The sequence below is a fragment of the Lissotriton helveticus genome, chromosome 1_1 (assembly GCF_964261635.1).
Source record: "Lissotriton helveticus chromosome 1_1, aLisHel1.1, whole genome shotgun sequence".
Classification (NCBI taxonomy): Eukaryota; Metazoa; Chordata; class Amphibia; order Caudata; family Salamandridae; genus Lissotriton; species Lissotriton helveticus.
In genome coordinates, this window is record NC_136057.1 from 1,195,168,647 (window position 1) to 1,195,240,735 (window position 72,089).

Below are 72,089 nucleotides of genomic sequence, written 5' to 3' on the forward strand. Positions count from 1 at the left end.
GCCTTTGCTATGTCTCAAGATATAGGCTCCAGTGGTTTTTACGAAAATTAACTTTGAAAAATATATATTGGGCTACATTGGGCTATATATATGTTGGAGCCCAAATATAGCCCAATGTAGCCCAATGTAGCCCAATGTAGCCCAATGTAGCCCAAAGATGGCCACCAGAGACAAAAAAATACAAATGTAGCCCAAATATCAGTCAGATGTAGCCCAACTATAGCCCAATGACAGAATGTCCCAGAGTGTTCTAAAGAACAACTAGAGTGCTAACAGTCCTACTTATTACAAAGGTATGGCACACCTGAAGCCATCTTGATTGGAATAAAGTGGTAACTCTTAAAACATATAATTTAAAAAGGAACACAATGAGGGGGTTCATTTTGCCATAGAAAGTATGATTAGCGAATATATGACGAAATCCCGCATACCATCAGTCCGCAAAAAAAATCCCGCATGTACTATTAGGCCGCAAATTAAAATAACGAAAACTTTTAGAACGAATATGCCTTTAGCATACACTAAACAACTAAACTACCCTAAACCCTAAAACACTACCCCCAGCATGACCCTACACTACACAAACAGTACAACACTACCCTAAACCCTAAAACACTACCCCCAGCATGACCCTACACTACACAAACACTACAACACTACCCTAAACCCTAAAACACTACCCCCAGCATGACCCTACACTACGCAAACACTACAACACTACCCAAAACCCTAAAACACTACACCCCAGCATGACCCTACACTACGCAAACACTACAACACTACCCTAAACCCTAAAACACTACCCCCAGCATGACCCTACACTACGCAAACACTACAACACAACCCTAAACCCTAAAACACTACCCCCAGCATGACCCTACACTACGCAAACACTACAACACTACCCTAAACCCTAAAACACTACCCCCAGCATGACCCTACACTACGCAAACACTACAACACTACCCAAAACCCTAAAACACTACACCCCAGCATGACCCTACACTACGCAAACACTACAACACTACCCTAAACCCTAAAACACTACCCCCAGCATGACCCTACACTACGCAAACATTACAACACTACCCAAAACCCTAAAACACTACACCCCAGCATGACCCTACGCTACGCAAACACTACAACACTACCCTAAACCCTAAAACACTACCCCCAGCATGACCCTACACTACGCAAACACTACAACACTACCCTAAACCCTAAAACACTACCCCCAGCATGACCCTACACTACGCAAACACTACAACACTACCCTAAACCCTAAAACACTACCCCCAGCATGACCCTACACTACGCAAACACTACAACACTACCCTAAACCCTAAAACACTACCCCCAGCATGACCCTACACTACGCAAACACTACAACACTACCCTAAACCCTAAAACACTACCCCCAGCATGACCCTACACTACGCAAACACTACAACACTACCCAAAACCCTAAAACACTACCCCCCAGCATGACCCTACACTACGCAAACACTACAACACTACCCAAAACCCTAAAACACTACCCCCCAGCATGACCCTACACTACGCAAACACTACAACACTACCCAAAACCCTAAAACACTACACCCCAGCATGACCCTACACTACGCAAACACTACAACACTACCCAAAACCCTAAAACACTACACCCCAGCATGACCCTACACTACGCAAACACTACAATACTACCCAAAACCCTAAAACACTGCCCCCAGCATGACCCTACACTACGCAAACACTACAACACTACCCAAAATCCTAAAACAATACCCCCAGCATGACCCTACACTACGCAAACACTACAACACTACCCTAAACCCTAAAACACTACACCCCAGCATCACCCTACACTACGCAAACACTACAACACTACCCAAAACCCTAAAACACTACCCCCAGCATGACCCTACACTACGCAAACACTACAACACTATCCTAAACCCTAAAACACTACGCCCAGCATGACCCTACACTACGCAAACACTACAACACTACCCTAAACCCTAAAACACTAGCCCCAGCATGACCCTACACTACGCAAACACTACAACACAACCCTAAACCCTAAAACGCTACCCCCAGCATGACCCTACACTACGCAAACACTACAACACTACCCTAAACCCTAAAACACTACCCCCAGCATGACCCTACACTACGCAAACACTACAACACAACCCTAAACCCTAAAACACTACCCCCAGCATGACCCTACACTAAACAACCACCACAACTCTACACTACACTAACACAACACTACACTACACAACACTACACTACACTACACAATCACTAACCCACGAAAAAATTAACACAAACCCACTTACCTCTCTCGTCATCGTGGTTTTCACAACGCAAATGCATTTACCATACATGCCTTTAAAATGTAATTCTTTGTAAAGGCATGCGCGATAAATGCACATGCGTTTTGAAAAAATGCGGGATAATGGTATGCGAGGTCAATGACCTTGCGGGATAATGGTATGCGGACTGAAAGTCTGCGGGATAAAAAATGCGGGAAAATGGCTGCAAACCATGATTAGCAGCAGACTTCCCTGGTGAGCACTAGCTTTACTACAGTGATCTAATGAGCAACTAGAGTGCTAACATTCAGAATTTATGGCAAATGTGTGACACATCTGAATGCCTTCTTGATAGAACCAAAGTAAACAAGCATTGAAAATGCAATAGATCTCGCCCTCGTTTAAGTTAAAGCCATTCTGTTTGTAATGAGGTGGCTTTTTAGCTTTGCTTTTATTAGTGTTTTTAAAACTTTCATGTAAATAACATGCATATGTATGCATATATGTATATGTATGAATGCATTTATATTTATATAGATATGCAGATTATATATGTTTATATATGTATATTACCTACTGGCGATAGCCAGTGGGTATATATAGTTAGGATTTTTTCTCTATGGGATTTCTGAAAATTCTATGTCTAATAACTTTGGCGTTTGTGGACGGAATTGGCTGAAATTTTCAGAAAAATGGCACATTTTGTTTCTGAGCAGCCCCTGAAAATGTGGGGGGTTTCGTCAAGGGGGGGCCGAGAAAAAAGGGGGGTCCCAAAACGCATTTTTCCCATTCATTTTTCCATAGGGCGGTTGGACTCACTTTTAGCTCGAACGGCTGAATAGATTTACATGAAACTTGGCAAAATTGTAGATATGGTTTGCCCGACGTGCCTTTGCTATGTCTCAATATATGTGCTCCAGTGGATTTTGAGAAATTAACGTTTAAAAAAATATATATATCTGTGACAGCGCTCCGGTTAGCGCCCCGGTTCGCGTACCTGACGCGTAACGGAACTTCGCGAAGCGAAGCTGATTGGCTCTCCGGTGTCTGTCAACATTCTAAACAGTCCGGAGCGGCCGCCATCTTGTCTCTCGGTACGATCGAGAGACAAGATGTGGTGAAAAACGAAGGGGGAAATGAGGGAAAGGGGGCAAGGTAGACCACTCCTGACCCCTAGGATTGATGAGGGGGATATTGAAGTGCACCGCGGGGCAAAATATAAAAAAAAAAAATGTTTTGCGATTTTACGCCGTAGAGGCGCGTCCCGGTACGCGAACCGGGCAGCTCACCGGGCAGCTCACCGGGCAGCTAACCGGGCAGCTAACCGGCAGCGTAGCTGTCAACATTGTAAACAGTCCGGAGCGGCCGCCATCTTGTCTCTCGGTAGGTTCAAGAGACAAGATGTGGTGAAAAAAGAAGGGGGAAATGAAGGAAAGGGGGCAAGGTAAACCCCTCCTGACCCCCTAGGATTGATGAGGGGGATATTAAAGTCCCCCGCGATTTTTCGCGGTAGAGGCGCTTCCCGGTACGCGAACCGGGCAGCTAACCGGCAGCGTAACGGGAGTCCGCCATCTTGTGTTTTTGGAGCGTCCGGTTCGCGTACCGGGTAGCGTCCCGGTAAGCGTAACAAGGGGAAAACCAAGAGAAACAGTAAAAAAAAAATTAAGGGAATAGATTTCCAGCAAACTTGGCAAAATTGAAGGGACTGTTTGTTTGATGTGCCTTTGCAAGGCCTCAAGATATGTGCACGTGTGGATTTTGTCTAATTAAGGTTAAAAAATATATATATATCTGTAAGCGTGCTCCGGCACGCTGACGTTACGGGTTTTGTTTGCGCTGCAGAGCCGATACGTCACGGTTATGCGACGCGTCATGAGGCGTCTCACGTGGCTACGTGATACGTCACGTAATAAAGAATATATTTTACAGCTATAGATATTAGCTTTTAAAAAACCAATGAAATTCACTGAAAAAACCATAGGTTATAGACCATATATAGTTAGGAATTTGCATTTACAAAACCTTGAAAATTCACTGAAAAAAACATAGGTTAGAGACCATATATAGTTAGCTGGACATTTTATTGACATAAAACCAATGAAATTCCATATATAGTTAGTTGCAGTAACTATATATCGCGCACCCGCAATCCACTGCTGATGATGTCACATATTACATCATTCATGACATGGTCAGTGACATCACTGATGACATCACTGATGACATCTCAAATGACATCACTGATGACATCACTGATGACATCTCAAATGACATCACTGATGACATAATGACACACCAATACCAGTTACTACATACGCACTCACTGATTCCTACGTCTACACACACATTCACTCATTCACCCATACAATCACTCATACATACAGTCACTCATTATTACAACACTATCATATGCACTCATACACCTAGTCAGTCCTGTGAAGAATCAATCACACTTCGATTTCCTCATCTATACAGTTAAACACAGAACACCATACTTTTCACACATATACTAACACATACTTACTCTCTTATACAATCACTGAAACAAGTACACATTGATATGCACAGAGTCACACACCTCCCAGCCAGCCACACACACACTCAGTCTTCCATACATCCACTCATTCTTCAATATGTAAAACATATTTAAACTTTACAAAAACACACAGACACTAGATGATGTCATCAGTGATGTCATTTGAGATGTCATCAGTGATGTCATCAGTGATGTCATTTGAGATGTCATCAGTGATGTCATCAGTGATGTCACTGACCATGTCATGAATGATGTAATATGTGACATCATCAGCAGTGGATTGCGGGTGCGCGATATATAGTTAGTGCAACTAACTATATATGGAATTTCATTTGTTTTATGTCAATAAAATGTCCAGCTAACTATATATGGTCTCTAACCTATGGTTTTTTCAGTGAATATATATATATATATATATATATATATATATATATATATATATATATATATATGTATATATATATTCACTGAAAAAACCATAGGTTTCAGGCCTTATATAGTTAGGAATTAGCATTTAAAAAAAACTTGCAAGTTCACTGAAAAAACCATAGGTTTCAGGCCTTATATAGTTAGGAATTAGCATTTAAAAAACCTTTGAAATTCACTGAAAAAACCATAGGTTTCAGGCCTTATATAGTTGGGAATTAGCATTTAAAAAACCTTGCAAATTCACTGAAAAAACCATAGGTTTCAGGCCTTATATAGTTAGGAATTAGCATTTAAAAAACCTTTGAAATTCACTGAAAAAACCATAGGTTTCAGGAGTTATATAGTTAGGAATTAGCTTTTAAAAAACCTTTGAAATTCACTCAAAAAACTATAAGTTTTAGTGGTGTTATAGTTAGCTGGACATTTTACTCATACAAAACAGTCAATTACACTGCTACTAAATCCTCCATGCAAATATTTATTTATATATATCCACTTATTCTTCAATGCAAATTGCTATATATATAATGCATATTTAAATAACGAAGCAAACCACATTCACTGGATGATGTCATCAGTGATGTCATCAGTGATGTCATTTGAGATGTCATCAGTGATGTCACTGACCATGTCATGAATGATCTAATATGTGACATCATCAGCAGTGGATTGCGGGTGCGCGAAATATAGTTAGTACAACTAACTATATAGGAGCAATTTCAATGGTTTTGTATGAGTAAAATGTCCAGCTAACTATAACACCACTAAAACTTATAGTTTTTTGAGTGAATTTCAAAGGTTTTTTGAAAGCTAATTCCTAACTATATAACTCCTGAAACCTATGGTTTTTTCAGTGAATTTCAAAGGTTTTTTAAATGCTAATTCCTAACTATATAGGGCCTGAAACCTATGGTTTTTTCAGTGAATTTGCAAGGTTTTTTAAATGCTAATTCCTAACTATATAAGGCCTGAAACCTATGGTTTTTTCAGTGAATTTCAAAGGTTTTTTAAATGCTAATTCCTAACTATATAAGGCCTGAAACCTATGGTTTTTTCAGTGAATTTGCAAGGTTTTTTTTAAATGCTAATTCCTAACTATATAAGGCCTGAAACCTATGGTTTTTTCAGTGAATTTCAAAGGTTTTTTAAATGCTAATTCCTAACTATATAAGGCCTGAAACCTATTGTTTTTTCAGGGAATTCGCAAGGTTTTTTAAATGCTAATTCCTAACTATATAAGGCCTGAAACCTATGGTTTTTTCATTGAATTCGCAAGGTTTTTTAAATGCTAATTCTATTAGCGGATAATGTTTTTATATATTAAAACGTTTTTTAAATCTCAAATGCCTGCTTTGCTAACAGAGTTTTTAAGCACAGGCTCTTTTGTCTCTGGTGGCCATCTTGGGAGACTGCATATCAGAATTTTTTTAATGAAATATAAGAGGATTTGAGAAGTCACTCAAAATGTGCCCTAATTTTTCTTTCTTCAGCACTAATCAAAATTTCTATGGCAAAATGAACTCCCTCATTTTGTTCCTTTGCAAATTAAATGTTTTAAGTGTTAACACTTTATTCCAATCAAGATGACTTCAGGTGTGCCATACTTTTGTCATAAGTAAGACTGTTAGCGCTCTAGTTGTTTTTTAGAACACTCTAAGACATTCTGTCATTGGGCTATAGTTGGGCTACATATGGCTGATATTTGGGCTACATTTGTTTTTTTTTGTCTCTGGTGGCCATCTTTGGGCTACATTGGGCTACATTGGGCTACATTTGGGCTCTAACATATATATAGCCCAATGTAGCCCAATATATATTTTTTCAAAGTTAATTTTCGTAAAAACCACTGGAGCACATATCTTGAGACATAGCAAAGGCACATCGGGCTACCAGTCCCTACAATTTTGCCAAGTTTGGTGGAAAACCATTCAGCCGTTCGGGCTAAAAGTGAGTCCAACCGCCCTATGGAAATGAACATGGGGAAAACATGTTTTGGGACCCCCCTTTTATCTCGGCCCCCGCTTGACGAATCTCCCCCAAACTTTCAGGGAAGGACCGGAGCGCCACGAGGCAAAGTTAAGGAAAATTTCAGGAAGATTCCTCAACCGGCGCCAAAGTTATTCCCAATAGAATGTTGTGATTTCCCTATGGAAAACAATCCTAACTATTTTTTAAATCTCAAATGCCTGCTTTGCTAACAGAGTTTTTAAGCACAGGCTCTTTTGTCTCCGGTGGCCATCTTGGGAGACTGCATATCAGAATTTGTTTAATGAAATATAAGAGGATTTGAGAAGTCACTCAAAATGTGCCCTAATTTTTCTTTCTTCAGCACTAATCATAATTTCTATGGCAAAATGAACCCCCTCATTTTGTTCCTTTGCAAATTAAATGTTTTAAGTGTTAACACTTTATTCCAATCAAGATGACTTCAGGTGTGCCATACTTTTGTCATAAGTAAGACTGTTAGCGCTCTAGTTGTTCTTTAGAACACTCTGGGACATTCTGTCATTGGGCTATAGTTGGGCTACATCTGGCTGATATTTGGGCTACATTTGTTTTTTTTGTCTCTGGTGGCCATCTTTGGGCTACATTGGGCTACATTCAGCTACATTGGGCTACATTTGGGCTCTAACATATATATAGCCCAATGTAGCCCAATATATATTTTTTCAAAGTTAATTTTCGTAAAAACCACTGGAGCACATATCTTGAGACATAGCAAAGGCACATCGGGCTACCAGTCCCTACCATTTTGCCAAGTTTGGTGGAAAACCATTCAGCCGTTCGGGCTAAAAGTGAGTCCAACCGCCCTATGGAAATTAACATGGGGAAAACACGTTTTGGGACCCCCCTTTTATATCGGCCCCCGCTTGACGAATCCCTCCCAAACTTTCAGGGAAGGACCAGAGCGCCGCGAGGCAAAGTTAAGGAAAATTTCAGGAAGATTCTTCAACCGGCGCCAAAGTTATTCCTAATAGAATGTTCCGATTTCCCTATGGAAAACAATCCTAACTATATATATACCTACTGGCTATCGCCAGTAGGTAATGTATATATATATACATACATACATATATGTCTGTGTGCGTATATGAATATCAGAGCCACTGGAATTATGCGATTGGGCGGCCCTGCATTTTTCGCTTATAGACTGGAAACAAGCATCCTAGGACCTGTTTCGTGCTTTCAGCCCTCATCAGAGGGATAGCTTGACTCCAGTTGCATGGAGAGCACGGGACCCATGTCTGGGCATACCCATCACACTCGGGGTGACAAATGCAAAAAGAACAATTGATAGACAGAATGCAGAACACTGGGAGATAATGAACATGGTTCACTCCCTTTGGAGAAGACCGGCTACAAAGCATTGGAAACAGCAATCTAACTCACCAAGGAGTTGGGAGAACTCAAAATCAAAATGAAACAGCAGAACAAAGAAAAAAGCTTAATTTGTTAGTGGAAATGCGGATGGCCTTAGAGCAACAGAATACAAACAGCCAGCCAAACAGAGGCAGAGGAAGCGGGCGACCAAGGGGAGGAAGAGGAAAACCAGAAGAGGCAAAAGAGGCAAGGGGAACAGAACAAGCGTATATCTGGTCAAGGGACAGACTTAGAACCCTGCGCAAATAGACATAGGAGAGGCAAATTCGAGAGAATTAAACATCATCAATCTCTCCACAAAAACATTAAACTCAACTGAGGAAGAAGTACTTAAAAAAGGCCTAAACTTCTGTCCCAACTCCCACCTGAACATCGCGGAAACCAGAGTGGACTTATATAAGTACACAAGAAAATTGAAATTGGCCCAAATATATGCAGAAAACCCAAAACTGAAGACCATACCAACTAGTGAGAATGAAATAGAAGCACTACTTGTTGAAGACACTGAAAGTCTGAAAACATTAATGACAATGGGCACCACAACAAGTTCCCAGGAACAAAATGCGATAACGGAATTGGAAGACATAATACTAAAAGAAGGAGCAGGTGAAAGCGGTTTAAAGCGGAAATCAAAATTCTATCCCAATCTACCCCCTGGAAACAAGATAGATCTTTTCCATGAGGTGGTAGTGGATGAGCTATATAAAATGACACCAAATAACTTAACGAAACAACAGAAGGAAACCTTAAAAAATTTGAAAAATGATAAAACGATTGAAATAAAACCGGCCGATAAGGGCGGAAATATTGTTATTCTCGATAAAAATGAATACATTGCAGAGGCTAAAAGACAACTTTTGGATGTAGAATGCTATGAATTGATACATACAGATCCCACGAAAGAACTACGGAGAAGATTACAAGATCTTCTGACAGAATGGTATCAAAAAGGTCTGATAGACATTGAAGAACAAAGATACCTGGATAACGAACACCCAACCCTACCTACATTTTACTGCCTCCAAAGAGTGCATAAAAACCGAGAAAGCCCGCCTGGAAGGCCGATAGTCTCCGCAATGAATTCAATGCTAGAACCGATATCTAACTATATAGATCACTTTTTGTCACCATTAGTGAAAGAACTCTCCTATTACATCAGAGACACAACAGATCGCCTCATAAAATTGGAGAATGTAAAATGGATGCCATCATACAGACTAATAACTATGGACGTGGTATCACTATATACCAACATGGAGCACTCCATTGGTATAAATGCCTGTAAATTTTATCTAGGAAAATGAAATATCAAATATAAAGACCATAACAACATGTTGAATGAGATGATCTCATTATGCCTGAACAATAACATCTTCCTCTTTAAGAAACAAATGTACAAACAAATAAGAGGATGTGCAATGGGCTTTTCCTTCTCCCCGAATAATGCAAACCTCACAATGGGGTGGTTTGAACAACATCTGGCATGGAACACCACGAATTACGAATGGAGGGAAAAAATCATCTTGTGGGTCAGATGCATTGATGATCTGCTAATTATCTGGAATGGATCCACCGAAGAGTTTGAAAAATACTTTGAAGTACTAAATAACACCTCAACAAATCTAAAATTCACATATGAGATCAGTAATGAGAGGGTAACTTTCCTCGATACAGAAATCTATATTGAACAAAACTCCCTGCGAACAACGCTGCACAGAAAAAGTACAGCCAGCAACTCAACGTTACATGGAGAAAGCTTCCACGAAGAAAACCTAAAGTGGAGCATCCCCTATGGGAAGTTTCTAAGAATAAAAAGAAAGTGTTCAAATGAAAAAGAATTTCTGAAACATAGTGAATATGCTACCAAACGATTTGTAAATCTATGTTACCTCAAAAAGGTTTTTTCAAAATGCCTAGCCAAAGTCAAGAACCAAAATCGAAAAGAAATCCTACAAAACAAAAAGGAAAAAGAAGAAGACAATAAGATCAGACTTAAAACAACGTTTAGTGCAGAGAATAAGAAACTCAACAACATCATCAGGAAGCATTGGGGTATCCTCAAACTGGATCCAAAAATGGCAGAGATCTTGGGTGATCATCCAGAATTCACTTATAGTCGAGCCAGAGGTATAGGAGACCAAATCGTCCATAGTCATTTCACAGAGGCTCCAAACAAAACGTGGCTGCAGAGGGAAGGCTTCTGGCCATGCAAATGCTGTAAGGACTGCAAAATTGCTATTCCAAGAAAAGAAATCAAGATTGGAAAAAACTAAAAGTGGAAAATCTTCCAACATCTAACATGTAAGAGCTCACATGTGGTCTACATGATCGAGTGCCCCTGTCACAAAAAATATATAGGGAGCACCATCCTCGAAGCCAAGAAACGAATCCTAGAACACGTGAGAGCCACGATCCATAAAGACCGCACAAATGCAGTAGCTAAACACATGGAGAAATTCCATGGAGGAGACTGGGAAACCCAACGATTCTGTGTACTCGAATTTGAATTTGAATTTAAAAACACTTATAAAGCGCACGTACACTGAGTCAGTTTCATGGCGCTGGTGAGGTCCCTAAAAGAGAGCAAAAGAGAGAGCTAAATGCCAAAAGCCTGCTGAAATAATAATGTTTTTAGTGACCTCCGAAACTCCATATAGGAGGAGGATAGTCTTAACGGTAGGGGGAGGTCATTCCAAAAGGAAGGCGCAAGTACAGCAAACTTCTGTCCCCCCGCCCGCTTATTTTTAAAACGGGCATAGTTAGTAAGGCCAAGCTCGAGGAGCGGAGATCTCTAGTGGGAACATAGGGGGAGATTGCCGAATTAATAAAAGCAGGGGCAGTACCCGCTCTTGCTTGAAAAGTTAAACACCCCAATTTGAACTTGGCTCGTTGTTTTATAGGGAGCCAATGAAGGCTCCTGAGTAGTGGGGTCGAGTGATGGGACCTTGATAATCCAAAGACCAGTCGAGCAGCCTGGTTCTGTATCAACTGCAGCCGCTGCACAGCATAAGCCGGGGCTCCATTGTAGATAATGTTGCCATAGTCAATCTTTGACAGGACCATGGCCATTAGGATGAGTTTTAAAGCAGCAGCAGAAAAGAATCTAGCGACCTTCCGAATCACTCGGAGTGTAAAGAAACAAGAGGAAACCACCGAATTAATGTGTGAATGGAGTGTTAGTTGGTTATTAAGCATAATCCCAAGTGTTTTAACTGAACAAGAAGGAAGAGGGGGGGATCCAAGTGAAGGGGGCCAAAAAGAAGGGGACCAGGGGTTGGCAGCACCGCCCGTCATCACCAGTTCTGTTTTATCCGGATTAAGTTTTAACTGGTTGATGTTCATCCAGTCTCGGATAAATAGCATGGCGGACTGGAAACTGCCAACTCCTAAGGGAGAAGAAAGATCAGAAATGAGTTGTAGATCATCTGCATAATTGTATACAGTGACCTCCATATTCTGTAAAGCAAACACCAGTGGAAAGATATAGAGATTAAATAATAGAGGAGACAGAGCAGACCCCTGGGGAACACCACAGTTAACATTACGCTGAGGAGCTGAAAAGGTGCCTAGATGAACTGTCTGAGTGCGATTCATCAGGAAAGACTCGACCCAGGCTAGTGCCAACACCCCTATCCCTGCCGCCCTGACACGTGATAACAAGATGTCATGGTCCACAGTGTCAAAGGCGGTGGATAGGTCTAATAAGACCAATATTTTGGGGGCGTTGGTGTCGAGTCCCTCCCTAAGTTGGTCCATGACCGAGATCACCACCTTCTCGGTTGAATGTCGCGGTCGGAAGCCAGCTTGACATGGGGCTAGGTAATTGCTGTCCTCAATAAAGGAGCTCAACACCTGGGAGACATGCGCCTCAGCCACCTTTCCCAGGTAAGGTAGCAGGGATATGGGGCGGTAGTTGATTGGGGAAGAGGGATCAGCTCCAGGCTTCTTCAAGATGGGGATGATGGTGGCAGATTTAAACACAGTAGGAACCAGACCTTTAGAGAAAATATCATTTATGACTGTGAGGGCAGGGGTAGGACAAGCCAAAAACACCTGAGCCAGAATGTGGGCAGGACACACATCTGACGGAGACCCAGATTTTATGCGCTTAAGAAGCGGAAACAAAGATTCGCTAGTTAACTCAGGAATGTGGGTGATGGACTGGGTATTTTGTGGCGAAGAACAGTCTAAAAAAGAATTTGACGGGGACGGAATATGTGCTTTTATTTGTGCAACTTTGTCAATGAAAAAATCATTCAGTGAGTTGCACAATGACTGGGAGGGAATAATCGCGGGTGAGGGCCTATCTGACATAGCTAGCTCATGGACAGTTGCAAAGATTTCACGAGGCTGGCATTCTGCTGTCAGTATACGTTGAGAGAAGAAAACTTTCTTAGCCTCTTGGATGGCTATTTTGTACTTAGATAGTAGGGTGGTATAATTAACTTTACTGATCGGGCTGTATTTTGACCTCCAAGCCCGTTCAGCCTGGCGGACCGCTAATTTAAGTACCTTCAGTGCAGGAGTAAACCACATATTAGCGTGGTGATGGTGATTAATGGTGACCTTCTTTAACGGGGCCTTTTCATCGCGAAGATGAGTTAACCAGCTGTCCAAAGTAGCCAGCTGAAGTTGAGATGGTATATCAATAAGATCAGGGCAGGTGGCAGTTAATGAGTCGCAGAACGCGGGGACGTCAACACGGCTCCAACTTCTGGCCCATAACGTTTTGGAGCAGCGAGAGGCATTTCGCAAGTGCAGGTCCAAGGAAAAGGACAGTAAATAATGATCGGACCATACGCAGGGAACAATGGACAAATTAGTAGTGGGTAGATTGAGGGTCCATATTTGATCTAGGATATGTCCCCGGGTATGTGTAGGGGCGTGGACATGCTGGATAAAGTTTAAACTCGATAGTAATGAGGTAAAATCCTTGGAAGTAGTGTCTTCTGCAGGGTCGCTGGGCCAGAAATTAAAATCACCAAGCACAAGTACAGTGGCGTTGTTAATCACCAAAGGGGCCAGCAGCTCCTGGAACGCAAGAATAAACTGGGAGGGGGTTTGAGGAGGACGATAGACCAACACACAGGTTATAGAAGATTTCGATGAAACAGAACGTGCGACCAAACAGTCCGCCACAGGTAAAGGGGGAGATGTCAATATTTGAAACCTAAGGTTGTCACGAAAAATTAAGGCAACCCCACCACCCGTTTTACCATCAGGGCGGTCAGCTCGTAAGATGTAGTAAGAAGGGGGAAGAGCCGCCAGAACACTGGGTTGGGAATCAGGGCGATACTATGTCTCAGATAGGCACAATATATCAGGGCTGTCGCTGTAAGGAGATTAAATATCTCCTGCTGATGCGCGACTGCCGATCTGGTGTTTAATAGAATTATGGAGGTGCCTAATTTCAGGGAATCACTAGGGGGTGGGGGCAGGGGGTTAATAGCCTCCAGTAAAGGTGGGGGACAAGTGATGCCTAGGGCCAAGATATGTGAGGCGGTTGTTGGGTCAATGGGGTAGCTCTTGCGTAAAGATAACAAATACCTTGGTGAATATTCCAGGGAATAACGACCATGGTGGCAGGCCCCGGGTCCCGTGCGGTCACGGACGGGCACAGACGGGCTTTCCTTTGGCGCGCCTTCGGCGCGCCTCCGTCGCGTCCGCTGCACTCCCTGAAGCACATTGCCTTTTGTATCCCGTCCCACCCGAGCACTGGACCGCTAACTCCGGCCAGGCTCGTGGGACTGCCCCTCCCAAGATGGTGGCCGCCCTCTACTCTCTCGGCACCGAGGCCGGTGAGGGACTAAGAGGGAAAGACCGTGACAAGTGAGGGGACACCTGCACAACAAAAGGGGGTTAGTGCATCCAATAATACATTTAAAACTATATTTTTTAAAATATCGCCGGTCGGCGCAATTAGCAGATTTTCCTGGCACAGCTCGCAATGTTAGATTCCCCCCTTCCAGGAAACCTCAAGCGTGCCTCAGGCTCTGCCACCGCCTGAAGATCGCAGCGAGCCCCTGCTTGGTTAGCCCTTTTGTGTCCCGTCCCACCCGAGCACTGGACCGCTAACTCCGGCCAGGCTCGTGGGACTGCCCCTCCCAAGATGGCGGCCGCCCTCTACTCTCTCGGCACCGAGGCCGGTGAGGGACTAAGAGGGAAAGACCGTGACAAGTGAGGGGACACCGGACACCTGCACAACAAAAGGGGGTTAGTGCATCCAATAATACATTTAAAACTATATTTTTTAAAATATCGCCGGTCGGCGCAATTAGCAGATTTTCCTGGCACAGCTCGCAATGTTAGATTCCCCCCTTCCAGGAAACCTCAAGCGTGCCTCAGGCTCTGCCACCGCCTGAAGATCGCAGCGAGCCCCTGCTTGGTTAGCCCTTTTGTGTCCCGTCCCACCCGAGCACTGGACCGCTAACTCCGGCCAGGCTCGTGGGACTGCCCCTCCCAAGATGGCGGCCGCCCTCTACTCTCTCGGCACCGAAGCCAGTGAGGGACTAAGAGGGAAAGACCGTGACAAGTGAGGGGACACCGGACACCTGCACAACAAAAGGGGGTTAGTGCATCCAATAATACATTTAAAACTATATTTTTTAAAATATCGCCGGTCGGCGCAATTAGCAGATTTTCCTGGCACAGCTCGCAATGTTAGATTCCCCCCTTCCAGGAAACCTCAAGCGTGCCTCAGGCTCTGCCACCGCCTGAAGATCGCAGCGAGCCCCTGCTTGGTTAGCCCTTTTGTGTCCCGTCCCACCCGAGCACTGGACCGCTAACTCCGGCCAGGCTCGTGGGACTGCCCCTCCCAAGATGGCGGCCGCCCTCTACTCTCTCGGCACCGAGGCCGGTGAGGGACTAAGAGGGAAAGACCGTGACAAGTGAGGGGACACCGGACACCTGCACAACAAAAGGGGGTTAGTGCATCCAATAATACATTTAAAACTATATTTTTTTAAATATCGCCGGTCGGCGCAATTAGCAGATTTTCCTGGCACAGCTCGCAATGTTAGATTCCCCCCTTCCAGGAAACCTCAAGTGTGCCTCAGGCTCTGCCACCGCCTGAAGATCGCAGCGAGCCCCTGCTTGGTTAGCCCTTTTGTGTCCCGTCCCACCCGAGCACTGGACCGCTAACTCCGGCCAGGCTCGTGGGACTACCCCTCCCAAGATGGCGGCCGCCCTCTACTCTCTCGGCACCGAGGCCGGTGAGGGACTAAGAGGGAAAGACCGTGACAAGTGAGGGGACACCGGACACCTGCACAACAAAAGGGGGTTAGTGCATCCAATAATACATTTAAAACTATATTTTTTTAAATATCGCCGGTCGGCGCAATTAGCTGATTTTACTGGCACAGCTCGCAATGTTAGATTCCCCCCTTCCAGGAAACATTAAGCGTGCCTCAGGCTCTGCCACCGCCTGAAGATCGCAGCGAGCCCCTGCTTGGTTAGCCCTTTTGTGTCCCGTCCCACCCGAGCACTGGACCGCTAACTCCGGCCAGGCTCGTGGGACTGCCCCTCCCAAGATGGCGGCCGCCCTCTACTCTCTCGGCACCGAGGCCGGTGAGGGACTAAGAGGGAAAGACCGTGACAAGTGAGGGGACACCGGACACCTGCACAACAAAAGGGGGTTAGTGCATCCAATAATACATTTAAAACTATATTTTTTAAAATATCGCCGGTCGGCGCAATTAGCAGATTTTCCTGGCACAGCTCGCAATGTTAGATTCCCCCCTTCCAGGAAACCTCAAGCGTGCCTCAGGCTCTGCCACCGCCTGAAGATTGCAGCGAGCCCCTGCTTGGTTAGCCCTTTTGTGTCCCGTCCCACCCGAGCACTGGACCGCTAACTCCGGCCAGGCTCGTGGGACTGCCCCTCCCAAGATGGCGGCCGCCCTCTACTCTCTCGGCACCAAGGCCGGTGAGGGACTAAGAGGGAAAGACCGTGACAAGTGAGGGGACACCGGACACCTGCACAACAAAAGGGGGTTAGTGCATCCAATAATACATTTAAAACTATATTTTTTAAAATATCGCCGGTCGGCGCAATTAGCAGATTTTCCTGGCACAGCTCGCAATGTTAGATTCCCCCCTTCCAGGAAACATCAAGCGTGCCTCAGGCTCTGCCACTGCCTGAAGATCGCAGCGAGCCCCTGCTTGGTTAGCCCTTTTGTGTCCCGTCCCACCCGAGCACTGGACCGCTAACTCCGGCCAGGCTCGTGGGACTGCCCCTCCCAAGATGGCGGCCGCCCTCTACTCTCTCGGCACCGAGGCCGGTGAGGGACTAAGAGGGAAAGACCATGACAAGTGAGGGGACACCGGACACCTGCACAACAAAAGGGGGTTAGTGCATCCAATAATACATTTAAAACTATATTTTTTAAAATATCGCCGGTCGGCGCAATTAGCAGATTTTCCTGGCACAGCTCGCAATGTTAGATTTCCCCCTTCCAGGAAACCTCAAGCGTGCCTCAGGCTCTGCCACCGCCTGAAGATCGCAGCGAGCCCCTGCTTGGTTAGCCCTTTTGTATCCCGTCCCACCCGAGCACTGGACCGCTAACTCCGGCCAGGCTCGTGGGACTGCCCCTCCCAAGATGGCGGCCGCCCTCTACTCTCTCGGCACCGAGGCCGGTGAGGGACTAAGAGGGAAAGACCGTGACAAGTGAGGGGACACCGGACACCTGCACAACAAAAGGGGGTTAGTGCATCCAATAATACATTTAAAACTATATTTTTTAAAATATCGCCGGTCGGCGCAATTAGCAGATTTTCCTGGCACAGCTCGCAATGTTAGATTCCCCCTTCCAGGAAACCTCAAGCGTGCCTCAGGCTCTGCCACCACCACTCGAACAAATCACAATTGCTGAAAGAGGAGGCCACCGGAACAAAATACTTCGACAAAAAGATTCCAAGCACATTCTGACATTCAGGACCCTGGACCCGAGAGGACTTAATCAAAATGAAGAACTTTATGTCCATCTTTTGATGAAACAGACAATGAAATTTAAGAATCATCTAACCTCACTGGAGAGGCATAAAACACTGGGAGATAATGGACATGGTTCATTCCCTTTAGAGAAGCCCGGCTACAAAGCATTGGAAACAGCAATCCAACTCACCAAGGAGTTGGGAGAACTCAAAATCAAAATGATGAACTTAATAATCCTAAATGGACAGAAATATCATCATATGCTTCATAGAGATGTATACCTGCTCACTAGAGAGCAAGAGAAAAGGACATAACTTTCGAATAGGTTGCATACAGACCAATCAACAAATAATTTTTAAAATTCACTTTTACACCTTTCACTTGTAATCACAATAAGCACTTAAACACAGAAAAAACATACATAAGAAAAAATATGTACAAAACAGAAAACTCACATACGTCACAAACCACAACTACCACAATGCACAATGCAGTCAGGAAGTGACTATGAGGAAAATAGAAGAAGTCTGTTTGTTGTAGCTCATAGTCCGTGATCAAGCCTCTTGAGGAGGTGAAACGCGTTGGGCGAAGACAAGCGTCTAAATAAAGTCGCTGATACTGGAAAACCACTTGAGTGTGTGCATTCTTACCGTTTTCTAATCGTGGGATTGGAAGTGTGGATAATATATATATGTATATATATATATATATATATATATTACCTACTGGCGGTCGCCAGTAGGTAGTTATAGTTAGGACCTATTATTCATAGGAAAACCGCAACATTCTATTGCCAATAACTTTGGCGTCGATTGATGAATCTTCTTGAAATTTTCTAACTTTTGGCCAGCTCAGTTCCGCTTCGTCCCTGAAAGTTTGGGTTTGATTAGTCAAGTGGGCCGAGAAAAAAGGGAGTCCCAAACGTGTTTTCCCGATGCAATTTCCCATAGGACCTTTAGACACGGCTACAGCCGAACTGCTGAACGGAATTACACCAAATTTGGCAGAGAGGAAGTTCTCAGTTCAGACTTGTGCCTTTTGCTTATATGGTGTCAATCTGTACCTGTACAGTAGTTTCTGAGAAAATTAGGGTTAAAGTCATTTATATATCTATGGGCGTGGTGGATCCACGGATTGTGCGAGCATTGGCATTGTAGCATAAGCGCACCGTCCCGATCACGTGCTCAATTCTAATTGGTTGTCAAGCGGTTGTAAACATTCGAAACCAAGGACTGTTGGCAGCCATTTTGTGCCTTGGTAGAAGCGAGGGTGAAGAAGTCTGTGAAATATGTGTGCAAAACGTGAACAGGGGCAGGGTAGACACACCCTGACCCCCTAGGCCTGCTCAGGGGGTCCCATAAGGATCTGTAGAGCAATAAAAGTAGGAAAATATATTATTATTTTTAAAAGTCGGCGGGATGCGCGTAGGATCCACGCATTTCGCCGCCGAAAAAAAACAAAGAATGTATTTTTGAGATTTACATCAAGGTTATGTGTTTAGATCTTGGGTGGCTCTAAAAAGAGCCCTTGTGTTTTTTGAGAGATTTTAGTACCTACAAATAAGTACCGATGTCTAAAGTTCATGAGGAAGACTCCCTTCATCTGTAAAATATACAGCATCTCTACTATAGATGCCATGCATATTGAAACACAGATTGTTGTGGTAAATGGACCCATTCTATAGTCTCTTTGGCTCAAGAAAATATAGTTGTGTCCCACAATTCACACTCTAAGCATCTTGAAAGGAGGTCTCAATGCACTCAGATGGTCTCTGTAAATGAAATGGCAGTTTGAAAAGTAAGATTTTTCTAAAATGATGGATAAGATGCAGTGTTGAAAAACAGAAAATAAACGATTGGTTGTTTGACAACATTCTACACTGAAAACTAGGGTGCATTTTTCTGTTTTTTAAAAGCATGATTCCTATTGGTTATCAGAATGTGATTGAAAACAACATTACGTAGGATAAGTTGAGAAGTCAAGCACACTTGCTGTTTTATTTAGCAACATTGTGTGATGAACTTTTGCGTTCTTCGGGAGCCGGCATTGCTTTTTCGCATGGGGAGATGCTAATTTGTATGTGGAAATGCAATGTGCTTTGGATTTCGAAAGTGAGAACAGATTTTACTGCTCTGTCTTTCAAAATGCAAACTAAGTTTGCAATGGGAGGGTGGAAGTCGTGAGAGTCCCGCCCTGTCAAAGCAAACAGTAGTGTCCTGGGGATAGGCACCCCAGGACACTGCAGGAGCCGGCCGTTGGGCGTGGTGGTACCCAGGGCCGTCGAGGGCACCAGGCAGAGGGCCACGCAGTCTGCCTCTCGTAATACACAAATTCCCAGGGGTGGTGGTTCCCTGGGCTTGAGGGGGGTCGTTGAGGCCTACACACTTCTAATTTTGTAGGGGGGTTGGACTCGAAAGTGGTGCATGGTGGTTGTAAATCTGGTAGACAGTGTTCTGTTTTACTTTGCTTTCGTTTCTGTCATGTAGAGGATCCATGACGGTTTCTGTACAGCCAGTACCTTTCAACCCTACCCCCAAACGGCTTTTTGCCTGTTACCATAGTAACAGTTCATTGAGCACTTAAATGAGCACAGATGTTAGAAGCTCACCATACTATCTTGCTAATGGTTTTAAAAGATTTCCATAGGAACCATTAGTTGTAGCAATAGACTCTGGTAAAGATCTGGTAAAGAGTTAGCCACAGAATTATACTTCAAATGATAAATATCATTTCTATTAGGGGCTGCTACCCTACAAAAAAAAAGACATATATACTTTTTTTAAAATTAACTTTTATTAAAACAATAAATAACTGGAAACATAACTATAAGATAACAATACAATAAATAATTAGAACCATAACTTTAACAAAACAATATAATAAACATCATGTGATATGGACTCCAATAGAAGTATGGTCGGTAATCTGCAAAACAAAAAAGAAAATTAGTGTTTAAAATTAGATTGATGTGACTAAATTAGGTGAAACATTACAAGTCAAAGTAACACTTGACATTATTTACTTTTTTTTTTACGTGTGCAGTGTGCCTGATACATTTCACTTGTCTTATAGGCTTGCATTCAAGCGGTGTCTGTATAGAAGTGCCTACTGCGTCTTATTTACATTACAGATCAACAGGTCTTTAAAATGATTCAGAGAGGAGACAGAATTAGGTGAGAGATCAAGTCATTATGCAGGACAATATTCTTTAGGGCTTATTTACAAAACTCTTGCGCCACTTTTGTGTTACTTTTCTCATGTTGAAAGTGACGCAAAAGTGGTGCAAGGGGTTTATAAATAAGCTTTTTTATTTATAATGCATTGAATCGGAGGTATTGTATATCTAGGCCGCTTTACTTACTTTGTGTAAACACTGTGACCAACAGAGTTCACAACTTCATCTCAGCTTTGGTTCTACACGTCAGAGTGGACAGCAAGGTCCATAACTTTAAAAGAGAAAGAGAAACGATGTGAGGGAGAGTGAGAGAGAGAAAGATAGAGAAAACGATATTGAAATTGTGAGAGAGAAAAAGTTATAGATGGAACAGATTTACAATCCCAGCCTCCACCACCCATGGACTTCCTCCCCGTTGTTGCCACCTCCTTTGCTATGCCTTATCAATCAAATCTCTTCAATTGACCTTGGATGTACCCGCTCTCAAAACGGTTCCACTGGCCATTGTACATGCAGACTTTGGTCCACCCTTTTTATCCATTTTTGCACTTTGAGATATAACGTCCTACCTCTGTTCTTGATCTCCTACTTTCTCCTTTCAAATTCAAAAGATCTTATCAAGTCTTCAAGAGAAAAAGTAAGAAGGCTGGGAAACCATTTTATATGTGTGTTCTGTATGCCATCCTAATACCCAATCATCTAATTTCATGCTTGCTACCTTTCTGTAATGCATTTAAGTTGCTGTGTTCATTCTTGTCTGGCTGTGTGCGTTACGACAATATTGAATGTTTTGAAATTAATTTCCACAAGTCTTAAAAAAGCTACTTGCCGCATTTGCAAGACTGCTTTCAAGAGGAGACCCCAATAAAAAGTACTGGTGTGGAACTGCAAGTATGTGGAAGCAGTTGCAGATCAAGCATGCGGTCAACTTTGCAAGGGAAGAGTTAAGGAGATTGAGAGAGCCTCCTCCTGCTTCATGAGAAGCCCAAGTACCAGTGTAGCAACACCGTCAACCTCTACTGCACAACCTAATATTCGTCCCCAATTTGGAACCCTTTAAGAGAAAAAGTAAGATGGTTGGGAGCTCTGTATGTCATCCTAATACCTAATCATCCATTAGTTATATAGAAATCCACCCTGTATCAGACCCATCCGTTACTTTTTAACTTCATCGACTAGTCATATTGAGAGTATTTACCTTAACGTTATCCGTTAAAAATGTATTAATCTTTTTGGCTCCATACAGTAGAGAAAGACTCTAAGTGTAAAAAAGAAGTACATTAGCGCATCATAACAGCAACAATTGTAGTACCTAATTTGCAATATTTTCTACATGTTTTCAGGGGTTTACCGATCGAGTACATGGACAGTCACAACTGTTCAAAACAAGTTGTAATGGCAGGATAAGAAAGATAATTTAAAATTCACAAATATAATGGAAATATCTTACTATACTATGTTCACATTTTAAGCTGTGCCTTTTTATTAAAAAAATTGAAAGACAAAAGAAAGTACCAAGTAAACTGAAGTTTATGACACCACTAGGGTATTATACATTTTCTATCATAAAATGTTAAAGTCAAACCTGATGGCTCCATTAGGTCCATTGCAATTTTCATTGAGCTCTCACAACTAGTACGTTCCATGTTTGAGACATCGGTGTAATGAGCTAGAATAGGAGGATATACTTTCTTCAATCTCTGCAATTGGCTGCTGACTTATGTAACATTCTGCAAACTGAAAAAATAGTTAAAAATGTATATGTTGTACAAATTTCCAAGCTTAATTTTAATGTACATAAAAACAATTGTTCTCAATAGGATTGGGGTTGAAAAGCAATCATCAGAGGTTTCAACCCAACTGCGTTAGGACCATACTAGTGGTTAGACAAAATCATATGCGAATACCAATATGCTTTCGATGGACACTATGGACGCTCTTGTTAGGCATTCATAAGTGTCATCCCTAAAAGCCCTCTTTCCTATTTACAACTATTTTAACGAAAACAGTTATTAACATAAAATAACATAAAGTAATGTATCTTCAACAAGTTAATGTTTTTGGAAGTATCATTACCAGCATGCAAAAAACACCACAATTGTAGCTGTCCTGTTATCTTTGGTGAGATTCTATCACTAACTGCCATTGGTCATATTCGGGATGCTTCAATATCTGTAGGAAAACCTTTTAGAGATATACGAATGGTTATGTTAAATATTTCGCTTTCATTCAACATGTCGAGATTATAAGTTGTACGTAAAGGCATTTTGCTAGCATTATTGACTAATTATACGAGCTTTTGTTGCATATTGGCAATACGGCACAGTCCAGTAAACTTATGCTCCAAAATGCCTCAATTTTTTGTTGTTCGCTTGCAATTTGTCAGAAGTACTAACTCTCCTTCTCTGAAGGTGTACAGCTTATATATTAGTATGCTCATCTAAATCATTTGTCTGTGGGTGCTAGGTTGCACTTACAGAACGTTCTATTTGTAAAAGCTTAGATAACTCTCAATGAACCTAAAAAAATAGATATAATTATATTTGGCAAGCAAAATAGGAAATAGCATTGCATTATACAAATGTTAGGCCAAGATTGGTCACTCACTTCATTCACAAACTCCTAGCCTTGATCTGATAGAACCCTTTTTGGACTTCTATGATCTAGAAATTGAGAAATAAACATCAAGGAAAAATGAAAGACATGTCTTCAAATAAAAAAAAACTAAACAACGTTTTCACTTTGTATTTCAAATGCAGGCTGAAAACGTGTAACGAGCATTTAAATGAGAAACATGGGTTTCAGGAACAAAGGTCTATAACAATATCACAATGGAGATGTACATTTTATAAAAATATTTATAGAAGCAAGAAAAATTATAACTCACACATTGTTCAATTTCAAATGACATATTTGGGCAATAGAATTGTGAGGACATGCTTTTTGTTCGTTTTGATGATACTAGAATGCCAACTAATTCTACCAAAACATGACAACAGCACAGTTATCTCTCTGCAAACACATGAAATACACAAATGATTATCTCAGAATCCTTTTCTATCATGAAATGTTACAGTCAAACCTGATAACTCCATTAGGTCCATTGGAATTTTCGGCTGATAGCATATGGAGAGCAGTCAGTGGATCTGGTGTGTCGAGTTGTTGACCACCACCTGGGATAGTGCTTGGGCAGGAATAAACAACTTGTGGCGACCAGTACGTCCAATGGTTGAGCCATCTGTAAAATGAGCTAGAACAAGGGGCAAATCAAGTTTAACGTTATTAAAAAACATGGAGAGCGTGCTAAAATACAACATTGACCAATCGATTGCATGTGCACTGCATGGGAAGGAAGCAACACGTGGCGCACTACTTAAAAAATTAAAGGCTGCAGGATTACGTGATTTGCCCAGAAACATCTGCTACCAAGACAAGTTATTTGACGTATAAGAGCTGGAAACCGTGCTAAAAGACACTATTGCCAAAAACATTACTTTTGCAATGCATGGGGCACGTGACGCACTACTTACACGAGAAAAACTACATTGCAGTAACTTGAACAGCACGTAGCATACTGCTGCTGGAACGGCCCGTGGCGCTTGGCAAATTAAAGAAACGTGGCAGGATTAAGTGATTTGCACAGAACAAAGGATAAGAAATCAAGTTTAAGGTTATTAAAAAAACATGGAGAGCGTGCTAAAATACAACATTGACCAATCGATTACATGTGCAGTGCATGGGGAGGAAGCAACACGCGGCGCACTACTTAAAAAATGAAAGGCGGCAGGATTACGTGATTTGCCCAGAAACATCTGCTACCAAGGCAAGTTATTCGACGTACAAAAGCTGGAAACCGTGCTAAAATACCCTATTGCCGAAAACATTACTTTTGCAATGCATTGGGCACCTGACGCACTACTTACACGAGAAAAACCACATCGCATTAACATGAACAGCACGTAGCACACTGCTGCGGGAACGGCCACATGGCGCTTGGCAAATTAAAGAAACGCGGCAGGATTAAGTGATTTGCACAGAAACAAAGGTCACAAAGTCAACTTTAACAATATAAAACAGCAGGGAAGTGTGCTTAAAAACAATATTGCCAAATCGAACAAAAATGTGCATTTACGCGGTACTTAAAGATTGTTCAGATTAATTAACGTAATTATCCTTAAAAAAAGTGCTCACCTACAAAGAAGTGGATAAGAACACCAGATGGTGTGATGTATTGTGTGCATGCACAACATTAACACGTATGCGCTACCACAAACATGCATACGCAAAGTAAAGACAACTCCTAGGGGGTACACACACAGATGGGGTTTGGATATCGAAAGAGCACCGGCTCCTGCAGGAGGCGGGGAGCCGGTGGGACTGGTGGGGGATTGAAGACCCCCCACAGTGTCCAATGGTGAGGGACAGCCCCGGGGGGATGGGCTTCTGGGGCTACAAGTGGCGCGGAAGGAGGGCCACGCGGCCTCCACCCCATTAACAAAAATAAATAATAAAAAAGGCAGGCCCCAGGGAATGGGCTTTCCGGGCCTTGAAGAGGCCTCAGGAGGGGGGCTAAGCAGCCCTCCTCCATAAAAAAACAAAAAAAATAATTGGCCATGCCCCAGGGGATGGGGTCCCCGGTTTCCGGAATTGGCCAAGAGAGGGGGGCCACGTGGGTCTCTTCCCATAAAAAAAAAAATAAGGATACTGCACGCATTGCCTTTGTACCATAAGCGCACCCTTCGGATCACGTGCTGAATGTTAATTGGCTGGCAAGTGGTTGTCAACATTCGAAACTAGAAAAAGTTGGCAGTCATTTTATGCCTTGGTTGAAGGGAGGCTGAAGAAGTCTGTGAAATGGGTGTTTAAAACGTGAAAAAGGGGAGGGTGGACACACCCTGACCCTCTAGGTCTCATCAGGGGGTCCCAAAATTTGCATAGGGCACGTGACGCACTACTTACACGAGAAAAACTACATCGCATTAACATGAACAGCACGTAGCACACTGCTGCGGGAACAGCCACGTGGCGCTTGGCAAATTAAAGAAACGCGGCAGGATTAAGTGATTTGCACAGAAACAAAGGTCACAAAGTCAACTTTAACAATATAAAAAAGCAGGAAAGCGTGCTTAAAAATAATATTGCCAAATCGAACAAAAATGTGCATTTACGCGGTACTTAAAGATTGTTCAGATTAATTAACGTAATTATCCTTAAAAAAAGTGCTCACCTACGAAGAAGTGGATACGAACACTATCAATGGATGTGACTGCGGAACAGGAAAAGTTCGAGAAAGTTGGAAGGTTATAAATGCTTTGCAGAACGATGATTGGTTGAGCATGATGTCACTGGGTGTGAGAGCTGTGATTGGGCATGTTGTAATTGAGCATGCACAAATAAAATGAAATTCGTTAGGGGTACACAGCCAGATGGTGTGATGTATTGTGTGCATGCACAACATTAACACGTATGCGCTACCACAAACATGCATACGCAAAGTGAAGGCAACTCCTAGGGGGTACACACACAGATGGGGTTCGGATATCGATAGAACACCGGCTCCTGCAGGAAGCGGGGAGCTGGCGGGACTGGCGGGGGATTGAAGACCCCCCCACGGTCCCTAATGATGAGGGACAGCCCCGGGGGATGAGCTCCCACCCCATTAACAAAAATACATTTAAAAAAAGGCAGGCCCCAGGGAATGGGCTTTCAGGGCCTTGAAGAGGCCTCAGGAGGGGGGGCTATGCAGTCCTCCTCCATAAAAAAACAAAAAAAATAATTGGCCATGCCCCGGGGGATGGGGTCCCCGGTTTCCGGAATTGGCCAAGGGAGGGGGGGCACGTGGGTCTCTTCCCATAAAAAAATGAATAAGGATACTGCGCGCATTGCCTTCGTACACAAGCGCACCCTTTGGATCACGCGCTGAATGCTAATTGGCTGGCAAGTGGTTGTCAACATTCGAAACTAGAAACTGTTGGCAGTCATTTTATGCCTTGTTAGAAGGGAGGCTGAAGAAGTCTGTGAAATGTGTGTTTAAAACGTGAAAAAGGGGAGAGTGGACACACCCTGACCCTCTAGGTCTCATCAGGGGGTCCCACAAGGACCCCCAGGGTCCCAAAACGTTTTATTTTTGGGGGGGAAAAATCACGGGGTGCGCGTATGATCTGCGCATTCTAGCGATATTGAAAAAAATTCATAAGTTGCATTCATTCAACTGTTTAGAGGAGATGCAGCAGTGCTGGATCCAGGATGCACCACTGAGTAAGAAAAAGTAATGATAACACTACTTACCTGCTAAGTGAGTTTCCCTCCATAGGCTAACATTGACTGGTTTCACTTAGAAATTCTTCTAAGTGTGGAGTTTTGGACCTTTAAAATATTCACCTAAAAACATCCGAACAACGAATTCCAATTTACTCACCTGTTATGAGGAGAGAACCTAGTGCTGCATCTTTTAGCCCAGCACTGACCCTGAAAAGTAATTCTAAGCATACTTACAAGTAACTTGTATTTCCTTCCTTAGGAATCCCCTTCCTATGAAAGAAAAGAATTTATACATTTAAATTTGCGGGTTAGGCCCTGGGGGATGGGGTCCCCAGGGCCCAAAAAAATAAATGGAAGGGGGGCGACACAATGTAATGTGATTTAAAAAATAAAATATCTAAAAATAAATACATTTAAAAATTGTCATTTAAAAACGTTTGAAAATCACTGAAAAACCATTGGTTTCAGGAAGGTTTATAGTAAGGAATTATCATTCAAAAAACCTTTGAAATTCACTGAAAAAAACCATAGGTTTCAGACAAGTTATAGTTAGGAATTAGCATTTAAAAAACCTCAGAAAATCACTGAAAAAACCACAGGTTTCAGGAGTGGTATAGTAGTTGGACATTTCACTTGTACAAAACCATTGAAATTCTCCCGTTATAGTTAGTTGTACTGCAATCCACTGCTGATGATGTCACATATTACATCATTCATGACATTTCAGTGACATCAGAGATTGCCCTTTTGGGTAATTCAGCGCTATACAAATCAATAAACTTCAAACTTCAAACTTCATCACTGATGACATCTCAAATGACATCACTGATGACATCACTGATGACATCAGCCATGTGACAATCTGATACATCTTATCATACACTAGTATAACTTTTCAACACTCATTGTAAAATATGAAGTACCATACTTGAAACCATTGACACACAAATACAAGTTTATAAAAACCCAATTAGTGATTCCTACATCTATACACACATCTAAACACTTACCTATAGATTCACTTATACTTGCTATCAAAGATCAATAGAACACTATTTAATATACTCATACAACTACATCATTACACACCACACATCCTATTCACTTATGCAGTCATCCTACTCACTTATGCAAACAATTGATCATTCTTATATTTACTAAGCTACACACTTACACAAACATCACTTTATTTATTGATATAGATAGTAACTCATATTTAGTGTGTTATAACATCACTATTACAAGTATACAGTTATCCATACATCACTCAGACAATCACTAAGTCTTATATATAGTTATTTATATAGAACAACTGTCACATACACTGCTTCTTATATTTTTAGTATCTTGGACATGTATAATTGAGAAATATATTTACTCATCACCACACCCATAAAGAGTTTCACTCACCCAAACAACTGTTTCCACATTCCCTCCGATCTGATTAGGATGTGACCGCCAGGGTGGCGGTCACATTCTCTATCTCTAACATTGCGGCGGGTGCAGCTTCAAGCTGCACCCGCCCCAATGTAAAAAATGCATGCACAGCATTTGCGTGCACAAAGCGGCAGGCACCGCGCGGTGCCTGCTGCAGTGTGCACGCAAATGCAGGGGGGTACCATAGGTACCCCCCATGTGCACCCCCCACCACCCCTTCACCCAGGGGGCCCGCAACGGGCCCCCGAAGTGAAGGTCCGTATGCTTTTTCACGGCGGAAAAGCCGCCGTGGAAAAGCATAGAATTGCAGACATCCTAATATGCCTGGCGGTGTCTGATAGACACCGCCAGCCATGTTAGTGCTTTTCCGCCGTGGTCGCCTTCCGACCGCGGCGGAAAAGCGGCGGACAGATTGTGAGACCCACCAGCCATCCTGATTTGGCGGTGGGTCTTTCAGGCCTCCTCGGCGGATTTCCCGCATACTCCGGGCCGGCGGTGGCTTCCGCCGGCCCGGAGTATGCGGAAAATCCGCCATCATAATGACCCCCATAGTCTTAACCTCATATACAAACTGAATCAACTATTTACACATCTTTGGACAGTCAAGCACCTCCCACCCAACCATACACACATTCATTCACTGTCCCCTACAAATACTCACTTAATTAATTAATAACTAATATAGACTTTCACATAGCTAGTAACCAACTTATGTAGTAGTTAACACAACAAGAGACAGAGTGATACAGGTATTCACAAAGTTTAATCACTATCCCATATATTTAGTGAGACACTTTAAATTCGTCACTTAGTCAATCACATTGCTACTAAATCCTCCATTCAGACACTTATACATGCACTCAGTCTTCAAGGCAGATTGTTATATATATATATATAATACTTATTTAAATATAGAACCAAACCACATTTACTGGATGATGTCATCACTGATATCATCAGTGATGTCATTTGAGATGTCATCAGTGATGTAATCAGTGATGTCACTGACCATGTCATGAATGATGTAATATGTGACATCATCAGCAGTGGATTGCGGGCGTGCGAGTTATAGTTAGTACAACTAACTATAACAACTAATTAGTACAACTAACTATAACGGGGGAATTTCAATAGTTTTGTACGAGTGAAATGTCCAACTAACTATAACACTCCTGAAACCTGTGTTTTTTTCAGTAAATATATATATATATATATATATATATATTCCAAAGACTCCGATCTCATGAACACTCGAAGCAATCCAGGCAAAGAAGCGGATAAGGACCCAAGATTTGTTCAGGTGAGATTTTTTATTTAGTGCAGACGCGTTTCACACTGCCCAGAGCGCTTGATCACATGACACAGTAGATCGCTAGGGTATTGGTTTAAATATACACATTGCAAGTCACATGATTTAGCCTACAAATTGCATAAATATAGAAAAGTTACTATTTCTAGTAAAAACCAAAACATTTCTTTATGTACAAAATAAACAACTTGTGCAATGTATGTATTTTGACCTCAGGCTAAAATCACATTTAATTAAAAACTAGTATGTGTAAAACCAACAATCCTAATAAATATGTGCAAGATAGTGCAAAATAGTGCATGGTAATTAAAATCGATTTTACTCTTAGGAAATAGCAGCGTTTAGGTTCTTTTACTTGGGGGCTCATTAGGATGGAGGATTTTCCGCATCCTCCGGGCCGGCAGAAGCCACCACCGGCCCGGAGGAATGCGGAAAATTCTCTGCGGACCCACCAAAGACCCACCGCCACATTAGGATGGCTGGTGGGTCCTGGTTTCAGTCCGCCGCTTTTCCGCCGTGGTTGACTTACAACCGCGGCGGAAAAGCTGTAACATGGCTGGCGGTGTCTATCAGACACCGCCAGCCATAATAGGATAGTGTAAAAAAGGTGCTTTTCCGCGGCGGCTTTTCCGCCGTGGAAAAGCATACGGAGTTTCACTTCGGTGGCCCGTTGCAGGCCCCCTGGGTGAAGGGGGCATGGGGGGTGCACATGGGGGGTACCTATGGTACCCCCCTGCATTTGTGTGGACAAAGCGGCAGGCACCGCGCGGTGCCTGCTGCTTTGTGCATGCAAATGCCGTGCATGCATTATTAACATTGCGGCGGGTGCAGCTTGAAGCTGCACCCGCCGCAATGTTAAAGATTGAGGATGTGACCGCCACCCTGGTGGTCACATCCTAATCTGCACGGAGGGACCAACGCAGCCCCTGCGGACGGTCCCTCCTACTCTATGGTGGTGGACGGACTCAGGTCTGTCCGCCATCATAATCGGCCCCTAGATTTCTGTTTCAATTTTCTTAGTTTTTGCGTTTTTTACGGTCCAGAGCAGAAAAACCAGATCAATAGCATCGGAGCTCCGATGCTATTCCGTTGTTAAGGTGCCACATTGTTGAGTATACAGTGCAAGTGCTTTCAGTAGATGGAGATATTAATCATATGTCGGTATAAATAGCAGGTAAATATCAAACGGGAATCTTGATATGTATATGCTTTTGTACTAGGTAACATTTTACGGATTCCCCTATTGATCCGAGATGTACTTGAAAGGACTATTCTATGCTCATACCATCAAATTTCATAATTACACAATAAATAATAAATAAATAAGCCATATAATAAAAACCTTTAATATGGTTAAATACTGGCTAAAAATAATTATCATTGTAATTAACTCATGTATAAGAAATGTATAAAATTTCCTTCACAGAAAACTATAAACTATAAATATATACATATAGTTTATGTTTAAAACCCATTTTAAAAGACAATTATTTCAAAAATTCCTTTTAGTTGTTATGATCCCAACTGGTATGTGATCCTTATAAAAGTGCAGATGACTTATTACTGTTATTTACTTGTTGAGGTTTTTAAAAATGTAAATGTAAATGTGTGTATACTTGTAAAGCGCACTGCCGCCCCATCTCGGGGCATCCTGGCGCTGTATACCGCATTGGAACCCATCCTGGCTTTCCCTGTGAGATGCCCCCTCCAGGGCACCCCCAAGGTGAAGCCAGGCATCCCAGCGCTGTTGGGGCCGTTGTGGAGATTAAGCAAGCTATTGCCCAGAGTTGCAGAGTGGGAACCATGATTAGAGTAGGCACCGAGGCGAGAAATATCGAGTCCGCAGACAAGTAAATAAATCCTCTGTAATGTTGAGACCTGACGGTTGCTTTGTGTTTAATTTAAAATATATAGTGTCTCAAGGCAGCGCAATTTCTCCTCTCTATTTCCGCCTCTTCTGCTTGCAGGGACATAATCAATGACAAAATACTTGAGCTCTCTGCTTTTTGAGTCATGTTTGGCTTTGAAATGTCTTGCAACCGGATATGTGTTATCTTGATTATTTATTGCTCTAAGATGTTGCAAAATTCTTTTGTGAACAGGGAGCTTGGTGCTCCCCACATAGAGCAGATTGCACGGGCAAGACAGTACATAAACTGCATACTCAGTTTTACATGTGAGTAGCCTGTTAATTTTGTATTCCTTCAAGTCAAAAGATGAGAAATAAGTAGTTCTATTCTCACCTTGCAAACAGGCTTTACACGATTTGCTGTTAAAAAAACCTGTGTGTGTTTGTAACCAGCTTGATGACTCAATAACTTCTGGACTAGTTTTTACGAGCTTATCTTTCATTGGTTGTCCTCTGCTATAGGTTATTGATGGTCTTTTTGGTAGTCCTGCACCTATAATCGGATCACCTAAAACTAGGGGCCAGTTCTTATTGATGATAGATTCAATTTTCTTGTGTTGTTTACTGTACTGGACAATGATCCTAAACTCCTTATTGGTCTCTGTATTATCTGTATTCAGAGTATTGATATTATCTCCTATAGCCAATAGTTCTAGCCTGTTTTTCTGCATGGATTTGGAAATAGCAGCATCAATTATTTTATCAGAATAGCCCCTTTCTTTAAATCTTTCTTTGCTCTCCCTCTGGGCTATTTTGAGGTCGCTTTCCCAACTATGGATGCGTTTTAACCTCAACATCTCTCCATATGCAATGCTGTTAACCAAGTGTTTTACATGCGAAATGTTGGCATGGAGTGTAGAATTCCCTGCGGTTAATCTGCAGTGAAGCCTTGTTTCAATTTTATTTTGTTCAATAAAAACCTCTGTATCTAGAAAGTCACTGCTGTAGAACTTATACTGGCAGTGAAATGCAAATTAAGGTTATTGATATTAATATCCTGCACAAACTTCTCTGCTGACTCCATGTTACCGTCCCACATTACAAATAAATCATCTATGAACCGCAGCCAAGTTTTTACCTTGGAAGTTACTGTTTCTGCGTGTTCCGTTATGAGGACCAGCTCCTCCCACCAGCCCATGTGAAGACATGCGTAGCTAGGGGAGAAGCTGGCCCCCATGGCAACACTGCACAGCTGTCTGTAGAGGAGATTGTTGAACATAAAAACATTATTATTCAAGCAAAATTCCACCATTTCCAACAACATTTGTTTATGTTTGGGCATGTTTCCCAAGGATTTCTCCAAATAAAAGTCAAGTGCTCTAAGGCCATCCGAGTGTACAATACTAGTATATAATGAACTGACATCCAAAGCTATCAGTAAAAAATTCTCTTCCCTGTTGATATCCTCTATTTTGTGCAGGAAGTCACTGGTGTCACTTACATAAGATAGAGAGGTATAGATGCCTTCAAGGGAGTTTATTTAAATAACAATTGGTAATTCAGACTGATTTTAGAGGATAAATTAATGATCCTTACAAGCAATCAATTCATCAAAACATAAATAAATACTTAATTATATATCACGCCTCTATTTGATCAAAACACATAAACAACATATAAACAACAAACACAAAGGTGTATTAGAAAAATAGAGTTTATCCAAGAATCAAAAGGTAAATAATTTCATACACAGATGAGAATGATACAAAAATTATTAGGTCTGCAGGTACATAAAAAATAAATTAATAAGTGACTCAACAGAACCTAAAAACACCTATCCCGAGTCAGAGTAAATAAGACAAAGCAAGGATAAGATGAAGGTCGACGTTTCGGTCTCCTAGATAACACTTTCTGAGACCATCTTCAGGACTGATGTCAATTATGAACTGTATAGGACCAAATGTAATCTGAAATATAAATATTTACAGTTACAAATCTATTATATATTTACAAATTTACTACACCTTTGTGACAAAACGAAGCAATAAAAAAAGCACTAGTGATAAAAACAAAAACATAGTGAAACACACAAAAATCAAATGTTATTCAACCTTGATTAACATGATAAGAATATCATATTTTAAACATTGTCAATTGTTTAAACTCTCTGTTTGTAGTGGAGGAACATAAACATTTCATGATAGCAAAAAGCTGTATCCCCAATTTGTAAAGTTACAACAAGAATCATTTACTAGCTGGAGACAAATCATGGACATGAATATTCGATTAGAGGAATGTATTAAACATCACCTACTAAATATACTTTTGACTTAAAGATACACAAAGAATAGTGCTGTATCATATCTTACATTAGTAAAAAACTTTCAAATAGCCAAGTCAGAAGGTCATAATCAACAAAATTTATACATGATAGCATGTTTGTATATACATAAAGTAGGGAGGAATCACTCTTCCGGTCGATATCTATAAAACAAAACATTGTATTCAAACAGCTAAATGCACGATTGAATTGGATTAAACGCACTTATTAAATTCATGCGGTTGTTTTACGAACAAGGGAAATTAAAACGATGTGAAGGGGATACTATTACCTCAATTGTAATGCTGCAAATCTAGAGATGTTAAAGCTCGACCACAGTTTCGTGTATAGCAGAGGTACTGGAACTACTCCTAAATGCGAGTACCATAATTACTCAGAGGTCAAACAGGAAAGTATATAAACATCCGTTAAGAATAAAGTATATTATGCCTAATAATGTATGAAGCCAACATCTATGTAAATTGTGGAAAGATGGCTGTAAGTATCGATGCCAACAACCGGTAATCTAAAAAATAAGAACCGGATTTAGAATACATAAGTGTAGAGACCTGACAGTCATTCAGGACAGAGTTTAGGATTAAAGTGTATCAACATACCTATCACTCAGTATTGAAAAGGCATGAACCCTCAAGGAGTGGTTTAATCTTCATAGATCATGGAAGTTATATGGACATGGAGATGAACCTGTACGAGTAATTTATATAAGTTACAGACTATTTATATATGAATTATCGATTTTTAGGTGGCAAAAGTAAAACTATTTACCTAAGTAAACCACAAAGTCGATTAGAATCATGTAGGTCTTCAAATAGTCAGTATAAATTCTCTAAAGAAAAAAAGAACAAAAAATTATCAAAACTGCAGAGCAGAGCCCGAAAAATTGTCTCTATGAAGACCTACAGAGTGTGGCTTACCTAGTATCTCAATGTGGATCGAAGGGAACGCGACGGGCAGCAAGCTGGAAGCGAAAAGCGTTCATTGCCGAAGAAGCCCGTATTTAAAGCACCGTTTGGATCGCGAAATAGGACTACGAGTTTGGCCGCCATATTGAAAGGGTCAAGTAGTAGTGTAAATTAAAAAGACAAAGTATCGAAATGTATATGCCACTAATGCACCCATAAATTAATCACGTAACTTATCGAACAATGGAATAGATGTACTACACATACTTGGGCTAAACACCGTCAGGGTAATCATCCATCGGCATATTAATATATAGATTAATCGCACGGGTAGTCTGTTAAGAATATATGTAGCTGATATCGTGTTAAACTGATACTGGTGATATAACATATTTAAATTGACAATTGGATGAATCAAAAGAAATATACAGGGGGCGCTCATTGTAGCTAGTGTGTTGGCAAAAAGTCATTCGGGACACGATATTTCGAAGATTAAAATATCGTAGAAATACTAGGGCCATTCATTTGTTAGTAGAACATCCGCAATCTACAAATAATATCAACATGAGTTATACAAATAATTGTAAATAAACCTCAATAAGCCATACGGTCTATGAAACTTGTCTAGCCTCAAGTAATATAGTTTACAGTTAGACAACAACCATGTTGACTATAAAATGAGCACAGCCAAACGCAATTCATTAGGTGAAAAACTGCTGAAAGGAGCTGATTACGGTAAGCATGCCAAGGCATGCCATTCAGTTGCAGAGTTTAGACCCCGTTTAGCAGTGTCGGTAAGGCAGATGAGTTTACCTTCTCTCAGTGAGAGAACCCTGTCAATGTTGTTATGTCTTTTATTTGGTCTGATGACTTCTAAGACCCACCACAACATATCGGTTTCCTTGTGGCCCAATTTTAAATAGTGTTCCACTAGCGGGCATTGTCCTTCTTACAGCGGATCCGCGACTGATTCTGTAGGATCTGTTTTTTAATGGGTTGAATGGTTTTACCTAGGTAATGTAACGAACAAGGGCATTGAATGCAATAAACCACATTTGTGGTGTTGCAATTGGAAAAGTTCTTAGCTGTGAAATTGACATCATTGATTTTGCAAGTTTTCACCATCTTGGTGGTGGCACATGCCGCGCAATTGTTGCATTTGTGATGACCGACTATTGGAACTAATTGCCTCATATTGTCAACGGTGTTTTCATGAGGGGTATTCTCATAAGCATGGATCAACCTATCCTGTAAATTAGTACCTCTTTTAAAAGCAAAAAGAGGTTTCTGTACAAATTCAGGGATAGAATGAAGTAAATTCCATTGTCTAGACACAATTCTTTTGATTGCATTAGAATGTGTGCCAAAGGTAGACACACCCACAATGTTTATTTTGTTTTGTCGTTCGTTAACAGTCAAAAGGGTCTCACGGTTGTTGTACCAAGCCCTTTTCATTGATTTTCTTAAGAGTCTGGAGAGGTAGCCACGGGCTTGTAGTTTGTCCTTGAGTTTTTTTGCTTCACAAAAATAGTCATCCTTGAAGGTACAATTTCGTCGTAAACGAAGAAATTGCCCAAAAGGTAGCCCATCTTTCAATGCCTGGGGGTGATGACTTGTATAACGCAAAAGGGTGTTCCTGGCTGTTTTCTTGGTGAACAGAGTGGTATACAACTGAAGGTTCGTGTCTACTTTGATGGTGATATCTAGGAATGGCATTTCCTCAGTGGTGTGTTCCAGTGTGAACTGTAAATTTGGATTTCTGGAATTTAGCCATAGATGGAAGTCATTCAGTTGGTCAACGGTACCATGCCAGACCATAAACACGACATCTATATAACGCAGCCACTTCAGAATATTAACAGAGAATGGGTTGGAGGTATGCCATATGTGTTCATCCTCAAAGAATGCGACAAAGATATTCGCTATGTCTTCCATCTTCAGTTGTATACCACTCTGTTCACCAAGATAACAGCCAGGAACACCCTTTTGCGTTATACAAGTCATCACCCCCAGGCATTGAAAGATGGGCTACCTTTTGGGCAATTTCTTCGTTTACGACGAAATTGTACCTTCAAGGATGACTATTTTTGTGAAGCAAAAAAACTCAAGGACAAACTACAAGCCCGTGGCTACGCCTCCAGACTCTTAAGAAAATCAATGAAAAGGGCTTGGTACAACAACCATGAGACCCTTTTGACTGTTAACAAACGACAAAACAAAACAAACATCGTGTGTGTGTCTACCTTTGGCACACATTCTAATGCAATCAAAAGAATTGTGTCTAGACAATGGAATTTACTTCATTCTATCCCTGAATTTTTACAGAAACCTCTTTTTGCTTTTAAAAGAGGTACTAATTTACAGGATAGGTTGATCCATGCTTATGGGAATACCCCTCATGAAAACACCGTTGACAATATGAGGCAATTAGTTCCACTAGTCGGTCATCACAAATGCAACAATTGTGCGGCATGTGCCACCACCAAGATGGTGAAAACTTGCAAAATCAATGATGTCAATTTCACAGCTAAGAACTTTTCCAATTGCAACACCACAAATGTGGTTTATTGCATTCAATGCCCTTGTTCGTTACATTACCTAGGTAAAACCATTCAACCCATTAAAAAACGGATCCTACAGCATCAGTCGCGGATCCGCTGTAGGAAGGACAATGCCCCGCTAGTTGAACACTATTTACAATTGGGCCACAAGGAAACCGATATGTTGTGGTGGGTCTTAGAAGTCATCAGACCAAATAAAAGACATAACAACATTGACAGGGTTCTCTCACTGAGAGAAGGTAAACTCATCTGCCTTACCGACACTGTTAAACGGGGTCTAAACTCTGCAACTGAATGGCATGCCTTGGCATGCTTACCGTAATCAGCTCCTTTCAGCAGTTTTTCACCTAATGAATTGCGTTTGACTGTGCTCATTTTATAGTCAACATGGTTGTTGTCTAACTGTAAACTATATTACTTGAGGCTAGACAAGTTTCATAGACCGTTTGGTTTATTAAGGTTTATTTACAATTATTTGTATAACTCATGTTGATATTATTTGTAGATTGCGGATGTTCCGCTAACAAATGAATGGCCCTAGTATTTCTACGATATTTTCATCTTAGAATATCGTGTCCCGAATGACTTTTTGCCAACACACTAGCTACAATGAGCGCCCCCTGCATATTTCTTTTGATTCATCCAATTGTCAATTTAAATATATTATATCACCAGTATCTGTTTAACAGGATATCAGCTACATATATTCTTAACAGACTACCCGTGCGATTAATCTATATATTAATATGCCGATGGATAATTACCCTGACGGTGTTTAGCCCAAGTTTGTGTAGTACATCTATTCCATCGTTCGATAAGTTACGTGATTAATTTATGGGTGCATTAGTGGCATATACATTTCGATACTTTGTCTTTTTAATTTACACTACTACTTGACCCTTTCAATATGGCGGCCAAACTCGTAGTCCTATTTCGCGCTCCAAACGGTGCTTTAAATACGGGCTTCTTCGGCAATGAACACTTTTCGCTTCCAGCTTGCAGCCCATCGCGTTCATTTCGATCCACATTGAGATACTAGGTAAGCCACACTCTGTAGGTCTTCATAGAGACAATTTTTCGGGCTCTGCTCTGCAGTTTTGATAATTTTTTGTTCTTTTTTTCTTTAGAGAATTTATACTGACTATTTGAAGACCTGCATGATTCTAATCGACTTTGTGGTATACGTAGGTAAATAGTTTTACTTTTGCCATCTAAAAATCGATAATTCATATATAAATAGTCTGTAACTTATATAAATTACTCTTACAGATTCATCTCCATGTCCATATAATTTCCATGATCTATGAAGATTAAACCACTCGTTGAGGGTTCATGCCTTTTCAATACTGAGTGATAGGTATGTTGATACACTTTAATCCTAAACTCTGTCCTGAATGACTGTCAGGTCTCTACACTTATGTATTCTAAATCCGGTTCTTATTTTTTAGATTACCGGTTGTTGGCATCCATACTTACAGCCATCTTACCGCATTTTACATAGGTGTTGGGGCTTCGTACATGATTAGGTATAATATACTTTATTCTTAACGGATGTTTATATACTTTCCTGTTTGACCTCTGAGTAACTATGGTACTCGCATTTAGGAGCAGTTCCAGTACCTCTGCTATACACGAAACTGTGGTCGAGCTTTAACATCTCTAGATTTGCAGCATTACAATTGAGGTAATATAATCCCCTTCACATCGTTTTAATTTCCCTTGTTCATAAAACAACCGCATGAATTTAATAAGTGCGTTTAATCCAATTCAATCGTGCATTTAGCTGTTTGAATACAATGTTTTGTTTTATAGATATCGACCGGAAGAGTGATTCCTCCCTACTTTATGTATATACAAACATGCTATCATGTATAAATTTTGTTGATTATGACCTTCTGACTTGGCTATTTGAAAGTTTTTTACTAATGTAAGATATGATACAGCACTATTCTTTGTGTATCTTTAAGTCAAAAGTATATTTAGTAGGTGATGTTTAATACATTCCTCTAATCGAATATTCATGTCCATGATTTGTCTCCAGCTAGTAAATGATTCTTGTTGTGACTTTACAAATTGGGGATACAGTTTTTTGCTATCATGAAATGTTTATGTTCCTCCACTACAAACAGAGAGTTTAAACAATTGACAATGTTTAAAATATGATATTCTTATCATGTTAATCAAGGTTGAATAACATTTGATTTTTGTGTGTTTCACTATGTTTTTGTTTTTGTCACTAGTGCTTTTTTTGTTGCTTCGTTTTGTCAGAAAGGTGTAGTAAATTTGTAAATATATAATAGATTTGTAACTGTAAATATTTATATTTCAGATTACATTTGGTTCTATACAGTTCATAATTGACATCAGTCCTGAAGATGGTCTCAGAAAGTGTTATCTAGGAGACCGAAACGTCGACCTTCATCTTATCCTTGCTTTGTCTTATTTACTCTGACTCGGGATAGGTGTTTTAGGTTCTGTTGAGTCACTTATTAATTTATTTTTTATGTACCTGCAGACCTAATCATTTTTGTATCATTCTCATCTGTATATGAAATTATTTACCTTTTGATTCTTGGATAAACTCTATTTTTCTAATACACCTTTGTGTTTGTTGTTTATATGTTGTTTATGTGTTTTGATCAAATAGAGGCGTTATATATAATGAAGTATTTATTTATGTTTTGATGAATTGATTGCTTGTAAGGATCATTAATTTTTTCTCTAAAATCAGTCTGAATTACCAATTGTTATTTAAATAAACTCCCTTGAAGGAATCTTTACCTCTCTACCTTATCACCCAAGCCCTCAAGGGTATTCTGTGTTGCTCACTTTTTGTTGATCACTTACATAAGATGGCAGAGTTTTTATATGAGTTTGCAAAAAGAAATCAATGTACTGAGGCGTTTGTTCAAGAAATACCTTCCTTGCCGAGATGATGGGCCGGCCGGGGGGAGTTTTTGGAATCCTTGTGCAGTTTTAGTAAAAAGTATATTGTTGGTACTACAGGGAAGTTGTTTCTAGCTCCTTCCATGCTCATGACGAGCTCAGCTCGTCATGGCATATACCTCTCAGGTGCTCATGACGAGCTGAGCTCGTCATGACCACACCAGTTTTCATTGCTCTCCAGCACAGCAAGGGAAACTCTCAAGCAGCGATGAGGTTAAGAAATATATATATGAGATACAACATCCAATATCACAGGTTTTAACCTGCAAGACTGAATATGCCATTTATGTTTTGCAGTGTCCCTGTCCTCTGAAATACGTTGGAATCACGAAACTCCCTGTGCACCAACGTATTCTCCAACACTTCAGGGCTATCACTAATGTGGATAATACTTATCCTGTGGCTAGACACTTTCGTGATCACCACCAGAGCAATAACAACTCGCTCAAATATTATGTGATAGATACGATCAATGCCAGCAGACGAGGTGGTGATAGAGAGGCTAGGCTAAGAAGACTAGAGACCAGATATATCCTCTTACTTGACACTAAGGCACCTGCAGGATTAAACATCACAGAAGACATGTACATATGTCTTCCATAAGCCAGTCAGTGATTTTATACCACCCCATCATAAAGTTGGAATACAATGAATAAGGAATTAGACCCCAATCAAGATATTATACCCGGCTGGGATATATCACGATAGGAATTACTAATGAACTAAGTATATACACAGGTTGAAATTGTGTTATGGCTGCTGTTATCTGATTAGACAATTTATGCACACTACAAGGGCACATTACATCTGATTAAACCATAAGGGTCCTAATACCTAAATAGTTGATATTCAGAGTATAAGTTGCAAATTTATTTTAATTCACTCTAACACTACATGGTTTGTAAATCAGAGGTTGTCCAAATTATACAAAATAAATTTCCAGTCATCACAAGGCCATGTTAGAATTTAGCTGAGATGATTATGTATATAGAGTAGCAACTGTAACAAGATCTAATGGTCATTGTTCAAGATCATTAAATATTCGGGGATTAGAGGTGTGATACTTCATATTGCTATTTTTGCTCATAGGCGCTGTTTGCATAATTAGTATAATAGGAATGATATGTCCTAGATAACTGTGATTTGCACAAATGCGTAGTTTGCGCATTGAATTATGCACTAGCACTTTGGGTCTATTTATTATGAAGTATGAATAGACATATTATTATTGGTTATATTAATGTATTACATCACACCATTTGAACCGATATTATATATGTATACACGTACAAATTACAGGTATTTAACTGTGATTTATAATCTTGATATTTAGCCTCAACTGAATTTTATGTGGTTATTTTGAAATACATTGCAAAGAGAAAGTACAATGTTGATTGTAACTGGAATAGACGATGATATCAACTTGTGAAAACCTCAGTATTTCTACCATGTTTATACTTAGTACTCACATGTGACCAAGTCTACACCAATCACTGGCGCTTTAAAAGAACGTGTCATTACTGTGGACACTGTCATGTGAACAAGGCTCCTCGGAGCCGAAACGTCATGCGGCTAACTTGCACTAAATATAGGAGATTAGCACCTCAATTGGTCCGTGTCTGCGTGATCTGTGGCGTGGAGGATTCCTAGCGCATGGAGAAAAAACGCTGTTACTTTGATATATATATATATATATATATATATATATATATATATATATATATATATATATATATATATATATATATATATATATATATATATATATGAATCCACAATCCTGAGTGTCAGCAACAGCGCACAGACACGGAACAGGCACAGACCACAGACGAGGATTTCAAAGAAAATGATGTGCTTTATTCCATGGATGGAGACGGCAACATGACGCGTTTCGTCCGGGGATATATATATCCATCCCAATTCTCTTTTCCCAGAAAGAAAAATGGGACGAACTCGTGTGCTCCTTATTTTGCACTTTTTATTTCAATCCTTCAGTTAATGGATATTAAGCAGGCAGACTCAGATCTACGCATTTCGGGATAACTTATCCCTTGCTCTTGATCAATCTGACTACAGGGCACAACCACAGATATATTCAAAATAGTGATTACATAATTTCCTGTTTGATGTCAGTGTAGCCCTAAGCCTTCTGGAGAATGTAGTTTTTTAGTTTTACCAAATAAAAACGAAAAAGTTAAGCAGCGAAAAACAAAATTAAAGTGACAAGTGACTTTGTCTCATGTGTCATTGTGTTACTTGTGGTGCACGTTTCAGTTCAATGTGTTTTTAACCATTACGTTCACTTTGTGACTCTTCTCGAGGGACAGATCAGTTGTTATTGTCAATAAAGTTTTACTGCATTAACAGTCCATTGTTGATTCATCATCCTGTTTCTTTTTCTCTCTGGTGGGGGGTCAAAGATTTTTCAGGTTGTTTTCAAGGTGACAGTGGAATCTCCTTTTTTCCACTTTATTTATGATGTTTCTTCCATTAGTAATATGTCTGTACTCAACAAATTGACCCCTCTGGTGGGAAAAGTGAGGTTCCTCCCTTTTCTCTTCTGAGATTTTTAAACTTGTTGTTATTCAAGTGTCTCCTCTCTCTTCATTGTACAATGTTTATTGTTTTTTGTTTTTCTTGACTTTTGTTTCTGCTCTTTTGTTTCTCCCTCTATTCTTCCATCACTTTTGTTCGCTCTGTTTTTAGTTTCTTATTTCTTTTTTCACTAGTTATCACTTTTGTAATACCGAAGATGTTACAGATGAATATAAAGTTCTTCTGACTGATTAAGACCAAAAGTGCAGTGTTCTTAGTTTCAGGATGTAGCGTGATTCTTTCTGGTGCAACTGTCTCTCTCGATCCCCACCTTGTTCTTTTTTTGGGATCGTATCATTACCATAAAACCTCAGTTGTTTCCAGTCTCCCTGATGATAACGCTTCATGTGCTTTGCCACAGCATTGGCTTGATCCTTGTGTATTGTGGCTCTTATGTGTTCCAAGATTCGCTTTTTTAATTCAAAGATGGTATTCCCCACATACTTTAGTGGACAAGGACACTCCACTATGTATACCATTTATTGGGTCTTACACGTTATCAGTTGACGGATTTCCCAATCTCTGTTGTCATTCATTTTGATCTCCTTTGTTTGTTTGCACATATGGCATTTAACGAAGCCCTTCGTGTTAAGTCATGTTCCTTCCTTATTCTTGGATTTGAAATGCCTGTGAATCAGGTGATCTTTCAAATTCTTTGCTCTTCTGTATGTTACTGTTGGATGTTTTCCTACTACTTGTTTCACAGTTTGTCCAATTATAGCATTTTCCAGTATTTTCTTAGGATCCCCACTATTTGTTTGCTTTCAAGTGAGTAATCTGTTTTCAGACAAATTGGTTCTTTTTCTGCCATTTTGTCTTACTGTTTCACAGTCAAACATCCCTCTCTTGGTTTGTTGTTAGTTCTTTCCCAACATTTCTGCACTGTTTTCTTATTATATTGTCTTTTTTTGAAGCGTTCAGCTGTGCACGCCCCATGTTTCATCCATTCTGTTTCTTCGCTACATATCCACCTGATCCTCAGGAATTCCCCGTATGGGATACTTGAGATGAGGGAATCCTGGTGGAAGCTGGTAGCCTCCGAAGTTGAGTTGGTAGCAGTACTTTTCCTGTGTAGGGTCGTGTGGATCTGATTGTTCTTAATATAGATTTCCGTGTCCAAGAATACCACACGTTTATTACTTATTTCATAAGTAAATTTCAGTTGGGTTACACTGTTGTTTAACACTTCAAAGTATTCTTGGAAGTCTTCTGCTGTTCCGTCCCATATGATCGACAGATCATCGATAAATTGTTTCCAGCTTATGATTTTGTTCAAAAATCTATCGATTTCCACACTCCACGCTACTTCTTTTTCCCAGTATCCCATGGCCAGACTGGAGTAGCTGGGGCTGAAAGAAAACCCCAATGCAGTGCCATTCCTTTCCTGATACACTTCTTCCAAAAAGAAGAAGATGCTTTTATTAAGACAGGTTTCAATCATTTGTCTGAGCATGTTGTTGTGTTCTTTATATTCAATATTCCACTCATGTAGAAACAAGTCACATGCCTCCAATCCAAAGTCATTCCCTATGGTAGTATAAAGGTATATGACATCCATCGTTATTAGCAGGTATGTCTCTTGCCATGGTGTATTTTGTAGTAATCTCAATATATCAGTAGTATCCTGTATGTAGGAGCTTAATTGGGTCATGTAGGGTCTCAGGAAGTAGTCGATAAAGTTTGCCATGGGTTCTAAGAGTGATCCCTTTGCGGACAAAATTGGCCTGCCTTGTGAACTTTTCTGATCTTTATGCAACTTAGGCAGAAAGTATATTGTTGAAGTTATGGGATGGCTTACTGTCAGGTACTTCCATTCCTCCTCATTTATCTGGCCATTTCTTGTCCATTCTTGAGGTTTCATGTCCACTATCTCTTTTATTTCCATCGTCGGGTTCTTTTTCAACTTTTCATAATAGACATTGTTCCACAGTTGGCGATGTGCTTCCAGAACATATGCCCCTTTCTCCAATATGACGATATTCCCGCCCTTATCCGCCATTTTGATTTCAATTTGTGTTTTATTTGTTAAGTTTGTCAGGGTGTCTCTCTCTTGTTTTGTCAAGTTGTCTTTAAAATCCCGACCTTTCAATTTGTATAGATCTTCAATGACAGCTTATTGAAATAGATCTATTTTATTTCCTAACATTAGTTGCAGATAAAATCTGGACTTTGGTTTCATGCCACTTAGGCCTCCACCTCCTTGCTCGCAGGCTTCCGCTAGGGGGATGTCTTCCCCATCCGCTGTGTCTAAATTCAGTAATATTAGGAAGCTCTCAGAGGCCTTGGCTTGTAAGCCATTAGTATTTTCAATTGCTGTTGGTCGTTTTGTTTGTTGGTGTTTTTCCAGAAAGAACTTTGCTAATTTGATTTTTTGCCTGTAGAGGTACAGATCTATCCTCACTTGTGCCAAATCCATTCTTCTTGTTGGGCAGAAGGTTATGCCTTTTTTCAACAGTTTGATTCTACTTTCTGTTATGGATCTGTTGGATAGATTCACCACCTGTAGTTCATCCATTATTTCCTCTTCAGGCGCATGCTCCTCATTTCTGCTCCAATTTTCTCCGTACTTTTTCCCCTTCTCTTTGGTTTCTTTGTGTCCTCTGACGCCCTCTTCCTCTTTTCCCTTGTTGTTATGTGGGACGGCTCTGCTCCAACTGTCTCTGTTGCAGCACCAAGCGCATATCCCCTAAAAAAGACATCTTCCCTTTGTTTGATCCTCCTGTTTCAATTTCTTCATTTGAAATTAGTGATGATGCGTTGCTTGAAATACTTGTAGTGCTGCTCCATGTGACTTGCTCTTTAATTGCGTCAAATCTATGCGTAAACATAAAGATACAGCCTTCAGCATAATCATTAGCATCTCTTATAAACTTTGAATGTGTTCTTTCTCTCACCACATCCTCATGTTTTTCAACTTGTACCTCCAGGTCCTCTTTGGATTTATTCATTTCGTTTGTCTGATCCAATTTCTATGTGTTTTACCAATATTTCAATCAGGCCCAGCGATGATTTTAAGATGAAGTCACCCCATTCCTGCAATAGTTCATTAGATGCGTTCTGATGACTTGGCATGAGCATAATTCTTACCCCACTGGGCACCCTTTGTACTTCCAGCTATTTTTTCAGCGTTATCAATTCCCAGGATTTATTTATTTCTTTACGACTCAACTTTTCCCAGGTGTGCAATATAGATTTTGTATCCGTTTTGACTGTGCTACTTGATGGTCCTGCATCTTTGTTTCCGCTCTCTTTCTCTTTTTCAAACATTGAGCTTAGTAATTCATTCCGTTTAGCTTCTCTTTTGTATTTTCTGCATCCTTAAGTCTGCCTTGCAACAATCCCCATTTTATACAAATCTTATGTCACCTTTTTAATGTGCAGGAATACGCTTGAGGCACAATGTTTTTCAGTCAGTTACTTTGCCGCTCGTTCCTATGTTGAAACTGAATTGCGGTATCTTAACTGCACCCAACGCCTCAAAACTAGCTGGCCAGTCACGTTCATGTGACAATCTTTACCCACGTGCTTGCTCTTTTCACAGTCACACGCTTACCTCAATTAGTTTCTTTGAGCGGTGTGAATAGAAAGTATCCTAGATTTCCTTCCAGCGGTCACCGCTCCCGGCTTCTTAAATCACTTTCCCTTGGTTCCGCATTGCCGGGAAATGCAGCGCTCTTCATCGGTTCATTTTCCCCGCGGCAGAACCACGCCGATTTCTATGCATCCAAATTCTCTCTTCCCAGAAAGAAAAATGGGACAAACTTGCGTGCTCCTTATTTTGCACTTTTTATTTCAATCCTTCAGTTAATGAGATATTAAGCAGGCAGACTCAGATCTACGCGTTTCGGGATAACTTATCCCTTGCTCACGATCAATCTGACTACAGGGCACAACCACAGATATATTCAAAATAGTGATTACATCATTTCCTGTTTGATGTCAGTGTAGCCCTAAGCCTTCTGGAGTTTGTAGTTTTTTAGTTTTACCAAATAGAAATGAAAAAGTGAAGCAGTGAAAAACAAAATGAAAGTGACAAGTGACTTTGTCTCATGTTTCATTGTTTTACATGTGGTGCACGTTTCAGTTCAATGTGTTTTTAACCATTACGTTCACATTGTGACTCTTCTCAAGGGAGAGATCAGTTGTTATTGTCATTAAAGTTTTACTGCATTACCAGTCCATTGTTGATTCATCATCCTGTTTCTTTTTCCCTCCGGTGGGTGGTCAAAGATTTCGCGGGTCGTTTTCAAGGTGAACATTTCACTCGTACAAAAACATAGAAATTCCCCCGCTATAGTTAGTTCAGCTAACTATAACTCGCGCGCCCGTAATGCACTGGTGATGACGTCACATATTACATCACTCATGCATGGTCAGTGACATCACTGATGACATCTAAAATTACATAACTGATGACATCACTGATGACATCATCCAGTGAATGTGTGTTTTTCTGAAAATTAATTATATATGTATATCTCAAGGTCGATGGAAGAATAAATGGGTATATAAGTGTCTAAATGGATGATTTTTTTGTAAAATTGATTGTATAACGGACTTATTAAGTGTATCTTAGTGAATACATGGGTCAGTGAGTAATATTTAGATATGTAAATATCGGTATCAGACTCTCACTTTGGGGCCGATTCCGGCAGGAAATCGTTTGACCTGACACGTACCCATCATTTTTCCCGACCGATTCGTACACCCGCCGTCCGAATGAGCAAGTACAATGCGAAGTAATAAATCACCAAACAATTTGGTGAAAATCTTTTTACCCGACACGGATCTTTTCCTACCAAATCACAAACACACTCTAGCACTTACCCGACGCAACAGACTTGGGCGTGAACGATGCCACATAGTCCAGCATTAACACAACCCATTAGACACATACGCAAACGATTTTACACAGCCTGGCACATACACAACGTGACAGACTCCATCTTGTCTCCCTTGAACGTGTTATGGTGCGATTCGGAGCCTAAATATGCTTCATCCGAATGCTGTGAGGTGCTGGAACTTTTGCCCTGTACGACGCATATGAAAAACGCATCGTACTTGCGTATCCGGAAACTGATTGTTAAAAGCCTCTGTATGACTCGATTTCTGTGTATGCTGAGCCTGTTAGGCACTGACATAGAGCACGAATCGGACCCGACGATTTTGTCGGATTTTGCTTGGAATAAGCATCATACTTGCACGTTTGTAGAAATATTTCCGAAGACGATTCAGTCGTCAGGTAAGTTTACGAATAGCATTAGGAAGGCATTTTTTCCTGAATCTGAATCAACCCCTATGTGTATAAGTGGCTGCACGGGCTGGTAAGTAGGTACATGAGTGTCTATATGGGTTATTATTTGTTTTTTTGAGTATCAGTATGAGTGTCTGAGTGTCTGTATGGTTCGGTGGGGGGTATTACTTAGTGCATGAATGAGTGACTCACTGTTTGTATGTGTTGAAAACAGCATGAGTGCAGGACTGTATAGGTGGATGATTGTGTGTATGGGTGTGTTAGTGAGTGAATGACTGTCTCAATAGTGTCTTTATGAGTAACTACATATGTTTTAAAATAGTATATGTGAGTATTGGTGTATATAAGTGAGTATATCAAAGAGTGAGAGATTGGAAGAGTTCCTGTACAAATAAGTAGGTGTTTCTATAAGTGATTGTTTAAGAGAGTAAGTATGTGTAAGTTTCTATAGAAGTAAGTGTGGTAGTGTGTGTATAACTGTATATGCAAGTAAATGGATGTTTGATACTTTGTTTGCATGTGTGACTATGTGTGTGAGTAACTCGATGGATGAGTGGCGGTGTGTAACAGGATGTATAGGTGTATGAGTACATATGATGAGTGAGTACATGTATGAGTGACTATATAGGACTGTTGGTGAATGAGTGGATGTGTGTGTAGATCTTGGAATAAGTGAATAGGTGTGTTGTAGCTGGTATTGGTATGTCCATTGTTTTGAAAATGTTAGTTTGTATTTTTAAGTTTGTGTATCAAAGGTTACCTTAGGGTGACAGGAGGTCTGCCACTCTTTCACAAGGATGATATCATCAGTGATGTCATCGGCGATGTCATTTGATATGTCATGAGTGATGTCACTGACCATGTCATGAGTGATGTAAATGTGACGTCATCAGCAGTGCATTGCCTGCGCGCGAGTTATAGTTAGCTGAACTAACTATAATGGGGACATTTTTTAAGGGTTTTGTACGAGTGAAATGCCCAGCTAACTATAACGCCCCTGAAACCTATGGTTTTTTTCAGTGAATTTCTACGTTTTTTTAAATGCTAATTCCTAACTATTACGGGGCAGATTTATGAAGGCCTTGCGCCGCCGGTGCGTCACTTTTAACATGGGAAAAAGTGACGCACCGGCGGCACAGGGCCTTCATAAATCTGCCCCTACGTGTCTGAAACCTATGGTTTTTTCAGTGAATTTCAAAGGTTTTTAAAATGCTCATTCCTTACTATAACGCCCCTGAAACCTATGGTTTTTTAAGTGAATTTCTAAGGTTTTTTAAATGCTAATTTCTAACTATAATGTCTCTGAAAGCTATGTTTTTTTCATTGAATGACAAAAGTTTTGTAACTGATAATTTTTCAGTGTAATAATAGTTATATCTATTTTTTGCTACTGATTTTCCACAGTTTTTTACCTGTTTATTTTAAATATGTTATTCATTAAATAACATGCCACAAACCTAGAGAGGGCTATATACAATATGATACATATATGTTCTGTGTGCGCTGCACCTGGTACTACTCATATTCACCATAGCATCGGGTGGCATTGGTTGTAGGGGAAGTCTCGCACATTCCGAGCATATCATCTCTCATCTCAACCATCAGAGGCTGACACACTAGATGCATCATCACCACCCGCATCAAAGGCTTCTATCATGGCGTTCCAATCTAAAGATGTTAGTGTCTTCCTGAGGCCCCTACGCTCTTTGCGCTGTAGTGTCAGACCCTCTGCCTTCCCCCAGCGCACCGTCCTCCACACCTCTGGGTCCGGTGGTCCAGCCGACTTCCATCTCATTGTTATGGCACGCTTAGCAAGTAGTAGGGCTAGGTCAGTAAATCGTGTGGCTGCACTTTTTTTTGTTCAGTAGGTCCCAGTCCCAGTAATGTATACTCCAAAGAAGCGTACGGTTTGGAAGGAGCCAGCTTAAGCAAAGCATCATGGACTGTCTTCCAATAGTACCACAGCTTTGGGCAGTTCCACAACATATGTAGCAACCACGCGTCTTCCGCGCCGCATCGGGGGCAGGTGTCAGCCGTGTTAGGGAACATTGCGTGTAAGCGATGTGGTGTTAGGTACGCCCTGTGTAGGACCATAAGTTGGATGAATTTAAATTTTGGGTTCCTAGACACTGTCTTCGGGAATTTGAGAATTCGTTTCCATTCCTTGTCCCTGACTGTTCTCCCTATATCACCTTCCCACTTGTCACGTAAAGGTTGTTACGAGGTTGCTCTCCCCGTTCTTATACCACTCGCTAACCATTTCGTCAGGTGACTGCCCGATCCCATGAGGTACTGCATTGTGAGCAGTGGGTTCATCTGCGGTTCGCCTCCGTTCGGCGCCCAGGTTGTTGTAATATAACGGCGCACCCGAGCATGTATGAGGAACAGTCCTCCCGGGGCATGGTATGCGCCGCAAAAGTCCTCAAAAGACATAACGCGGCCATCCGCAAACAGATCCCCCACCTGCAGCACTCCCGCATCGTGCCAGCGCGGAGAGCATCCGATTTGACAGCGGGCCCGTCCCCATCGGAAGTCCCAAGAGTGGTATCGTGGGGGCATAAGAGGACGCGGGGTTCGTGTACCTCACCGCCCTCCTCCAGAAGGTAATCGCAAGCTTGAGCAGGGGAGGTGTCAACCTAGGGATTTCCGCTTTAGGCAGTAGCAGGGTGTGGATGGCCCCCTCGCCCAGTCTGCTTCCGTCATGCCAATTTCATGCAAATTGCGTCCCACCAGCCAGTAGGCCAGCCACTGCAGTTGGCAGGCATAGCTATATGCCTGTGAATCTGGGACCCCCATACCGCCCGCCGCAGTGGGAAGCTGTAGTTTAGTCAGGCCAATGCGTCGCCTTCCCAACCCCCACACCAATTCCGTGAGCATAGTGTTCAACATCTTAAACATAGAAGTAGGGGCCATGAAAGGCAGGCTCGTGAAGTAATAAATAAGACGTGGTAGTACTACCATCTTAGAGATGGCCACCCGACCTGCCACCGATAATGGCAACGCATTCCAGAAGTGCACCTGTGACTTCAGCTGTGTGATCGCCCTACCCAGGCTGCCGTCAATCATATCCTGCGCCTCTCTGTATACTTGTATCCCCAGGTACCGGAATGTCATCTCCGCCACCTGAAAAGTGTGCGGCGGGAACGTCAGCCGGGCAGCCGCTCCGGAAGCATTGAAACAGAATCCGTAGGATTTAGACTCACTAATTGTGAGGCCCGACAATGCCCGGAAGCCCTCAAAGATTCCGGGAATAGGGTCCAGTCCACCCCTCAGGTCACGCAAGTATAGAATAATATCGTCCGCGTATGCCGACACCACGTGATTGCCTCAGCTCTCCTTATGCCCCTGTGGTGTGCCGAAACCCGAAGCTTACACAGTAATGGCTCTAGCGCTAATATAAACAATAGCGGGGAGAGCGGGCATCCTTGCCTGGTTCCCCTCGCTATATCAAGTTGTGTCGAGATGCATCTATTCGTGCGCACCCGGGCTGTTGGGCGGGTGTATAACAATCAGACCCAGGCGGCATACTCGGGAGGTATCCCAAACTTTGCGAATGTTGCAAACATAAAATCCCACCTGAGGGAATCAAATGCCTGCTTCAGGTCCAGAGAAACACACCCCTCCTTCCCTACAGGTGCTTGCTCGTGCAGCATGAGTTGGCTGAGCCTCCGCAGGTTCATGGCCGTACTCCTGCCAGGTACAAAGCCGCATTGGTCAGGGTGTATCAGTTGCGGGATGTACTGGGCCAGCCTCATCGCAAGGACCTTACTTAGTATTTTATAGTCCGTGTCTAGTAAGGACAAAGGCCTATAGTTAGCCAGTTGCAAGCCGTCCCTGCCCGGCTTCGGGAGTGATACTATCAACGCCTGCAGGGACGACTGCGGCAGCCCCTGTGATTTCAGTGCTTCCTGGTACACCACATTTAAGCGTGGGGCAAGTAGATCAATGTAGGCCCCATAGAACTCAGCCGGGAGGCCGTCCGTCCCAGGGGTTTTAGTCCGCGGAAGCGTACGTATGGCCTGGCGTATCTCCGCGACCATGATTGGGCTCGCCAGGGCCCTCACCTGACTGTCCCCCAGCCGTGGCAAGTCAAGTTCCACCATGAACTCCTCAAACGCTTCATCTGACATCTGTTGGTGTGGGCCATATAGCGTCCCATAGTAGTCCCTGAAGGCAGTGTTGATGTCTAATTGTGTCGTGGCTGACGTCCCTCTCTGGTCAGTGACTTCCAGTATGGGCAAATGTACTGGATCATCCCGTACTATACGGGCCAGTAAAGGTCCTGATCGCTCTGCCTGTGCATGCTGCCTGCATGTGTATTCCCTGTAATCCAGCACGTGCAATTCCTCTAGGAGCTCTGCTTGTTGTATGTGCGCCTCCTGCAGCGGCGTGAAGGGTAAGTTCGTACCTGCAGCCTCACTCTCCAGCATAGCCAAGCGGCCCTCCACCTCCCGGAGTCACTCCAGAACTGTATGTCTCATTCCCACCCATGTACTCATCGCCTCCCCCCTTATGGACACCTTGAAGGCGTCCCACTCCACCTGTCGTGTACTTGCCGTACCAGTGTTAATGCTAAAATAACGAGTTATCGCATCTGCAATCGACGCTCAGAAAACAGTGTCTTCCAACAATTCCGGGGCGAGGCGCCACGTCGGTATGGGCGTTGGAACCCTACCCCACTGTAATGTGACTTCCACTGGGTTATGGTCAGAAAAAGTCTTACCCATATGCTCCGCCAAGGTCACTGTCCCCAGCAATGATTTGGTACAGAAGACACGATCTATCCTGGGTGTGCAGCTTGTGGGGCGGGGAATAGAAGGTATATTCTCAGTTCAATAAGTGGGTGGACCTCCACGTGTCAGCCAAGTCCCATCCCTCCGCCCATTGCGCTAGCGCGTCAGCATGTCTCCTACTCTCAGTGGCCTGAAGTGGTGGGTGCGACCTGTCTAGTGATATATCCCAAACTGCATTGAAATCTCCCCCTATTAGCCAAGTATGATCTGCCCAGCCTGCCAACACTCCATTAAGGGTAGTTAGGAAGTCTGACTGGCCTGAGTTTGGTGCATAAACACTGCCAATCACAACAGGGGAGCCATCCAACAACCCACGGATGAACACGTACCTACCCTCCGTGTCCAGCTTCTTTTCCACCAGTTTAAAGGGGACAGAGTTTCTCAACCATATAGCCGCCCCCCTCGAAAACACAGAATAAGTGGTAGCAAACAATTTTCCCTTCCATTTCTTAAGTAGCTTCCCGCTCTCTGCACTGTTCAGATGGGTTTCCTGAAGGCATGCGACCATGACGTGCCTCCGATTAAGTTGTGCCAGAAGTCTATGTCTTTTATGAACGGACCCCATTCCTCTCACGTTCCAGGTGCATATTTTGTATGTGTTAAGAGTCCCCATTGCAGTCTGTGTCAGATTGTGTCAACAGGCCCCGTACCAGTAAGGTTGCATGTAATCTATGTAATGTCTCAAGTGCCAACAAAACTTTTAATACCCAAACTTCAAGGTCCCCAAGTGAAAAACCTTGAGGTCCAAACATTGTCATCCAACATGGGCAACAGGTAAACCAGAACATGTCTATGCTTTGGGGGGGTGGTACCTACGTACACTCGCTCATGACCTGTTGGTGTTACTGCAGTGTGCCCTAAGCCAGTGTGCCCCCATTCCCTGTCTGCCCACTCTCGCCCCTTCTCAAAGCTCATACATTACCAGACGGTGTCTTCTACTGTTACAATCAGAAGTCATTCGCCACTTGGGCGGTGATTTTAGGAAAAAGTTGCAGGCTGTCGGCAGAGCCCGACACCTCCGTGCATGAGTTCGAGTTGCTGCCCATGTCTGATTTGTCCATCGCGTCATGATCAGCCAGCACAGCCTCAGTCAGCCGGGCTATCTTCGGCGTCTTCCGAGTTCGATCCAACGTTGTTCCCCCGCTCTCCGCGGACCTCTCCATGTGGTCTGCACTCTTGTAAGTCCGCTGCTTATCCTGGTGTGAAGGCCCTCCGCCCTGTTCCTCCTCAAATGGGTCCTGCGTATGTAATGGTGACAGAGCCACCTCCATCCACTCCGCCGCCTCTTCAGGTGTGTCAAAGAAATAAGATTGGTTCCCATGGATTATTTTGAGGCGGGCCGGGAATAGTAGTGCATATTTCAGGTTTCTATCCCGTAGTTTGCGCTTCACTCCCAAAAATGTCGATCTGGCTTTCTGCACCGCCGGGGTGAAATCGGGGTACACCGAGATGGTCTTATCCTCATACCTCAGCAGAGCCTTCTCTCTCGCCACTCTCAGGATTGAGTCTCTGTCTTTGTAGTGCAGAAGGTGCACTATCAGCGGTCGCGGCGGAGAGCCCGGCTTAGGTGGCTTCGCTGGCATTCTGTGCGCCCTCTCCACGCTATACAATGGGGTCAGATCTTGCGGTCCCACTACCTTCTTTAGCCAATCCTCGACGAACTGCGTGGGATTCCTCCCCTCGCTGCGCTCCGGAATTCCTAGAATTCGCACAATATTGCGGCGGGCCCGCCCTACCGCATCGTCCATCTTGTCCCAGAGCAGCTTAAGCTGTTTCTCCATATGCTCTATTTTTGTGGAGTGCTCCGTCTGCTGAGGTATCAGGTCGTCAAGCGCGATCTTATGCTCCGAGACCTTTCCGGCTAGCTTGTTATGGTCTGCTCTCAGGAGCGACAAGCTGGTCGCCATGTTGTCCATACGTGTCTCTAGTGCCTCCCTGGACGCCTTTATTTCAGCCAGTATAAGGTCTAGCTTAGCGTCCTGTGTGCCCTTGCCTGTCGGTGGTATCATCTCAACATTTGAGGAGGCTAGTGGGTCATCTGAACCAGTGGACTGGAGGTCTACATTAGTGCCCTGGTCCGGCATCTTGGCTCTGTTCCTCCCCATGGCTCTTGTTGTCAGAATGGCGGTGGTGGGGTCTTGTGCGCACTCCCAATGTCAATGCGCGTAGTGCGTGTTCTCAGGCGCCACTCACCCACCAACCGCAGCCACTTTCCACTGGTACCAGTACTCGTAGTGGAATAAGCGTGTCGCAGTACCAGAATCGTGTTCGGTCTAACCTCCGGGCCCTGTTAATGGCACTGTCCCGTGCCTGCTGGTCGTTGCGCGGGCCCCCAGCCGTGCGTCGTTAGGGGCGCAGTGTGTAGTGGTAGCTTTCTCCCCTGGGGTCCGACATATCACATCAGTCGGGGAAGCTGGTGGTTATGTCGCTCAGCACTCCAGGGGCCAGCAGCGCATGCAAACAGTGGGCCAATGATCTGTCCTCCACCGTTGGTGCCAATTTCAATGAAGGTGCCGCAGGGAAGCTCCCAGAGGTTCAAGGTGGGACCCACCTGTTTCCGCTACGGACCGTACTGTATTACGGCAGCGCTCTTCGCCTCGCCGGCGTGCCGGTTCGTGCACTAACATCCCAGCATCAATCGCGGCCGTCCGAAGCGAGGCCACTCTGGCTCCAATTGTGTAATGGTGGACGCCACGCTATGCCCTAGATGGCGCCCTCTAGCACAGTCCCGGTCGCAGTGACGCGCACCCCTTTCAGTCTGGCTATTCAGCTCCCTTTCGGGGCCCGCACATACCAGGCAGTGTCTTTGCGGGGCTCCGGGGACCGCTCACAATGTTATCGCAGCTCTCCCGCCAGCTCCGTAGGGTCTCCGTCTCTCCCGGTGCCGGAGCACCGAGTAACTCGTTGTCGCGCCTCCGCGTTGTCCCCAGAGCCGGCTCAGTACCGTATCAGTGCTACGCCTCACTTTTGCATCCCGGGCAGCTAGGCGAGGTATCAGGTGCAGTTTTGCCAGTCGTACCACCAGACCAGGACACCGCTCGGCTCCACCGGTCTTCACTCGCTTCGGCACCAGCAGGTCTCGTCGGCCTCGGTTCACCCTGCCACTTTAGGCCTCGGCTTGCTTCTCAGAACTAGGCCTCTCCAGCGCAGTCCGTCTCGCTCAATCTCGGGGGGTTCCGGGACACGCAACTTGTAGCTTTTCGCTCGCCTCACCCACGGCGTTCACGGGGCTTGAGTGGGTGTCCCGTGGGATACAGGGAAGTTAGGATAAACAGCTAATATTCCGGGCAGAGGACGGAGCTACCTCAAAGTGTGTCCGCCTTGGCTCGGCTCTTGGCCACGCCCCCCAAGAAAAAAAAGTTCTTATCAGAACTATCTTAACTGGTTAAAGAAAGAACTATAATTGCATGGTAATCTATGAAAGTTTGGTTGAATATATGTGTAGAGCCTGATTAACTGAAAGAATGTATTAGTAGTGTATGGTGAAGTTATAGGTGAAGATTTATGAGGAAGTACTGAAGCGTTACAGTGCAAGCTCTTTAGCTGCAGTGCGCTGTGGCACTTCCGAAGCACATAGATGTGACATATGTACATAAATATGTTGCAACTCTATGCTTCCCTCTTCACTGCTGCACAAAGTGCAACCATGTGGTGACACAGGCTTCCTTGCACCATGGTGCAAGGATGTCTGTGTCGTGGGGAGATTGCTTTTTATGCAGGAAGGGACACTGTCCTGTACAAAAACAATCAGTAAAGGCATTTTCCTCTCTCAATGTAAGCTGTGGAATGCAGTTTGCATTGAAAGAGAAACAAATGAGGAGAAATTAAAACAATTATCCTTATTGTGCCTTGGTACAGTAACTCTAGGATCCCACAGCATTCACACACATCTTGAGATTTATGATTTCTCATAAATCTGGAGGTGTCTTGTTCTATGAGTGTTCTGTGGACACATCCACACCAACACTTATTGAACACCACTTCAACGCAAAGTGCTGTCTATGAAGAGATTGTATTTAGAAGGAGAAGAAATGTTACGCAAGGTGGCTTTTCCTCTCTTTGTAAATATGAAAGAGTGTCTGGTACCATCATTGTGTTACAAAAAGTGATGTACTGGTGGTGCAGGGTGCTTGTAAATCTGCCCCATAAGCGCTTAGGTATTGGCAGACTGATATAATAAGAACATTTTATAGGTTAGGGGATTGAAGAATTGCATGAGAGTGACAGGATGTGTCCTATGTTGCATGGGTACTGCTTCAGTATTTAATGGAGTGAACCAATTGTATGTATCTACTTAGAGATTTGAACGAATTATACACATTATATTGTATGTGTATTTGTGTTGGTACCTAAGTCATTTTATAAGAATACTACTAGCAACTGGAATGTTGACAGTGCTGCAAACAAAGTGAACACTTAATTTATAAGTGCTTACATACTGATGGAGTGATAGGATACGTAGATACTGGTCAATAAGTGATTAACAAAGTGCAATGTTATAGCCTGGACAATTCCAACACTATATAAGTACTAACTGGGTATTTAGAACAGTGTATCAATAATATCTAGCTAGTTAGAGATCTGCTTGTATAGTGCACAAAATATTATAGCTGAACTTGTGTTACTAGCTAGGCCATTCCATAAGTTCCTGACTATTAACTATAATAATTACAGCATTACAAAGAGAGTCTATAGTGAATGTATAAGTGCTTAGGTATTGGCGGAGTAATAGAATAAGTAGATAGAGGTGGATATGTGAATGGAAAAATGTGTGGGACAAAGAGAATGATTCCTAGACTGTATAGGTACTAACTGAATATTTAAAAACTATATAAATGCTTTGTAGCTGATTAGAGGTCTGTATACATAGTGCGCAGAATATTAAAGCTGTACTCATTATTCTGATTAGGCTATTCCTTAGATACTTGACTAGTAACTAGAATAATTTCAGAGCTGCAAAGACAGTATATGTTGAATTTAGAAGTGCTTAGGTATTGGTAAAGTAAAGTGATATGATACGTAGATAGTGGTGGATGGGGGATTGTGAAAAAATATGGCACAGACAGAAGTATTCCAACATTGCATAGGTATTAACTGGGTATTGAGAAGAGTGTATTAATAGTATGTAGCTTGTTGCAGGTCTGCATGCATAGTATATAAAGAAATGCACCTGTACTACGGTTAGTGGTTAGGCCAATCATTAAGTATATGACTAATAACTAGACTAATTTCAGTACTGCAAAGAGAGTGCAAGCTAAATGTATAAATGCTTAGGTATTGGCAAAGTGATAGGATACATACATAGTGCTGGATGAGTGAATGGACAAGAGCATGGGACAGACAGAAGGTTTCCTAGACTGCATAGGCACTGAGTATTTAAAAGAGTGTATCAATAGTATGTAGCTGATTAGAGGTCTGCATACATACTACACAGAATATTGTAACTGTACTAGTTTTTCTGATTAGGCCATTCCTTAGGTACTTGACTAGTTACTAGAATAATTTCACTGTTGTGAAGAGAATACATGCTGAATTTATAAGTGCTTAGGTTTTGGCAGACTAATAGGATACGTAGATAGTGCTGGATGGGTAATTGAAGAAATGCATGGGACAGACAGGAGGTTCCTACACTGCGTAGGTACTGAGTATTTCGAAGAGTGTATCAATAATATGCAGCTGCTCAAAAATCTGCATGCATAGTGTACAAAATATTATAGCTGTGCTAGTTTTACTGGTAGGCCATTCCTTACCTACATAACTAGTAACAAGAAAAATTTCAGTGCTGCAAATAAAGTACATATTGAATCTATAAGTGATTAGGTATTGCAGAGTTATACTGTATGTAGATAGTGCTGAATGGGTGATTGGAGAAATACATGTGACTGAAAGATAGATTCCTACATTACATAAGTATTAATTGGGTATTTAGAAGAGTGTATCAATAGTATGTAACAGTTTACAGTTTACATGTAAACTGTACAAAATATTGTACCTGCACTTCTGTTAGTGGCTAGGCCATTTCTTAAGTATATGACTTGTAACTGGAGTAATTTCAGTGCTGCAAAAAGAGTGTATGCTGAAATGATAAGTGCTTAGGTTTTGGTGAAGTGATAGAATATGTAGATAGTGCTGGATGGGTGATTGGAGAAGTGCATGAGATAGACAGGAGGATTCCTAGATTGCATAAGTACTACTTTACTTAGTAGTTGGTTAGAGGTTAGAGGAAACTGTTTCCTACGAACATATAAATCTTTAATGAGCGACAAACGCACTGAACAACAACCAATTTTTTTTACTTCTTTAATCTGATCAAATTTGATTTTAAAAATTCAATTCCATCTCTATTTTGATATTTAACAAAATCAACAACTTTAACCATCGCTCTATTTACTAAACCTTTTTCCACTTCCAAATTATGCCGTAAAATAACCCAACAGTTTTCACATACATACAAATTCATTTCTATACCAGCAGTTTCAGATATAGATTTTTCTAAAGAATCGAATAGTGATTTCTTCATGCTCTATTTTATCAATGGCTTCCATTTTTATTATTTGTTCATTTTCTAGCTTCAAAAGTTCTTTATTGAATATAGAACACTCGTGCAGTGTTGGCATTAAGCAGATTATAGATTTATTTTCTGCAATGTTTTATATATTTTTTAAGGAACTATATTTTCATTTGGAAACAAGTTTATAAGTAGTCGAGTTTGCAAAGCTTGTTTGCCATATTCTGTCAATACTCCAATTTTTATATCTTGAAGAATAGTTCCATAATCAGCATCATTTGCCTGTCACATATTTTTTATGAGTTCTTTGTATTCAAAATATGACCAAATGTTAATGTTTCCAATACTTCCCTAAGACTTTTTGGTGTCTGCATGTACAAGTGTTTTAAATACTGGTTGTCCATTTACAGGAGTAAGTTGCAGTAGATCTCAAAAATCTATCACATGTTTTCCTCCAAATAAGACATCGTACTCTGTTCTAAGAATTTGCTGCATTCTTAAATGCACAAAAGCAAGCATTAAGTTTGAGACCATGCTTACCTCATCAATAATCAGAAGTTTCATTTTCTTTAGCACTCTTGAAACTTCATAGCAAGCTTCTCCAGATAGTTTGTTACATTCCAATTTATTTTCATGCTCTACAGGTAGCATAAGTAAATGATGTAATGTAATTCCTTTAATGTTGTGTGCTGACAACCCAGTTGTTGTTTTTGCAATTGCCGCCCTAAGTGCGCTGGGGATGCCCAGACGTGGGTCCCAGGCACTCCACACCACTTGGAGTCAAGCTAGCCGGGCTGAAGAGAGGTGTTACCTCGAAACCGGTCCGGTCCTCGGATGCTTGATTCCGTTCTGGGAAGGACATGGCTTTTGTAGTTCGGACTGGACTGTTCCCATGGGGCAACAGGGTCAGAGCTGATTTGCATATCGCCATTGTCTAACCCAGGGTGGTGTGGAGTGCAAAAAAACGATGGATTTGGGCCCAGATCTTTTGACTGGGGGAGTGTGTGACATTGATCCACATTCAGTCCATCACTTGTTGTTTTTGCAATTGCCGCCCTAAGTGCGCTGGGGATGCCCAGATGTGGGTCCCAGGCACTCCACACCACTTGGAGTCAAGCTAGCCGGGCTGAAGAGAGGTGTTACCTCGAAACCGGTCCGGTCCTCGGATGCTTGATTCCGTTCTGGGAAGGACATGGCTTTTGTAGTTCAGACTGGACTGTTCCCATGGGGCAACAGGGTCAGAGCTGATTTGCATATCGCCATTGTCTAACCCAGGGTGGTGTGGAGTGCAAAAAAACGATGGATTTGGGCCCAGATCTTTTGACTGGGGGAGTGTGTGACATTGATCCACATTCAGTCCATCACTTGTTGTTTTTGCGACAACCCAGTTGGAGCAGTTACAACACAAGACAAATGTGAGTCAGTTGTTTTCTGTAGATAACTGGTCAATACATTAATTAAGAAACGTTTTCCTGTTCCAGCTTGACCACTAACATACATTCGGATAGGTTGAAATGATGTGCATGAGCATTCTTTCTTTTCATAAAGAAATCCATGGTCAATCTGTTTTCTCACATGCTGATATATTTCGTTCTGTTCAACATTTAGTTGTTCTTCCAAGTTTTTTAAGTCCATAATATCTTCTTGAGCTTGATGCATTGCTGTTTCCACTTCATTCATGGCGATTGCCGCTTCATTTTCAAGAATCGGTCGTCCTAGTGGATCTTGACTCAGTTGAGCAGAACTTTGACTGTCTTGAGAACTGTCTCTAGCAATCTCAGCTGCAATAGTAGCTTCTTGATCAATTTCACCGTTCAACATTTTGAGATAATTTGCAAAAACTGTACATTCTATGCTATCTTTATAAGCATTTATGGATCTCTTCATAGCTCTGAAAATCTCCAAGTAATTCCAATACTGTATGCCACGGTTTGAAGAGCTGCAAAAGTGCTAAATAGTAAAATTCCCTTTTATCAGGAGTATCACAACTCAGTTTTCTGTGACTAATCAAATTTCCTTTCCTTTGTTTCACCAAACTTCCTTCGGAACTAATCACTGCATATCTTCCTTCATTTATGTTTTCTGTCATATTCCTTTTAAAAGTATAATATTGCAGCACTTCATAGAGACATATGATGACTTCTATTTGGATAATATGTATCCAACATGTTTGTTTTGACAATATCTGTACTTTACGGTTCTTTTTCTGCTAAATATTCGATTGCCTGTATAGATTTAAGTACTCGATTTCGTGTTGCAGCAAGACCTAGACTCACCCAAATGATTCTCCTGAATTTTGAGTGTAAACTTGCAGATTATAAGCGATCTGAGCATTCATACGTTCCGATTTCTCGCTGGGATAACATCTTCAAACTGGAACTGTACAATTTCTTACTAAGACTCTACTGACATCCTTATGGGTTTGAGAGAAGATCTGGGGAGGCGCTTCGCCACTTCGGAGGCTAATCAACAAGCTATTTAGGCCTCGTGTGAGCTGCTAGCTCGGAAGTTTGAGGATGTTTCATTAAGAACGGATGCCCTGGAAGCAGAAATACCCAAGATCCAGGAAGCGCTAGGAACATCGGCAATCAACATTGACAATTTGGTCAAGCAGAATCGGGAAATGAGAGAAGATATAGAAAGGCTGGAAAACCATTCTAGGAAAAACAATATTAAATTTCTAAATATTCCGGAAGATATTGAGGGCAATGACATCAAAGCATTTATAGTGGCCCTGCTTAAGGCTACTGTGTTGAAGGATTCCCCCGACACGGCGCAGGATTTATTGGCGGATATTCAAAGAGCCCATCGTGATCCTTTCCGCCGGAACCTCAGCAAAGAAAGACCTAGGAAGATCTTAGTTAACTTTCTTACCTTCTCTGTTAAGGAGAAGATTTTATCACTGGGACTGAAAGCTGGCCAGATTAAATCTGCTTCTTTTTCCACTCCCTTCACTTTCACTACTCGATCAGATATCTCCCACATCACAGCATCTAGGCAATGGGAGATGGGCAAGAGGTTGGCAACCTTTAACTCCTTGGGGGCCCGTGCACAAATGAAATTCCCCGCATCTCTGAGGGTCATGTGGAATAATCATATGTACAATTTCCGGCAGGTGGAGGAGGCAGATGGCCTGATAGAAAAAATCCAAGCTGGGAATAAAGGGGAGAGGGGAGTCGGTCTGCAGGGGTCGATGCCATCAGGGGGAGCTGGGTCCGGGTCAGGGTGAGCAACAATACTGATCATTTCTGGATGGGCCTATTAAGAATTTCAATGATAGAAACATGACTAGTATGGTATATCTACTGTTTAAATTAAAGTTTCTAAATAGTAACGCAGCTTTCTCTTTTCCTTTTTTTTTTTTTTTTTTTTTTCCCTTGCTGGTCTCTTTATTTCCTTTTTCTCTCTCTTCTGACTTTTCTTCAAACACCGCGTAGGGGGTGGGCCCGTCGAAGAGCAAGTTGCTCAAGAAGACAAAGAGGGTTCCCCAGGGTGGGATGGGGGGGGGGGGGGTAGTCAGGTCACAGGGGGGAAGCAGTGGGGAAAAAAAGAAAAAAATGTGTCCTTATCGCAACAAATTGTACAAGAAATATTTACGCCAACCAACATCTTTTCATTATACTGTTCAGTCGGGTGCTGGAGTAAGTGCGGGAGGAGGAGTTCACAAAAATGGTGCAGGGCGATATAGGTTTTTTATCTTGGAATGTTAACGGGCTTAGATGTATCCGACGTAGAAGATTAATATTTAAATATCTGGAACAGTCAGAAGCTAAAGTGATCCTGCTCCAGGAAACACATCTGACATCTGCAGAAGCTAAAGAGGCCTTTGGGAGAGTTAGATGGATTGATGCTTCTTGCTATTCAAATCAATCCGTCACCAATAAAGGGGTGGCGATACTAATTAAGGTCGGCTGCGGCGGCTCAATAAAATCATTCTTAACTGACCATTCAGGTAGATGGGTGCAAGCTCTGATCAACATTAGGGGGAGGGATCTCACTGTGGTTTCATTTTATGGCCCCAATATAGATGATCCTGTATATATACATAAGGTCCAGGACAACCTGTCAGGAGTCAGCTCAATGTTACTTATCGGAGGAGATTTCAATGTCCTTCTTGATCCTAGGCAAGACCGTTCTAACCACCGTCTGGCGGTAGTGGCTCCAAAGACGCGACATGCGATGAAGAATATGATTTCAGACCTGGGACTAATAGACGCATGGAGAGCGAAAAATGGGCCGGTCCCAGGCCATACTTACTATAGTAAAAAACATGGCCACGCTTCAAGACTAGACTATATCTTATTAGATCGAGAAGGCTTGGAGTCAATGAAGGACATGGATATTTTACCTAGTGTATTATCTGATCATGCACCTATTCTGGTCACATTCAATATAGGAGGTGACAGGCCGAAAGTAAATTCTAGATGGACTCTTAAGCGAGGGGCCTTATATGATCAGGATGTTGTTTCTAGGATAGAAACTTCCTCTGTCAATTTCTTCTCTGATAATTTAGGATCGACATCCCCTGAATTTGTATGGGACGCCTTCGCCTACAAGGCGTTTGTCCGTGGTCAATTCCATGGCGCAATAAGCTCCTGTAACAGGAAAGAGGCTGTTAAATTTAAAACAATAGAGGACAAGATCTCCTCTTTAGAAACACTGAGAATAAACCTAAATGCGGAAGACGCCCCCCGAATCTCATCTGAAATTGATCTTCTCCGTCAAGAATATCGGGGGCTCCTAGACCAGAAGGTTAGGGCGCAATGGGCCTCTTACTCTATGGAGAACTATGAATATGGAGAAAGAGCAGGCGTAGTGCTGCCAGGGAAAATAAGAGCAGACCGAGTTAAGAATAACATCAATAGGCTGATTATAGATGAACAGGGCACGATATCATGTCAGCAGACAGAGATGGAAAAATGCTTTTTTTTCACATTTCTCTGAGCTATATAAAGAGGAGCCATCCAGCAGTTCAGTAAATGCTATGCGTTGGTTGGAAGATAAGGATCTACCCAACCTATCGGAGGAGGGTCGTACCCTGCTAGATAGTCAATTTACTGTAGAGGAGATTAAATCACAAATTAATAAAATTAAAAAAAATAAAGCAGCTGGACCTGACGCTCTACCGGGTGAGGTCTATAAAATATTCATAGATTTATTAGCACCTAGACTGTGTGAATTGTTTAACTTTATCTATAGCCCACATGGTAAAATCCCACCCTCTTGGAAAGAGTCCATCATCGTTTTGCTATTAAAACCAGGCAAAGATCCCCTCAGGACGGAGTCTTATAGGCCAATCTACCTGCTAAACGCCGATTATAAGATCTTCACTGGTGTGTTGGCAGGGAGACTGGCCAGGCTGGCTCCGTCCCTGATTAACCCAGACCAAAAAGGTTTTATTCCGGGAAGGCACATTCACGAGCTGACCCTTCAACTCATAGGCTGTATAGATCTTGCGGTGACGCGGTCGGAGCCATTGGCGGTGGCTGCCTATGACGCCGCCAAGGTGTTCGATCGCGTCAATTGGGGATTTCTATGGGATGTGCTTAAAACTATGAGGTTCGGGGGGATCTTCATTAATACCCTCAGGAGTTGTTATGAGGGAGCCTCAGCAGCAATATTGCTGAATGGCTTGCTCTCTCCTAGACTTAATGTGGGGAGGGGGACTAGACAGGGGTGCCCTATATCGCCCCTTTTGTTTGACATATACATTGAGCCCCTGGCTCAGGCACTCCGATTGGATAACAGGGTCACTCCTTTTAGAATAAATGATTATTCCTCTCAACTGGCCCTTTATGCGGATGACTTAATGATTTACACCAGTAATCCGGCGGAGGTATTCCCCAGAGTAGAGGAGATCATGCTGGAATATGGACAGTATTCTGGTTATTTAATAAACAATACTAAAACTGAAATAATGTGCTGGGGAGTAGATAACTGGGACGGCCCGCAAAGTAACCAGTTTAGATATTTAGGAGTTCTAATTACTTCCGACCTTAAGGATATTGCAAAGGTCAACCTGACGAAGGTTATTAAGGATATTTGTTTGTTGTTTTCGAAGTGGCAGAATATCCCTTTGACGATATACGGCCGGGTTAACCTGGTTAAAATGGTTATTTTGCCCAAACTAACATATATATTCAATGCTATACCTGTAACCTTTCAAAATAAAGCTCTGGGGAATATTCAGGGGAAGATAGGTAGCTTCATCTGGGCAAACAAGAACGCTCGGTTCTCATGGAAAAAACTTAAAAGAAGTCTGTTGAAGGGAGGAATGGCACTGCCGGATGTTCTCTGGTATTCTTTCGCCTTTCAATTAAAAAACATTCGTACCCTCTTAACCGTTCCAGACGATTCTCACTGGGGTCGGATATTAAAGGCGATGCTAGACTTAGAAGGGGGAGGTCCGGGTTTCTTGTATAAATACGGGTCTCCAAGATTCTTCAAAAAAGTTTGTCTAAAGGTTTTAAGATCTGCTTTGACGTTGTGGTGCAGACTGAAGAGATGCTGGGGTATAAAATACTATTCAGACCTGGCCCCCATCTGGGACTCCCCAGGCACACCACTATGCCTAAAAGACAGTCTTTCCCAAGCTGTTAGAAGTGCAGGCGTAATCACCTGGTCAGATCTTGTCACGGCGGAGGGTGTTCTTCCATGGGAAGTTCTGCGGGCTAAGATCGGGGACTCTTTTTCCCGTTTCAAATTCATCCAACTCCGCTCCTGGTACGACACAGAGAAAGACAATATAGGGGGTAATTGGGAAATTGAGGAAGCTCTCCAGTCTGTCGGCGTTAGGAAGAAAGAGGTAGCCCTCTGGTATAGAGAATTGTTGAATTCAGAAGTCACCACAGTCACGCCACTACACCAGGTTTGGAGTGCATCTGCCTTTGAGGCCCCTGCCGCTGAGCTCTATGAAAGATCTCTTAAATTTCTATATAAGTTTGTTAAGTCGGCCTCACTGAAAAAGAATCACTACTATGTATTAAATAGGTTGTATTTCACGCCAAAAAAAATAGCTAAGTTTGTTTCCCCCCCCCCTTTGTGTCCAAGGTGTGATTTAGTAGAAGCCGATGATATACACATGTTCTATGACTGCCCGGCAATTGGCCCCTTTTGGACAAAAGTGGGAGAGACACTTGATAATGTTTTAAAAACAAATATTGGTTTGAACAGGGTGAGGGTAATGTTTGGTTTAGACTTGGAAACTACTAATGAGCTCAGTGAGGATCAGATAGCATTAGCCTTCACTCTAATTATCATTGCCCGTAGAGAAATCTGCTTGCTATGGAAAGATCCAGCCCCCCCACTACATGATAAGTGGCTACGGTCTGTTCTTAAAACTGCACGGTTAGAGTTGGGGGCTACTCGTAATAGAAATACCACAGTTTGGCTTCCATTGTGGGAAAGGGCACTTGAGCTGAGGTTGGTATCCGATTCCGTGTCTGTCCAATGATTACACCGGGTCCCGGGATAAAGGGGCAGCCAGGACGGCTTTGGGTGCAGCATGGACCCTGACCCTGGGCGCACAAGAGAGAAAGGGTTGCTGGTGTCTTTCTTTTGCAAGTACCAAAGGTGAGATGAGGACAAAAAAAAAAAAAAAAAAAAAAAAAAGACTCTACTTGTGAGAAATATCTTCACACATTTCTTTCAACTCTGATTAGCATTTCTTGTAGACACCACATTGTGTCCCTACCAGTCCGGCTTGATACCAGGCCGATCCACGACACTTAACCTACGTACAATTTTCTCGATAATCAATCAGATGGAGCCCACCTTGCTGGCGGTCGCAGTAATGCTCTACGATGAAAAGGCCTTCGACTCTTTAGAATGGTCTTTTTTAATTGCATTCATGCAGAAATTGGGAATTCAGTAGGTTTCTTAAAATTAGTTGGGCTTCTGTACTCTTCCCCCGTTGCTCGTCTCAAAATAAATGGCATAATCACACATGAGTTTGGTTTGACTAGGGGCACCAGACAAGGTTACCCGCTCTCACCTTTATTATTCATTATTGCTATGGACCCACTGACCCGTCATAATCCGGAACGCCATTTACACCAATGACTATAGCTTCATACGGGCCCCCTTACAGCGTCTTTCTACGCAGATGACGTCATATTATTTGTACATCACCCCGAGGAAAATTTGCCACCACTTTTACAAGAAGTGGTCCAATTTGGCGTACATTCGGGTCTGGTCATTAACTGGACCAAATCTTAAATATTTGCTCTGAAACACACCCGTGACCTTGAATTTCCACTGAATTGGTGTACAGAGCCTCACAAATATCTGGGATATATTTGCATTGTATTGTCGCTGAAGTAATACGGTTAAATTACGGACCGGTGAATGATCGACTCAAGTCTCTAATTCATAAACTGACAAAACTCCCACTCTCAATAGCAGGTAGAATTTCTGCCATTAAGATGATAGTGCTCCTGTGCTTCCTGTACCTTTTCTTAAACATCCCCTTACCGTTAACGATGGCCTTCTTTGATACACTTCGCTCCCTCTTAACCCGATGAATATGGACAGGCAAACAGCCAATAGTGAACTGGAACACATTAACCATGCCTTTTGAGCAAGAAGGCTTCGGAATCCCTGATTTCTATCTTTATTATTTAATTGCCCAAACCCACTTTACATATTACTGGTACCATTCAGACGCCCGATTACAATACCTCAAACCTGATAGATCACAAATATATCCACAGACCTATCAACATTGCTTCCACAGGGTCTCTCCCGTAATCCTACGTAAATTCAAACAGTCCCAACTACATGCTGGGCATGGATTAAACTATGAAAGTACTTAAGTCATAAAACCCTTTACTCCCTGCTCATATCGCTGCCCGATAATCTGGCACTACTGAAGAAACTGAAATCGTCATTCTCAGGGAATACTTACTAATAGAAAGAAGAACTTGGCACAGAAGCTGAAATATGAAAAGACATCTTTATTAAACTTATAAGTGAGGCCACGTCACACAGAAGCCGTAGCAACTGAATGAGGCGGTCTGAAGAGTACAGAAAACAGAGGCCTTTTACATGCTTAGGGTTACAAACTTCATCATAAAAGTAAGGGGCAGTCCTAGCTTTTGCAAGCATGCAAAATACTTAACATGGGCAAACAAGATCTGCCAAATATTAGGGAATACGAAAACATTCAAAACAAAGCATCATGAACCCAGAACATCCCCCTAGAGTCATGCTTTTGCCCAACCCGATAAGTCAATCTATGACAGCACCTATAGGTCAATCAGTAATGGCAGAACATGTTTGCGTGCTTCAAAGGAAAAGGTTGTGGAATAGGAAAACACAGGGAGAGAATAGCGAAGGCCAAAAGATAAGATACAGAATGAGAAGAATGCTAAAGGCTAACAGATAGTTGATACAGGGATTAGGTGGTCCAGACAAGAATTGGTTAGGCCAGCTGGTGTCTGAAATGAGTTTCAAAACAAGGACAGAGAGGGGTTTTTCAACACGTTGCAGTCCAAAAGGGCAGAAACACTTCGTGAATCATGCAGGCAACACAAAATGGAGTTGAATGTAAAATGAAATCAAAATTAAGGAACCTCAGACCCTCCTTTCGCCATTACACAGGCAAATCCTAATTCATTGCTAGGCAAGCATTTTCCATTCTAAACATTTCATTAAGGGTATGAGCAGGAATACAAAGAGAACAGGGCATTGGGTCATAATTAACATATAGACAACAGGAGAAAATAACGACCACTATTACAAACAAAATTATCATTTTCACAACACCAAGCAAAAACAAATCCTAAAATTATCTAGTAACGTTTTTAGCTCCTATGGCTGTCAGTAACTATTATATACTTAGGTGAAACAGTGGCAATCCTTATCAATGCTCTCAGGTGAAAAGGGATACTCTTCCACAGAGAATGGACTTTATTCTGCTTTCACTAAACAGAGTACTACTTTAAAACAATGCCAGCAACAGTGGCGTAACGAAAGTGGAGGGGGCCCCCCTGCAAGGTACACGGAGGGGCCCCCTGCTCTGGATTTAATCTGGAGCTCTCAGGCCTGAATTCTAAGCTGAGGGTTCCCCCTGCAGCTCGGGGGAGCTCCCACACCGCAGGGCCTGCGGAGGCCTGTGTTACGCCCCTGGCTAGAATCAAGAACAGCATGCACTTGAATAACTATTTGTGGGATCTTGTCTTAGACGTCTGACCAGACAGAGAGTCCAAGGATAGGCAGGCAATCTATGATAGTGACAGCTTTGACTGAGTGTGAAATGGTCAGCCTCACCCGGTAAAGGTCTAAAGCTTCCTTATGTAAAGTGCGAACTGTGGTGCAGTTTATGCCTGCCTCCCAGTCTGTGTGTGTGAAACCAGTGGCGTCATCTACACCCCTTCGTCAGCCCCCCTCACAGCTTAAGTGGGGGTGATGTTGACACAATTTGTCATAAATATTTATGAGATTGTTCTGTCTGCAGCTCTGCAGACAAATGGTTTTAAAAGCATTAAAATAGGGGAAACCATAATGGATAGGATACCAAGCCAGTCAAAGCCAAAGGGGCCCATTCAGTGAACAGATTAAATAAAGACTGCACAGGAGGCGTAGCTTCTATTGGTGCAGCAGGTGCAGTGGCACTGGGACCCAGAAGCCTGAGGTAGTCACTGAACCCTGTTTATGCTGTATTTTATCATTCAAATTGCAGCGGGTGGCCCATTTCCTTCCTTACACTAGAGCCCACAATAGGCTATTGAGCGTGTGAGAGAGAGGGCTGGAAGGAAGAGTGTGACGAAGAAAATATGAAGACAAGAAGGAAAATGTGACAAGAAGGAAGGACCAAAAGGATGAAAAGATTATGGCAAGGGTGAAAGGATTGGTGGATGAAATGTAAAACAACAGTGCATTGGTGGGTGGAATCAAGAATGACTGGAATGATGAAAGGTTGGATTCATGTGTGGATGGATGAATGGATTTTTGGGAAAAAAGGGTGAATTGATAAAAGCAGTCTGAAATGCTGCATGGGTGAAAAAGAAGGGATTATGGATGGGGAAAATAGATGGATGAATGGCTGGAAGTGTGACTGGAAGGTTAGAATAATAGATGAAAGTACATACGAAAGGGTGTATAGACAGAATGGTAAAGGAAGGATGGATGGAAGCATGGAGAGATGAATGGGTGAAAGCATTAACAGAAGGATCGATGGATGAAAGCATGAAGAGATAGATGGTGGATGGATGGATGAAGGCGTGAAGAGATTGGATGGATGAAAGTGTGAGGAGATGGATAGATAGAAGTATAAAAGTATGAAGAGATAGATGGATGGATGAATGCATGAAAGGCTTCAAGGATGGAAAGATACATTTCAAGTATCTTGGGCTTTCTCTCTTTGCTCAACCGATGGCATTTGAAGTATGGATCACAGTGTGGGATGTTTTAATATTCTGCCTACTCCCTCGTGAGAAACACTGCCCTTTCCAAAGCACTACTGCAGAGCTTTTGCTATCAGTGTAGAGGTTGCACAGTTACCGCCTACGTCTGCCTTCTATAGTGAGTATGTCGGCTTTACTCCGGTATGTGTGGGAAACAGCATTAGATCTGGCAACATTAGAATTATGATGTAGCCTTCTGTGGTAAAGTGGCAGGTAATCTTGACTCTTGCTTTCCTTGAATAATGCTCTGAAGTAGACATTCGGCAGCAGAGGCATCACATAAACACAATAAAATGAACAATTCAAGCACTACACGGATCTAATTTCCTTTACCCCAGTAAAGCACTGTGTGATCTTGGGTCAATTATTCCCTCTTTGTCTGACTCAATGTAATGCAAATTGGGAGCAATGCATAAACATTTTTTCAGATGTGGTAGCGCTGGCTCAAATCAACCTCAGCAGTAGAGATGGCTTAGAACAGGCATTGAATGTGGGGCAGCAAACGGGGTCTCTTACACAACAACCCGGAGGGCACCGATAATACGCAGCCCGGTCAGACCACCCCAATAGATGAAGACAAATTGAGTGCACACCTGCCGCTTGGCCGGGTCTTCCCGATGGCCCATCACCTGGTGGACAACCCTTGTCACTCAACCGCAATGTACAACCTCAAATGAGGCCTTCGCAAGCGCTTACTGCCTGCCCGAGGTGGGGGTGCTCTGTTGTGCCCGGGGTGGGTGTTGCTGCTGTCATGTCTCGGTGACAGCATAAGACATGTTTGACATATGTGGGGTGAGCACCATGTTCCCTTCCATACTGCTGTGGCCTTGTTTCTGGAAACAACAGCAAACAAATAAAGCATGAATAAAGAGCGCTTTAGAGGGTGCAGTGAATCATATGGATATATTTACAAGTGAAAAATCCTTAAAATACTTTTTTGTGCTAAAAACTGCTGAGGTGAAGACGGCTGCCAGAAAAGTTGGCGATGTCCCAACTGAAAGGCTGAGTCAGGCACACAGTCTTTTTTTGTGGTATTTTTTATAATCGGTGTAATCCAAATCTTTAAAAACAGCTCGAGATATTCTTTGCCTTGCTGTCTGTGCTGTGTGTGTCTAATCTGTTAAGAGCTTTGGACTTTCGGCAGGTGTGCTGACAACATA